The sequence below is a fragment of the Saccopteryx leptura genome, chromosome 2 (assembly GCF_036850995.1).
Source record: "Saccopteryx leptura isolate mSacLep1 chromosome 2, mSacLep1_pri_phased_curated, whole genome shotgun sequence".
NCBI lineage: Eukaryota > Metazoa > Chordata > Mammalia > Chiroptera > Emballonuridae > Saccopteryx > Saccopteryx leptura.
Genome location: NC_089504.1, coordinates 251164280 through 251234589, shown reverse-complemented (window position 1 = coordinate 251234589; position 70310 = coordinate 251164280). Strand labels below are relative to the sequence as shown.

Below are 70310 nucleotides of genomic sequence, written 5' to 3'. Positions count from 1 at the left end.
CCAACAGTAGCTTCCAGAAGGGTAATGCTGGGGTGACCTCAGTGTTCCAGGTCGAGGCTTGCTCCACCGCGCCACCCCAGGTCTGGCACGCAAGGCCCTTTATGTGTTCCTCACCTGTTTCCTTCCTCAGCACCAACCGAGCATCTCAGAGCCACACCTGTGGGCAGGTGTGCCCACTTTCCAGGAGCACTTTCTGCTCTTTTAGAATCACGAGGATCTCTCCTCTGAGAGAGGAGAGCGCTTGGCAAAGGCTGGTTTTTTTTTTTTTTTTTCCTTCTTTTTTTGGTTTGTGTTTTTTAAAGGGACTGAAAGCAATCTGTTATGTGTCACTGGAACATATGAAGGAAGCGTGTATTTGCCACACACAGTAGCTCCCCATCTCAGACCCAGGAATGTGAAGTTTTAGACAGTGTATACCAGCGGGTGTGAGTCGGAACATTCCAGATGGCGGGGCTGAAATGGTGGCACTGGCTCCCTGGGAAGTTGGAACGGACCCCGTGCACAGAAGCACAGAAGTGGCGGGAGTCCCTCCCTGCGGTAGCTGGGAAGCTCCTGCCTGTCTCTTCTCCTTTTTCAAATGTCTCCCTGGGAGCCCAGCCAAAGCAGGTAAGGGCCCTGAGACCCAAGCTGGGTCAGCAGCATTTCTGTCCCCTTGTCGGGGGTCCTTCTCATGGGTTGGCAGTAGGCGTCCCATGAGGGGTCCTAGCTGGATTCCCTCCTGGCCAGAGGAGGACCAAGTCCTCAACACTCTATCCTCCTGGGGCCGCTCTGTGGGTGGGGGTTGTGAACCCACTAACCCCTTCCAGCCCAGTCTAGGTTTCTTTTTCTTTTTTTAACAGAGACAGAGTCAGAGAGAGGGATATACAGGAACGGAGAGAGATGAGAAGCATCCATCATCAGTTTTTCGTTGCACGTTGCGACACCTTAGTTGTTCATTGATTGCTCTCTCATATGTGCCTTGACCGTGGGCCTTCAGCAGACCGAGTAACCCCTTGCTCGAGCCAGCAACCTTGGGTCCAAGCTGGTGAGCTTTGCTCAAACCAGATGAGCCTGCGCTCAAGCTGGCGATCTTGGGGTCTCGAACCTGGGTCCTCCACATCCCAGTCCAACGCTCTATCCACTGCGCCACTGCCTGGTCAGGCCCAGTCTAGGTTTCTTTAGATCATAGTTGTGATGGTTCCAGTTTGAAGTTCTGGGGCCGGGCTTTGGAGACCCGAGCAATGGGCCATGGTGGCTCCAGGGAACCCAGTGCGGAGGGCGCTGGAAGACCAGAGGACATGCCATAACACTGTTTTCACATGGTAGTTGTATGATAGAGACAGGCGGAATGAGTCATGTTTCCTAAAGCTACAGTTCACCTTTATGTAAGATGGATAAAACTTATGTAAAAATGTCAACAGTCCACTTCAAGGATAGTTACCATGGTTATTTTTAATTGGGAGTGGCTTTGGGGCGTCAAAAGGAGTGGAGTCATGAACCTGAGGACACCTTGGCAGGCGTCCTAAAACTTCGCATTCCTGGGTCTGAGATGGGGAGTGACTGTGTGTGACACATGGCTGATGTCAGGGCCATATTTCAGGTCACACATGAACTGAAGTAACTTTAGACAGGTCCGATGTTCTATCACAACAGAGAAGGAAAAGGCTGCGTCTGTGGAATAGATCTGTAGGTTTCCTTTGGTTGTAGGTGACAGAAAATGGACTTGAACGGACTTTGGCACAGCAGAAATGTACTGGACCCGGGGCAGGGACAGATAACCAAGCTGTGGGGCCCAGGGGTGCCCCTGAGGGGGGCCTCTCTTCAGCGTCTGCATCACCAGCATTTCAGCTCTGCCAGGGTATTTCTCCATCTTAGCACCCACAAATGTCACCACAGAGAGCATCACTTTCTTTACATATGGAATAAAATCCCCAGGGCAGGGCTTGGGCCAGGATGGGTGGTGTGTGGAAGTAGAACACCCCTCCTCCCCCGGAGCCATTTAGAAAGGAGGGAGGTATTTCCCATGAGGGTATGGGCCCAGAGGAAGAGGGTGGGTGGGTTGTGCCTGCTCCCCTGGCCCTGGCACCCCATCTCTCCTGGAACCAGCCAGTGTTTCTCCAAAGCCAGTGGCCCCTCCTCCACCTTCTGTGACTAATTGAGATGAAGGGTCAGGGTGTCCCAGCCTGGACAATTAGAGCTCTGTCCCCTGGACCTGTGACCTCTCCAGAGATGAGAAGTCTGGGGTGAAAGACTCCACTGGACCTGGAGGGTGCATCTTTCAATCCCCCTGGAAGTGAGCTGTACCAGGAGAGACATGTGCTCTTTGTGCTGTTTATGGATCCTGGATCAAGCCGTGCCTGCACCCCACATGCTCCTCATGTCCCTGTTACAGCCACTAATCAATTCCATTTACTCTGTTCAAGCTCCTCTGAGTTGGGTTCTCTTTCATTTTCTAAGGATAGAGTCCTGACCCACCCATCAAATATTGACTCAGAGCATTATATTAACAAATGGGCAATATGCTACCCGCTGGGACAGATACACCTACGAAATCTCAGAGGCTTAATACAAAATATGTTTACTTTTGGCATTAAAAAGTTCATGTCGGGCCCTGGCCGGTTGGCTCAGTGGTAGAGCGTCGGCCTGGTGTGCAGAAGTCCCATGTTCGATTCCCAGCCAGGGCACACAGGAGAGGCGCCCAATCTGCTTCTCCACCCCTCCCCCTCTCCTTCCTCTCTGTCTCTCTCTTCCCCTCCCGCAGCCGAGGCTCCACTGGAGCAAAGATGGCCCGGGCGCTGGGGATGGCTCCTCGGCCTCTGCCCCAGGCGCTGGAGTGGCTCTGGTCACAGCAGAGCGGCGCCCCCTGGTGGGCGTGCCAGGTGGATCCCGGTCGGGCGCATGCGGGAGTCTGTCTGACTGTCTCTCCCCGGCTTCAGAAAAATACAGAAGAAAAAAAAAAAAAGTTCATGTCGGCCCTGGTTGGCTGGCTCAGTGGTAGAGTGTCAGCTTGGCATGTGGATGTCCTGGGTGCAATTCCTGGTCACAGCACACAGGAGAAGTGACCATCTGCTTCTCTACCCCTCCCCCTCCCCTTCTTTCTCTCTCGTTCTCTTTCTTCCCCTCCTACAGCCATGGCTTGAATGAACAAGTGGGCCCTAGACACTGAGGATGGGTCCATGGCCTTGTCTCAGGTGCTAAAATAGCTCAGTGGCTGAGCAATGGAGCAGCAGCTGCAGATGGACAGAACATCAGCCTAAAACAGGGCTTGCAGGATGGATCTCAGTAGAGGCGCATGTGGGAATCTGTCTCTTCACTTCCTTGACTCTCACTTGATTAAAAAAAAAAAATCCATGTAGGCCATCAAGAGCTGGTTGGCAGGTGCAGGCTGGGCCTTCATCTGATTGTTCATCCAATGACCCAGGTCCGTTCCATGTCTGACCCTCTAACCCCTCTCCATCGCCAGTGGAGGAGACAGACTGAGGAGTAGGTTCAGGCCTGGAGAGGAAGCCTATTATTTCTGCTTGCACGCTATTGGTCAGAACTTAGTCACGTGGCTATACTAGGCAGCAAAGAGATCTGGGAAATGTAGTCCAGCTGTGTGTCCAGGTAGAGGGGGAGAGAAGTTAGGCTCGGTCCAGCTCTGCTGCTGACCTGCTCAGCTTTGTGGGACTACTGCTCCGAGCTGGACCGCCCTCTGTCCCCACCCACTTCCCCTGGCTGGGCCCGAATCCTCACTATACGGCCTCACTGTACAGCGTTCCATGTCCTGGACACTCATTTGATTGACAGAGGCCATTAGATTGGCAGGTTCCGAGAAGACCTGGTGGTGCCTCTCGCCAGACATTCGACAGGCATGTGTAAGGGAAGCCGTTCTTACCGATAGGCTAATAGAGGAAGTATTTCTAAGCAGATTGGCGGAAGGGCTCTGTTTGCATTGTTTGGGACAGTCCTGGTGTCTGGGGAGGAGAGAAGCTTAGCAAAAAAAAAAAAAAAAAAAAAGTCATTTCAAAGCCCATCTGCCTCCTGATCACCACTCGGGCTGACTGTTTTAATCAGTGCTTGTGGTGCAGGACCACCTCTCCGGGGAAGCCGGATGTAAGCGCTGGTTTTCTGCATGTGCAGGGCTGACGGTCAGAACAACACAGGACTCTGACCGGGGCGGGGCAGGGGTGCTACCCCCCAAGGCCCACGCTGCCCCTCGCGTTTATTTATCTTTTCTATTCCTGCCTCGCTTCCTTCTCCCTTTGTGGGCGCCTGCCCTTCCGCCTGGGGAAGGAAGGGAGCATTTGGACTGGCAGCACCAGAGCTGCTGGGCGTGGGAATATTGGCAGGAAGAGAGGAGATTTAAATTCATCCACTTGAGAAACAGTTTCTTTGGGAAGGAACATATGGGCATATCTCAGCCTCGCCAATCCCCTCCAGCACCTCTGCGCCAGGAAACTCTGAGCTTTGGGGGAGGCATGTGGAGGAGGGGGAGAGGGAGCCAGGTCGGTTGGGTTTCCTGGCACAGAAAAGAGGGGACTCTCAGCTCTGGGCTTGGTGACTGGGCCTGACTTAATAATGATGTAGCAAGAGGTGCCATGCTGGGCTCAGAATGCTGGGCTGTTTTCACTCCTGTTTCTAATTATTTGCAGTGTTTGTAGGTCATTCTTTGGGTGCCAGTTTTACCTATAAAATCACTATAGTAAGCCTTATTTATTTGTGTGTTAGGGAAATGGAGGGCATCAGCTGAGGCAGCTGAAAGGACCTTGTCCTGTGCATGTGATGTCCAGCGCTCACGTCAGGGCCAGTGGGCCAACTTGAGGGAGAGCAGCTCCAGGTGCTCCAAGAGCTCCAGCTTTCATCTTTTTCCCTTCAAGTTCTGTGTGTGTGTGTGTGTGTGTGTGTGTGTGTGTGTGTGTGTGACAGAGAGAGGGACAGATAGGGACAGGCTGACAGGAAGGGAGAGAGATGAGAAGCATAGATTCTTTGTTATAGCACTTTAGTTGTTCACTGATTGCTTTCTCATATGTGCCTTGACTGGGGGGCTACAGCAGACCGAGTGACCCCTTGCTCAAGCCAGTGACCTTGGACTCAATCTGGTGAGACTTGCTCAAACCAGATGAGCCCGTTCTTAAACGGCAACCTCGGGGTTTCGAACCTGGGACCTCTGCATCCCAGTCTGACAACTCTATCCACTGCGCCACTACTTGGTCAGGCTACCTTCAGGTTCTTGTGTCCAGTCTACAGATGACCAAACCTGGGACTTGTCCAAGGTCACCCAGAGCAGGAGTGACGGAGCTGATGGATCTGGCTGGTTTGAGCTGTGGGAACGGAGTGGTCAGGCATAGCTCTTTGGCAGAGAGGCAGGAAGTGGATGGGAGCACTGATGTGCCGAGGCTCTTAGGGCCTGGAAGCCTTGCTCACCCAGGGTTGTGGTACAGGGCAGAGGGGATGGCATGGCCCCCCTGGCCTAGGCCCTCAAGCTTGCCTCTGGGGCTGTGTGAGGATGTCTGGGAAGCCAGAGTCCTCATGGTCTTTTTTTTTTTCCAGACAGAGGGACAGAGAGGGACAGACAGACAGAAAGGGAGAGAGATGAGAAGCATCAATTCTTTGTGGCGGCACCTTAGTTGTTCATTGATTCATTGATTGTTTTCTCATACGTGCCTTGACCAGGAGGCTACAGCAGACCGAGTGACCCCTTGCTCGAGCCAGTGACCTTGGGCTTAAGCTGGTGAGCCTTGCTCAAACCAGATGAGTCTGCGCTCAAGCTGGTGACCTCGGGGTCTCAAACCTGGGTCTTCCACGTCCCAGTCCAACACTCTATCCACTGCACCACTTTCTGGTCAGGCAAGTCCTCATGGTCTTAACTCTCAAAGATATGGTGCCTATTCCCAGCCTGTCCCCAGAGGAGCACAGCTATGCTTACTGGAAATCTGTGAGCACAGAGCCATAGGAGACGACACCAGGATAAGGAGAACACAGTCTCACCGTTCCTGGGAATCCCACCAGAGGACCCAACATGGAGTTAGGAGCAGGGAGATAGGCAGAACCTAGACCCTGTGTGTCTACTTCTGCAGCTTCCAAGCAGGCAACTCGACTACAGCTTGTACGTCATGTCACTGAGGCAGCACCGTTACTCTGTTACTCTGTTTCTCAGAGAAGGAAGTTGAAGCTGAGGGGATGAGGTGACCTCTGAGCCCTGCAGAAGCCATGATGGCTGGGCCATTTCCAGAAACATCTTCAAGGAAAGGGAATGACTACACCAAGATTATTTTGATTAGAAGTAACAGAATTCCAACTCAGACAGCAGGCAGAGCAGAGGAGCCTGGATTCAGCTGAACTGGGTACAACAAGTACATCTATGATGATGATGATGATGATGATGGTGGTGGTGGTGGTGGTGGTGGTGGTGGTGGTGGTGATGAGGTGATGATGATGGCAGCACTTTGTTCCTGGCATAAGAAATTTGATTAGGGGGTCAAGGGTCTTTTTTTTTTAACTTAATTAAAATTTTTTTTTTTTTTTAGTGAGAGCAGGGAAGGCAAAGAGACAGACTCCTGCATGTGCCCAACTGGGATCCACCCGGCAAGCCCACTAGAGGACAATGCTCTGCCCATCTGGGGCCCTTGCTCCATTGCAACCAGAACCATTTTTTTTTTTATCACCTGAGATGGCGGCCATGGAGCCATCCTCAGCTCCCCAGACCAGCTTGCTCCAATTGAACTCTGGCTTCAGGTAGGTGAAGAGAGAGAGAGAAAGAAAGAGAAAGAAGGGAGGGGTGGAGAAGTAGATGGGCGTTTCTCCTGTGTGCCCTGACCAGGAATGGAACCCAAGACATTCACACACTGGGTCGATGCTCTACCACTGAGCCAGCCAGCCGGGGGAGGGGTCAAGGGTCTTAGAAAGTGGTTTCGATCTTAAAAATCCACAGATCAGGGAGGTAAAATAAATAAATACCTGAAGTGGGCCAGATGGGAATGGTGGCAGAGTGGCTTTTGCACGTCCTTCTAGAAGGAGCAGTACATGCCTCAGTTCCATCCACTTCTTCCACGAGAAAACAGGAGCCCTCTGTGACCACATTTCTAAATATTTCTAGAGGCACCAGGTATACTTTTAAATGAGAAACAGCCCAATTTGTAAATATTGGTCAATAACTCAAGATTCTGAAGTGTGGGTGGGCCAGAGACCCCAGGTGAACTGAGAGCACTTGAAAGCTCTTTGGAATGAAGTTGCCATGAGGGAGGAGGCCTGGTGAGCAAGACCCTTAACCTGCACAGCCCAGTCCAGAAAGAGGGGTCAGAAGCTCTCCCTGGGCTCCAACCTCCAGGGGCACCCCATCTCTGCACCTCCATCTCCCCTCCCTTTCTGAGGCTGAGGGGCTTAGATCCCAGGGTTCTCCCTGGCTGGGTGGGAGTCACCCTACCCTGCTGTGCCAAGTGCTTGATATTCAAATTCAAATGGAGCTTCTTTAAGAAAACTTGGTTCCACAGAAGCCTGTAATTAGAGCAGTGGGAACATTTACACTCATGGAGAATTAATGAGAAGCTATGTGCTGCTTTTAAGGAAACATCTTGGGAATTTCACCACGAGGCTCTGAGGCCCCTCAGATCAGTCCCCTTCTAGCTGTAAGGCCTGGAGGAATGGCCACCTTCTCCCCTGCGGGTCACTCAGCTCCTAATGCAGCTTTGGAGACCGGCCCTTTGCACCTCAGCTTCCTCAACTGCCATGTCAGTGTCCTGGGGTTGCCATAACAAATACCAGACATTTTCTGTTTCCCAGTCCTGGAGGTCAGATGTCAGAGTTCCAGGTATCAGCAGGGCTGGTTCCCTCTGAGGCTTCTGTCCTTGGCTGCAGACAGCCGTGTCCTCCTCGTGTGCTCACGTGGTCATCCCTGTGTGTGTCTGTGTGCTTTCTGATCACTTCTTATTCTAAGAGGCATTAGGGCCCACACTACTCCAGAGTGACCTCATCCTAACTGAACCAATTACATCTGCAAGGGCCCTGTTTCCAAATGAGGCCACATCCCGAGGCGTTGGGGTCAGAGCTGCCATACAGGAATTTCACAGGGCAGAGTTCAGCCCCTGACATCTGCGGAATGGGGGTAGAGAGTGTTAGCATTAGCACTGACATCATAGAGTTGGGTCAAGGACTGGACAAGCTGACAGGCCCCTGGCTGGGATAGGACACAGCACGGGCTCGGCTGTGACAAGGAAGCACCAGACACCGGGGAAGCTGTTCGACACCCTTAGGCCTGGAGCCTCCAGATCCTAGCAAGAAGGAGGTCCCATCCAGGCTCGAAGCTGCTGTCATGCGCAGGGCACAGCCCCACAGAACTTCACCTGGGAAGTCCTCTCAAGAGTCCAGGGGGCTCTGCACGGGGTCTTCTGTAGTGTCTGCAGCCGACACCCATTCCTTCCACTTTTGGAAACTGCTCCCTCTTCTCCTGGGGTCACTGCTTCTCCACTGTGTGAGGTCCTGGAGGGACCCTCTTCTGTCCTCATGCAGAGAACTCGGAGGCTGATAAAGGCTGCAACTTCTCCCCCATGGGGGACACTAGGAAATGATTGTCTGCTCTTTGATGGCTGTGGTCTCACCAGCTCATGTTCAGGACGCTTCTAACTCTTCCCCAAGCTTGGCCCTTTGCTTTCCCTCCGTTTTGCTCACGTCTTTCCAATAAATCCCATTCCTGCTCAGGCAACTCTGGGTCAGGGTCTATTGCCTGCCACTAAGAACTTTGGGTAGACTGATGGCATCTGTGGTCATGGTGTGGCCCTTGGACCTCAGCCCTCTACCCTGACTCTGATGCATGGCTTGCTTTGTCCGCGGAAAGTGACAGCCTGATGCAAACGGGCAAAAGCAGCATGCCCTTCTCCCCACCCCTCTCTGCCTGTCTGTGAGCACCGTCAGACATGCCAGTCAGCCCGCCAGAGGACAGCAGAGCCATCTCAGCTGAGGTCCTCAACAGACAGAGCTGCCCACTCACCCACATGGGACCACAGCTGCTGATGAACCAGCCACATCCGCAGCCCCCGCCAGCAACCAGGGAGCCAATGTGCATGTCTACTGCAGCCTGCGGAGTCCTAAGTGGCGGCTTCTCCCACGGCTCACCTATGGCAGCCTTCAATGCCAAATTCAACGGTGGGGCCAGAACCATGGCGTTCCCACAGGGTCGATGACCAACCACCTCAAATCTCAGCAAGCAATTCCCTTTGATAAAATCACTGAGAAAATTATATGTAGTCCTGAAATCCTATAGGTGTTATTACAGCTTATTTAAAAATTATTTGGATTTAATTGATCAATTAGATTAAATTATACAGTCGTGAGTGTTGGCAAAGGCCCAGTCCAGAGCGCCCAGAGTTTGAAAAGCCCACATCCCCAGCCCCAGAAGCCTTGATGTTAGACGGATGTATTTTTAATGAGGTTGTTGCAGATTGTTTTGGAGGGTTTGCGGACACGGGAGAGCTGGTGCTGTCCATGGTCCTGCACGGCCTGACCTTGTCCTGGAGGGACAGGGCAATGCGGATTCCGAGTACAGTCAGGCGACTCTGCCATGCACTCCTGGGGGCCTTGCAGGGGACCCATGCTCTCTCTGCATGGGGCCACCTCCTCAGGACACCCTCGCAGACAAGGCCTCCAAGGTCAAATGCCCTGAGGGGGCACCAGGCAAGGGCAGCTTTCCGGAATCTTTATTTGCCAGTGGGGAACTTGGAGTACAGGTGATGGAGGGCATCATCTTCATCAGGGACCCACAACCAGCTGTAGCCTCCTTCAGCAGAGCCTCCAATATTGTGAGCTCAGCCTCGGAGGAGCCCAGAGGCTGCTACGCTCATCCATCCATTTATTGCGCCCTCACTGGGGCCCGAGGGGCTGGTGCTCACACACTACAGAGTGTGAGCCCCACCCAACCCTCCACACCAGCTCTGGTGGTCAACTGTCCTTTCAGGAGATGGCAGGGACGGCCCCTGCCTGCAGCCCACCCCGGAAGGCGCTTGGGAACATCTGATTTATGAGGAATGTGCACTTGTGGTTTGGGAACAGCTTGCTCCTTCACACTAAATAAAATGGGGAAGCCATGTCAGGGCCACCGTGCCTGGGGCACACTCGTGTAGACAAATGGCTGTCATCCATCTTTCCCGCATGGGGCTTTGCTGTGCGGCCGATCTTTGGGGAGTTCAGCCGAAAGACCAGACTTGGAGAGACTGTGGGAGGGAAGAGGAATGTTATATTGTGTCCTGGCCACACTCCTCCTGTCACCCACAGTGTGGAGCCTCTCAGCCACTGGCTTGATAAAAATCCTTGGGAAGTAAAGTCTTCGTGATTCCTGGGGAGACCAGGTCTTAGAATGCAGAAATCACATGCTGGCCAGTGGGTTCTTTATATGCAAGGAAGGCTTGTTAGCAGGAGCAGCTACCACCCTGCACAAACTTAACCAAAACAGGATGCATGCTGGTTCACATCACCAGGGCTGCGGGATGGACCCCGGGCTGCAGGCGTAGCTGGACCCAGGGTTCCCTGTAGTAAATAGGACCTGATTGTTATATAATTGTTATTATTGTCTATAGTTAAATCTTGTTTTAAAGTCTTTCGATGAGCTTCCAAGGCTGCCATAACAAATTACTACCAATGAGGAAGCTTCAAACAAGATAATTGTGTCACCCATGGTTCTGGAGGCCAGAGTTCTGAACTTAAAGTCGTCAGTGCAACATAGCACCTGGCTGTCTTTGCCTGATGCCAACCTGAGCTTGGGGCAGAGCCACGACAAGCTCTTGAATTGAGGAGGAAAGAAGGATGGTTCCCCCCAAAGCAGATACTGTTGGCAGGAAGAGGGGGTGGTGGAGGTATGGCAGAGTAATAGCTGTCCCCTACAGAGGCATAATTCACCTTCCAGCCCCAGGTCCCTGAGGGACACAGGTGGGTTCTTTGAGATAATTGTCTATGTTTTTACCCAGAGTTAAAAAAACTAGACTGTATTAAAGAAAATGTGTACGCACACACGTGTGTGTTGAACTAGATTCAGCCTTAAATACGTTTGGAAGAAACGCTGCCATTTACAACAACCTGGATTGGAGGTCATGACACTCAGTGAGATTAGTCAGACACAGAAGGTCAAAGCTGCATAGTCTCACTTCTTTGTGGACTCTGAAAGAATCAGAGAATAAAAGGAAGTTCAGGGGCTGGAGAGGGGACAGGGGGACATGGTGGTCAAAGGGCACAACCTGCATTTAGATGAGTAAGTTCTGAGAATAATGCTCAATGTGCTCAAGTTACAGTGAAGAGATATCTTTCTTTTTCCTTCACATTTTTATTTATTGGTTATTTTAGAGAGAGAGTAAGTGGGGTGAGGGAGAGAGGGGGACACATTGACTTGTTGTCCCACTTATTGATGCACTCATTGTTGGTTGATGCTTGTGTGTGTCCTGACCAGGGATGGACCCTTGGTGTGTTGGGTCAACCTTCTAACCAACTAAACTACCTGGCTAGGGCCTGGGATAGATCTTAATTATTCTTACTACACACATAAAATGGAGACACTGTGAGGTGATGCTCATACTAATCAGCTTATGGCAATGGGTTCACAGAGGACATGTCTATCAAATCATCATGTTGGCATCTTAAATATCTACCCAGAAAAGGACGCCCCTCCCAACCAAACCATGGCCTCTGAGGGCAGAGCTGCCAAGGTCACGGAGATGCCTTCTCCCATCACAAGGCGCCTGCAGTCACCTGACTTGGGACCTGGGTGCCCTGCATGGAGGGCCAGCCCCCACAGAGCCAGCGAGTATTTGGGGTAGATCCTGGTTTTAAGTGCTGGCAAAGAGTCAGCGAGCGACGGGTCGCTGAAAGCCCCTTGCTCGGAATGCAGGAGTGGGACTCGCCCTGCCCTCATTTCCAGCCAAGATGAGAAAAGCTCACATAACGAGATTCTGCAGGCAGGCAGCCCAGGGCTGAGTGCTGCTCAGTGATGCTGTCAGGAGTCCCCACCTCCGTTGTTCTCCTTTGCCCTCCTTCATGTGTTGACCTATATCCACATGCTTGTAGCTTCCTGGTCACCAAATGGCTGCTGCTCCTCCAGGCATCACATCTGAGTTCCAGAGAGAATGAAGGGAAAGGGTAAAGGGAAGCTGTCAGGCCATTGTAGTCAGTGCCTTTTAATGAAGGAAGAGGGTCTTTGCTACAAGCCTCACCCCCTGCAGACTTCTGCCTGCACCCCATTGGCCACAAGTGGCTAATACAACCACCTGTCTCAGTCTAGCCAGGCTGCTATAACAATAAACATTTATTGCTCACAGTTCTGGAGGTTGGGAGTCCAAGATCAAGGTGCTGGAATGGTCACATTCTGGTGAGAGCTCTCTCCTGGGTAGAGAGACCAGTGACTTCTCACTGGGTCTTCACATAGTTGGAGGGGCAAGGGAGCTCTCTGGGGTCCCTTCTCTAAGGTTACTCATCCCATTTATAAGAGCTCCCCCTCAGGATGCAATCACCTCCCAAAGGCCCCACTTCCTAATCTCATCATCTCAGGGGTTAAGATTCAACACATGAATTTGGGGGATGGGCAGAGACATTCAGCCCACAGCACCATGCATGGACTTAGTGCAACTCGGTTTAGACAAACCAAGACTTCTTGGTCTGAAATCGGCTCTTGTGGCCAAGAGACATTTCCGCCCACTAAGCAAATTGAAGCTCTCACGTCAGGGAAGGGCTGGAGGTCTGCCCACTGTGACTCCAGTCTAGGGTGTGACATTAGACAGCTTCCCTGGGTGGCACAGTGGTTAAGCTTAAGTACAATCAGGAATCTGTGGGCACACAAGGTCCCAGGCTGCACCAGGACTGGTCTTCCATATGGCTTGCCGTAACTGGAAGGTCCACATCCTCTGACAGCGGGGCAGGGAGTGGGGGTCATTTCATCAGACCTGGCAGGGATGAGGGCCCTAGATCAGGAGGAGATGTCAGCTGTGTCCCTCTCCTGAATCTGAGGTGGAAGTGACTCCGTGACTTCTGAGGCTGGATCACAAGAGACGACTGGCTCTCTCAGAAGGCTGGGTCTCAGAACTGGCAGCCCTGTTGTGAGGGAGCTCAGACCACACGGAGAGGCCAGTGTGGTTGGAGAGCTTGATGTGGGTGGGCGGCTGGCGCGGGTGTCTGACAGCCCAGCTCAGGCCCCGGCCAACTGCTGGCCGCAACTACAGACAGGTCAGAGTGAGTGATACCTCCCAGCATCCAACTTTGGAATCTCTTCACTCTGCTGCTTGGGCTCCAGGAGTTAGGGAGCAAAGATGAGCTGGTCCTGTCCACATGCTAAGTGACTGGACGCTGTTGTTTTAAAGCTATTCTTTTTTTTTTTTTTCCTTTTATTCTTTTTTTTTTTCTGAAGCTGGAAACGGGGAGAGACATTCAGACAGACTCCCGCATGCGCCCGACCGGGATCCACCCGGCACGCCCACCAGGGGCAACGCTCTGCCCACCAGGGGGCGATGCTCTGCCCCTCCACTTTAGCGCCTGGGGCAGAGGCCAAGGAGCCATCCCCAGCGCCTGGGCCATCTTTGCTCCAATGGAGCCTTGGCTGCGGGAGGGGAAGAGAGAGACAGAGAGGAAGGAGGGGGGGGGTGGAGAAGCAAATGGGCGCTTCTCCTATGTGCCCTGGCCGGGAATCGAACCCGGGTCCCCCACACGCCAGGCCGACGCTCTACCGCTGAGCCAACCGGCCAGGGCCTGGACGCTGTTGTTTTAAGCTGCTATTTGGCGGTGCTGGCATCTGTGATGAAGGCTCGAGTCACATTATGGGCCCACGGGAAACAGGAACGGCCATTCTTCAGTGCGGCGAAAGAAAGGATGTGTTTCAGGTGGTTCAGTGACAGCAGACACAGCTCAGACTCTGGAGGCAGATGGCCCAGGTTGAATCCAGCTCTGTCTCTAATATCTGTGTAACTTCAGGCAAGTTACTAAACCTCTCTGTGCTTCTGTTTCTTCATCTGAAAAAAGGTATAATGATGCTCTCTCTGCCTCTGAGGATTGAAATGAAAGTTAAATGAACACATTTTGTAAAAGAATTAGAGCAGCGTCTGGTGCTTGGTACATGTTCGTAAGTACTTGGTAAATAAACGAAAAGGCCCTCCTAGGTGGGGTTTTTGTTCTGCATGAGAGACCAGCTAAGGACAGGCACTTGGACCTCCTGACCATTACTGCTGGGACTGGGAAGACACTGTGACATAGTGTCATATAATGCTGGGTGAGCCCCAGGACCCAATGGGTAGCTGCAGTCAGTGGGGAAACTCTTAAATTCTATTACCCTTTTAGAATGTTATAAGAGAAAAGATAGCAGAAAATGACATAGAAAGTTTTCCATTTTGGTGAACATGCCTAGCCAACTCCCCACCAAATTCCCTCTCTCTATTTCTGTCTCTATCTTTCTCTCTGTCTCTGTCTCATACACACACACTCCCTCGCTCCCCTCTCCTGGCTCATTGGAACCTATTACCTCTTCCTGAAGGAGGTGGAGGTGGCTTAGCTGGCAGATCAGGGGCCTCTCTGCCTCTCCCAGCTCCTGAGTACACTGCGGACCATGACCTGCCCAGGGACCGATGTGCCCATCTGCGGAGTTACTAGGGTATGGGCCCGCCAGCTGTCACACTGGGATATCCGAGAGCAGGATCGTGGCGAATGAACAGATTCCATAGACGTCTCTGTTGACTCTTTAAAGCTGCTTAGACTCAGAGCCAGCAACCTTAATTGGAGTCAGGGGAAGGCAGAGTCAGAGTTGGGATTCTGGGGGTGCCATTAGCCCCCACTTTGTCTCTGGGCAAGAACTGGAGGTGTTGATGCACTTCTGCAGCTCGGCGTTTGGAGGTCCATGACTCAGTGAGAACTTGGCCAGCACACCGTCTGCCTGCCTCCTGCCTCCTTTGGCTGAGAGTGGACAGGAGGGAGGACGCTGCCACCATTTGGAAGCACAAGTGTCAATTCTCAGAAGATCTTGGCTCAGGAACATGACGCTGATGTCCGGGATCTAACCTCATCAATGAGTTTGGTCTAAACCAAAATTCATCACGCCGTCACTTTTTGCTCCAGCCGTCTCTTCTGTAAAGTGGTTGTATTACATTCTAACCGAACAGTGACCGTGCATAGTACCCTAGGAGCCTGGTGTTTGGGAGTGTGGTGTGAGTTTGGAACAAAATCCTGATTTTTCTGGAAAGTTGCTGTGTGGATCACGAACTCTGTTCACCGGACGATCTCCGCTTCTCCCTCTTTCAAGGGCACAGCAGAATTCCACTTCCTATGGCCTTGTTTGTGCTGGGGCACCCACAAGACCTCTGGCTGGTCAGTGATGCATGGAGACAGCAAATATCAGTTCTAGGCTGAGTATCTAATGGCCAGTACTCACCCTTCTGCGCTGTCCTCTCTCCTCGGCACAACCATCGGCTGACCTCTGATGACTGGGTCCCGAAGTAACTGGTCCGCAGAAGATCCCGCTAGACCCCGTGAATGTGTAGCACATGTAGGAAATAACCCTGCCTTGTTTGAGCCATGGGCCTACACTGACTGATCCCTTTCGAGTGTAAAACATGGTTTGCCACGTGCCTGGGTTGAATTCTGAACAAGAAATGCCTCCTTTCCAGGAGGCAGGAGGAGACCCATAGTGACTCTTGTGTTTCCATCTGTGGTGCAAGGAAAGGACAAGAGGTCCAGCACAGAGGGTTCTGTTCTGCTCAGACAGCATCCAGGCTAACCTTTAGCAAAGCTTGACTTTGTGACATTCAAGAACCTAGCATTTCCCATAACCTGGTCATATTTCTGCTGCTCCACTCCTCAGCAAGTGCTTGCCCTTCTCAAGATTGTGACCCCCAGGGACTGCCAACACCATCCCACGTGGCATCTGCCACACTAGCCAGGGCTTCTCCTGTGTAGACGAGCCAGCCCCTGGACCCCAGCATGTTCATGCTGCTGAGGGGCCAGCCCCCTGAGGGAGCCCACAGAGGCCAGAGCTTTGTCACAGACACCGCCTCAGGTCCCCGTCATTGTAGCTCAGCTTACAGTTCAGCCCTTGGTCTGTTTTAAAAACCAAAGTGAAAACCAGTTTTCTGGACTATGAGGTACATTCCCTCTTTGCAGTGTACCCCCCCTCCAGTTTTCCCAAGTCAACATGCTCCTATTTGAATTGGTATTTTGGCCAAAGACCGATGCTCTTTGGGATGTATCATTCCTATTGAATCTTAGAATGCAGTGCAATGTAGTTATAGGAACAAATAATGTTTTCTCCGGCAAAACTACTTTAATATCACTTTCACTAAACATATAATGAAAAGTGCTTTTCCTTGAGAGACAGTAACTAAGAAATTATATTCTTGAACCAAATGGTCTAAGCTTGAGTCCCAGATTCAGGCTTTGCCATTAATGTGACCTTGACCAAAGCATGCACCCTCTTGCTGCCTCAGTTTCCTCCTCTGTAAGATTAGATGATGCCAGCTTGTACCACAACACCATCACCATGAGGGTTCATTACAGACCTAGCACAATGCCTGGCAACATCTTACCTCTGCGTAAATGTGAACTGTTTGTATTATCATTCCAAAAGCGATGCCTTACACCTTGGCCTTTTATAAATAATAATTAAAAAATGCCATACTTCCCCGGAAGGGACACAGCAATGGCTATTTTTCAAGAACGGACCAGGGTTTATCAAACTTGCTGCACCGTGAGGCTGCTCCGGAGTGATTGTGAAAAGCAGACACCCCAGGCTCTTCTCAGGAGGAGTGTTTTATAGGGTACCCTCACTGTGGACAACGGACCTCACTTACGAGTGGCTGGGTCCTTCTTGGTGATGGGTCCTCTGAATATTTTGAGACAAAATGTCCTGAGAAAGAAAAGAAAGTTTCAATAGGGAAGAGGAGCAATGGGTCATGTAGCTCTCGCCAGATCTAGCCAGAGGCACAGGACAGGCTGACCTGTCTGAGGTCAAGAACCAAGACGCGTGGGTGTGGAGAAAGTGCTGGACCAGGGAGTAGAGGGGACCCAGACCTGGAGAACCCTATGCCCAAGGTGTGTGACCTCTGTCCTGGTGATGCTCCTAGGTCCCATCAAGTGTCAAGCCCAGTCCACCTGTCCTTGAATTCAACCCTTCTCAGCCCTCAGCCCCAGAGATGGGGGAGAGGAGGGAGGCTTAGGGAAGCGGGGAGACCACCAAGGTGGCTCTGACCCTGCCATCTGCCCTCCTCTCTACAAAGAGCCCCCACCCCCACCGCCAGTCACGAGGACAACGCAGCCTTGACCAGGGTCAAGTTTGATTGGAGTCAAGTTTGAGTTTATTCCGAGTCTGGGGAGGGAACGCGGGGAGGGAGGGCTCGCTGGCTCCGCCCCCACCGCGCCCGACCGGCCGGGATGCCCTTGGTCTGGGTCCCCAGAGCGCTTGGTTCGGCCCCGCCCGGCCGCCAGGCTAGGGCACCGGGAGCACGCGGACCCCGCCTCATGGGACGGGTGGGGTGGGCTCGGTGGGGCGGTCCCGACCGGGTGCGGGTGCGGGGTGCGGGTGTGGGGGGGGAGGGCGCGGGGCCGCCGCGTGCATGCTGATGAGCAGGGAGGCCGCGTCACTCCGCACCGGCGCCGTGACTGCGGGGCGGGCAGCAGCCGCACGCCGCCAGCCGGAGCGCCCGCCCGGCCAGCGCTGCTTTCGCCTCCCTGGTCCCCAAGCCCGCCCTGCAGTCCCCCCGAGACGAGACGGGGCCGCGCCCCTCTGCGGAGGATGCGGGCTGAGCCCTGCGCCCGCGGCCCCGGGCAGCCCCTGCGCGCGGGGACCCAGGGCGACTGCAGGACGCGCTGAGCGGGCGCGGTGGTGCTGAAGGGACAGCTCCCGGCTCCGCGCCCGAGCGCGCGGCCCCTCCCCACAGCCACAGCCCCGCGCGCGGCCCCTGGCACGGAGCCCCGGCCTTCGTCCCTCATCTACAGCCGCCTCCCGCAACCCCCGGCCCGCATTCTCCTCCCTAGCCTACAGCCCCCTCCCCAAACCCACGACCCCAGCCCGCAGCCCCTTCTCCTAGCCCGCAACCCCAGCCCGGAGCCCCCCCCCAAAGAGCACAGCCCCTCCCCCAACCCGCAGTCCCCTTCCCCCCACCAGCCCCCTCCCACAGCCCCCGTGGCCCCGCGACGAGCCGGGTGGCTCATGGTCCCCGAAGCGGCGGGCTGGGCAGTCTCTAGCGGCCGGGCCCACCAGGTGCCCCGTGGGTGAGGCAGCCCACAGCTTCCATCCGTGTTCATGGCGGTGGCCAGGAAGATCAAAACTTTGCTGACGGTCAACATTCTGGTGTTCGTGGGCATCATCCTCTTCTCCGTGTACTGCCGCCTGCAGGACCGCTCCGAGGGGCTGGTGCAGATCGTGCGCAGCGCTGACCGCCGCGTGCGCAGCCGGCTGCCCAAGGCCGGTGGGCTAGTGGACCGCGAGGCCATCCTGCAGCGCCTTGACCACTTGGAGGAGGTGGTCTACAACCAGCTGAATGGTGAGCCAGCAGGTCCTGATGGGACTCAGGGGGTGGCAGGAGGAGGATTGTCACGAAGTGGGGCTGGGACACTGCACTCCGTGTTCCAGCTGCTGGAACTTGCACTGACCTCAGGGGCCCAATGGCCGGAAGGCTGGGATGGAACTTTTGTGATTTGGGAGGCAGATGGAAAGAGAAGAGTTCTTGGAGGGTGTTGTTCTGGATGGCCACTGGCCCACTCAGTCTTCCAGTGGACACTTGAGACCACCCCTCACCAAACACACAATGACTCCAACTTATTCCCTGAGAGGACTTGAGAGAACTTCTAAGGAGGCTGTAGGACCAGTGTGAGGACCGAGTAGTGCCGAGGTGTAAGAGTACGGGGCACACTGTGCTTCAGATGCTGATGGGTCAGAGCTCAGGCATGGGAGGGTAATGCTGTCCTTCAGAGGTTGATTGTCTGGCATTCTTTCATGCTGGTGGAGAAATGGGCCTCCCTGACCACTGGACTCCTCCAGCTGCCTGTCCTGGGGATGCCAAGGGCTTGCTCCAGAAAGTGTTGGGGGTCAAATATGAGTCTGTGAGCCAGTGACAGGTGGATAAATTATCAAGGGCCTCTCAGGGACCTTGCAGGTGTTAATTGCATAGGTGGTCCCTGGACCTCGGGACCTGGGGGCCTGGACCCATGGAAGTATCTGTGGGAAACCCAGTTGCTGGTGGGGGCTCCTTGTTCCGGTTGGAACAGCTGTGGGTCATCCCCAAGGGTCAACGTTGGTCATGAGGGTTAGGGCCCATGGCCACAGTTGGTGGGACTGAGCACATTTCCACTTAGGGTGCAGTGCTGGGTTCTGGAAGGAGGAGGAATGTCTGCAGGCTTTCCCCTCTGATTTTTGCGCTGGCAGCCCCAGCACAACCTCAAGAAGGGTCAGGAATAGGCTTCCCTGAGAGGAGTCTGGGTCGGTCTTCAGGCTGCCCTGCCTGATGCAGGGTCATGTGGGGCATTCCTGCAGGACGCTCAGCCTACCTCTGAGCTTCACCTCTAACCCTGGAGTCATGGTGGCTCCCCAAGGTGTGGGAACTGTCGGCAGCCTCGCCCTCTGGGGGAGAGCAGAGAACCCTCCTGACCACCTGGGCACTCCCCCCCCCAGGACTCCTGGTTTTGCTCCTGAGGTGTTTTGGAAGGGCCCCCTGACTTTTCTGGTCTTTCCTACTCAGCTGAGCCCACACCACAAGGGGAGAAAAGTTCAGTTCAGCTGCTGCTTGGCCACTCTGGCCCGGTGATTCATCTCCGGAAGGCTGGGTGCCCCCGAGTAGCACACGGCTTTATTGGAGTGTGTTTGCCAGGGTGTTATGGTCGGTTTTATGGGAGAGCTGGAGGGTTATATAAAAACATTGCAGCACGTCTCGTTGTGTAACATTGTGGCGGCCAGCTCAGCACTGGGCCGTTCCCACCTCGCCCTTCAAGGTGAGAACAGCCAGGACTCCCAGTGGTGGGAGAAGCAGGACCTTCCGTTGACTTTCCCGACACTGACCTGAGGTGATGAAGTGTTTTGGGACAGTGGATGTCACCCCATGGCCCACCCAGCCTCTCCTAACTCCTAGGCTTTCCCTGCAACCCTCTTTCTCTTCCTTCCTCCCAACCCTTTTTATCTTTTAAAAAATCTTCTCTCTTCCTTCCAGCCACCACATCCCTTCCTCCTCCTCAACATCCCTGTCTCCTTCCTCCTTTCTTTCCCACCCCTTTCTCTGCCTGCTCCTCATCTTTGTCAGTGTTCCTCTGACTCTCAGATTATCTGTGTCTGTCCCTCTGTCTCCCCTGACCCCACTTACTTGGTGAATCAATCTTGCACCCTCTCAGGCTGTGTATATAGCACTGTGTCTCACATGGGAGTCACTCAGTATCTGCTCCTGGGAATAACCTGAGAGCCTCAGTGTAACAGCCCAGGCTGGCCCCTGAGAAGGGAACACTGTCGGAGTGAGGCTCACCTCTGTTCAGAAGGAGCCCTTTGAAAACAGTGTTTAGCACCCCCCCCCCCCCAAACAAGCACAGGTTCCCTGTGTGAAGTTGATGGAAGAACAGCACAGGGAAGCCTTCCTGGAGGCGGCAGGTCCTGATCTTTCCAATGTCACCTGTCCTATTTTAAATCCAAGAAACATGAAATTGATTCCCAGAAGTTTACACCCGATACTAATTCAGCTGAGTTTAGGAAAGAGAAGGCGAAATCCAAAACAAAATTGATTTATCACTTATATTTCCCCTGCCTAGGCTGCGTCCTGGAAACCTCTCCTGGCTTGAAGGCATAGGTGGGGAGTATGGTTCCCCGATTCCTTCTTTAGCTGGCCCATGACTTTTACTTGGATGTCTAGTGACCTCAGCACAGACCTGTTCTGTGCTGCGTGTAGATGGATGTGCACAGCACCCCGTGGGAAAACACTCTTCACAGAGACGCGGTGTGGGCGCATCCTCTGGGTGCGTGATTCGCATCGGGTGCTCTGGGCAGGAGTAAACATTCATAGACAAAAATCATCCTTCTGAATATCTTTAAGTTGTCCATGAAGTACAACATCATGGTTCTGAGTGTAAAACTGGCTCAAGTCTTATGAACACAAAATCTGCGAGTCTTGTAAGCTCAATGAGAAGAAGAAAGGGGAGGCACGCATCCCCCTCACTTGTCTGTGTGTTCAAGCCCTTCTGCCTTTTAGAAAAAGTCCAAACCCCTAAGGATTGGGCGGAAGCCGGGGGGGGGGGGAGGCGTCTCTTGTGCTCTGGTGGCTTTTAAGGTTTACTTCTCTCTCTTTCAGTATTATTTATTTATTTATTTGGGAGAGAGGCAGGGAGAGAGAGATGGAGAGACAGAAACATCGAGCTGTTCCTGTATGTGCCTGGACCAGGGATCGAACCCACAACCTCTGCTCTTCGGGATGATGCTCCAACCAATTGAGCAATCTGTCTGGCCAGGGCTTAATTTTTTTACTTATTGATTGATTTTTTTTTTTTAAGAGACAGAAAGAAGAGGGAGAGAGAAGGGAGGGGGGAAGGAAGCATTCATTTGTTGTTCCATTCAGTCCTGCATTTTTTGGTTGCTTCCCATTTCTGCCCTGACCTCGGATCAAACCTGCAACCTTGTTGTTTCAGGACAATGCTCGTAACTCACTGAGCTAACTGGCTGGGGCTTTTCTCTTTCAGGAGTAAGCCCCTTTAAGTTTAAAGCATGAGGGTGGAGGCCTTGACCTGGTGGAGGCTTTGAATAGATAGAGGCCTTCCCTTGGTAACAGGGCCTGACACGCAGGACGGCCCGGCCGTCCTCAGCTCAGAGAGGACAGCCTGTGCCCACCTGGCAGCCCATTCACCTCCGGCCTCATTCTCATGACCCCTTAGGAGCAGCCACTCTGAAATGAAGCCGGGAGAAAGGATGGTGGGGTTTCTGTTTGGGCGGATTTTATGGTTTCCGAGGGAGGGCATTCTAAAATTCAGAGCACACACACATATCTGTCCCCTCTGGTTGGCCCATGGAACCCCTCTGGTTGGCACACGTTACTGTCAGAGGTCAAAGCTGTGGGTCATGGTACAGACGGAGTAGCCGAGAGCCAGCCAGACGTCATGACCTGTCGGAGGTTGTTCAGAGAACAGGTGACGGCTATGCGAGCTTCAGAACGAGCCACATGTCTGCAGTCACGAAAGGCTTAAGTGAAAATAACGAAGTTTGATAACATAGTCTATCCAGTCATGTTCAGTCTGGAGACATCTGGGGCGCAGGCACCATCTTCTCCGTAGTTGTGCAGGACACCCGTTGTGTTGTTCATCTGAGGGTGGGGCGTTGGTTTTATTCACAGCTCCTCTGTCTGAGGTCCAGGGTGGTACCTGCCTAGAGTTGGTGCTCTGTAAATATTTGTTGACTGAGTGACTGAGTAGATCTTTCTCTAAACAATTTATTGTTTTCGCTTAAAATGAATTCAAAAGACGAATGCCGATGACCACCTTCCCCGTAGGCAGGAGGGGATTACACCAGTGAACAATGAAAACAAAACAATGCGTGCCATTCAGTTCCATTGGGTCACTCTCATCACTGGCGGCTCTGGACTGAGCTGGCCGTTTCTTTGTTAAAAGGGAGATTTTCAAGCGGGGGTGGGGGTGGCTAAGCAGGAATCCGAGACTTTCTCCTTGAAGGGACCAGGAGATGAGACAATTTAACAGGGAACGCATGTCACAGTGTGAGTCAATGTTATTTAACACTGTGATTGTTTCCTTCCCTAAATCCTGTCCAACATACTGGTCCCACCGGGATCCCCACCCAGAGCAGTGTCCCGTGGGGACGGTACCACGGGGATTGGAGGTGGCACGGTGGGAGGGGGTGGTCAGCTTTCTGAGGGGTACATGTCCCCGAGGCTGTGGCACCCCGAGTTTGTGACCAGGAAGCCACAATTGTGCCCATCGTCCAAGCACAGAGAGGTTTTATAGTAGAAACCCAGCGGAGCTGAACAGAGAGGATGCACACGGGAGAGGTGGAGCAGAGTGGGGGCCAGCTCACTACCCAGTGCTTGCGTTGGACCTGCTGGTGGCCGTGGGAATAGGGTCCAGCTGTGCAGCTGTCTCTTCCAACTCCCCCCGACGTTTGCTTTATTGACGGGCAGGTATCGCGGCTGAAAACCTGAGCCTGGGAGTCTGTCCACAGGTTCCTACCTGGCCATCAGTGTAGGCAGAGAGCCTGTGTTCCCTCCATCCATTTACAGCCCCCTGGCTCTGGGGTCCCTCTGCCATAGGAGGGCAAGGCAGTGTGCGTTTCAACCACCAGCACAAGGTGGACACCTTGCCAATGTCATGCAAATGATAAAAATAGGTAAACCAGAGCTCAGAAACCTGCAGAAGCGAGTCTTGGAGGAGGCACGGTGATGGGGCTTCTGAGGATAGCGTTGAAGGATTCTGAGGGCCTGGGAGGACCTGGCTGCCCCACTGGAACCTCCTGGCCCCCACGGTGCACCCACCCAGCCCCTGCCCCAGAGAGAGTGCCACGGACGTGTAAGAGGGTTTCCACGCACGTCTTCTCCGTGTGAGGGTCCACACCAGAAACGCCCTCAGACATTCCCCTCGGAGGGACTGCGTCCCACCCGGGAACTTCTCTATTCATTTGTGGGTTTGAACTCCAGAAGTGGCTTCCCTCTGGTCCCAGGGGGCCTTTGCAACTTGAGTTCATCAATCTTCATCATCCCGGAATCTGCTTTATGAGCTACCGTGTCCTGCATTGCTGAGCCCAGCAGTCAACCTCGCTGTGGCCAGAAAAACACCGCCGTGGGTGATTCAGTCCTGGACCCTGGCAGGTCTCTCTTCAACAAGGGCAGCACCGTTTAATGGGCTGGCCGTCCCCCCCGCCCCACCTGGGGTCGTTAATTGGTTGGCTGTTCACCCGGTATCAGTGCCAAATTTTCCCCACCGTTGTCGATTTACTAGAAAAGTGGAAACATAGTTAGTGCTCCCAACAGGAGCCCTACCTCCAGCATAACCCCCGACCCAGGAAGGTTGCGGGCGGGGGTTAACCAGAGCCCTTGTCCCCCCTGCCCCCCCCCCACTCCTCTGGGTCCATGTTGTGCACGCACTTGCACTTGGAATAGCTTGTAATTATATATCACTCACTCTCAGAAGATTAAGAGCTTTTTAGTTTTGCTTTTTTTCTCTCTCTTCCACCTGCTGCGCTGGCTCTGACCCCATCCAAGCCACTGGTGGGTGAGTCAAGCAGTCGTGGCCCCTTCCCGGATGTGAGGTAGCTTGGCGCAGCCTGGGACCTTGGTGTTTGGGGGCTGGCGAGATGCGACGGCCCTTCACCCTGCGATAAGCACCCCTCACATATTTCCTGGTGAGCGGCCCTTGCCGGGGCTGGCTTCACCCTGAGACTCGAGACTTGTGTCTGCAAATGCAGCCGCGGTGCTTCCAGGAATAATTCATGCGGGCGGTGATCCCGATTCTGGAGAGCGTGCAGGGCTAAGTGATGCTGCATTAACTATTCAGCTCAGCCATCTGCATATCCCAGAGGCCGGGCGGGCGCTCTCTTCCGAAAGGACAGTTTATCCTTCGTGGGCTGGAAACTCAATAAAAATAAGTCCTGGTACATTCCTGTACCCAATGTCCCACATAAGGCATTCCAGGACGGGGGCCAAGTCTCAGGCCCAGCTCGGCTGACTTCTCTAGAAGCATGACTACCCTTGGAGGGCACGTGGCCGGGTGCTTGAGGAGGGACAGGAGGGCCAGGCCTTTGGGGACGCCATGGTGACTCAGGTGTTTTTCTCAGGGGACTCTGCTTAGGCAGGCAGAGGGTGGGACGATCTTACCAACCACTTAGCGTGGGGACTGCTGGTGCCGATAGAACATGAGTCTGATCCCCCATCCCTCATCCAATTGCTATTCACCAAGAGGAGAAGCTCGTTTTCCAGGTTGCTTAAAAGTTACTTATGGGCTGGTTGTCTCCCGTGGAAGCCAGGTGTGAAAGCCCGGTCTCGGAGCTTGCTCCCCAGGTCTGATAGCTGCGAGGCAAATGTGGGCAATGCTTCCCAGATCTCTGCTCCAAGGGGCAGCACAGGCTAGCAGGGTGGCTCTCACTGCCCCAGAGGCCACTGCCCACCATGCAAACCCTGAAGCCATCCTTGGGAATGTCTGGATGCCTCATATTCTAGAAACAGTCTAGAGGACCCTTTGTACCAGGGGTCCCCAAACTACGGCCCGCGGGCCACATGCGGCCCCCTGAGGCCATTTATCCAGCCCCCACCGCACTTCCGGAAGGGGCACCTCTTTCATTGGTGGTCAGTGAGAGGAGCATAGTTCCCATTGAAATACTGGTCAGTTTGTTGATTTAAATTTACTTGTTCTTTATTTTAAATGTTATATTTGTTCCCGTTTTGTTTTTTTACTTTAAAATAAGATATGTGCAGTGTGCATAGGGATTTGTTCATAGTTTTTTTTATAGTCCGGCCCTCCAATGGTCTGAGGGACAGTGAACTGGCCCCCTGTGTAAAAAGTTTGGGGACCCCTGCTTTGTACAGAAGGCTGCAGGCCTTGGCTGAATGCAGGGCTCATGTGGTTGGGGGGACAGAGATGGGGTGGTTTCAGCTGGGACAAAGGGTTGTCCTAACTGTGAGAGGATGGAATTGCCTAGACAGGACCTCTCAGAGGTGGACAGAAAGAAATTCAGGCAATGGCGGGTTTGTATTAAACAACAAACAAACAAACAAACAAACCCAGAAGACATCTCAGCACAAGGTCCCCAAACTGTGGCACGTTTCAGGTGTCTGTGTGTAACCCTTCTGCACTGCAGTGAACGTAATCGCGCTGCTCACGAGATGACAGGATTCGCGGGGACGCTGGTTCTTGCTGGTGCCATGGTCATGGGCTGCAGCACCCAGCCAGCGTGCAGGGTGAACGCCTTTTTCTGGTGACTCTGGGAGTCAGAGTCCGATGCTGTCTCTCTGGCTGAAATTGCAGTGTCCTTGGGGCTAGTTTTTTCCAGAGGCTCCAGGGAGAACCCAGGTTCCCGCCTTTTCCTGTTTTTTTGTTTTGTTTTATTTTATTTTGTTTTTTAATTTATCTGAAGTTAGAAGCAGGGAGGCAGACAGACTCCTACATGAGCCTGACCGGGATCCACCCGGCATGCCCACCAGGGGGCAATGCTCTGCCCATCTGGGGTGTTGCTCTGTTGCGACTGGAGCTATTCTAGTGCCTGAGGCGGGAGCCATGGAGCCGTCCTCAGTGCCCGGGCCAACTTTGCTCCAGTGGAGCCTTGGCTGCGGGAGGGGAAGAGAGAGACAGAGAGAAAGGAGAGGGGGAAGGATGGAGAAGCAGATGGGCGCTTCTCCAGTGTGCCCTGGCTGGGAATTGAACCTGGGACTTCCACACACTGGGCCAACACTCTACTCCTGAGCCAACTGGCCAGGGCCCTGCCTTTTCCCGATTTTGAGATGCTGTGTCAGGGGCATTTGGTCCTCCAGCAGCCTAGCATCTCTGTGCCGTTCTTCTCCCTCCATCTCCTCTGTTGTTGCCTCCCCACCATCCCTGCTCCATTTTTAAAGACCCTTCTGTTTATGTTGGGTCCCGTTGGATGACCTATGCTCAGTTCCCACCTCAAAGTCTGTTGATTATTGGCCTTTATTCTCTTTGTCATGTGACCAAACACAGACCCGGGCTCCGGGGACGGACGTGAACATCTCTGGGGCCGTTACTCTGCCTACTGCAGTAAGCAAACCGCAGATGAGAGGACACTGATAAGTGTTAGGGGCGGCCATCTGCAAGGCCCTGATCTGGACATCCAGCCTCTGGAACCATGGGAAATAAATGTCTGTTGTTGACTAACACCCTTTCCCCATGGGTGGTGCTTGTTAGGTGGCCCGAGTGGATGGAGCCAGGATGCTATGCTGTGGGACACTCTGTATGTTCCAGGTCAGCATGTCCTCTGTGCTGGTCCAGCATTCCTGGTCTGCACAGAGCTCAGGGGTGGCTCCCACGGCTCTGGTTCTGTCTCTTCACACTGGGAACCAGCCATTGTCTGTTCACTCATTTATCCATTCCTTCCTCCATGAGCACCCAGGGGAACACCTGCTGTGAACTAGGAGTCAGGCAGCCCCTGCCCGGGTGCCCAGTGACCAGGGAGGACCGGGTTCCCTCTTCTCTCCCAACCTCAGCTCTGGGACAGAGCTGGCCTCTCTCTCTGGGCCACCCAGGCTGTCTCCTCCCAGGGCTGAGCCTGCATCTCCACTCCTGCCCCCAGTGTGTGAGGTCCCAGGTCCCCTCCTATCAGTGACCTCAGAGCAGGGCTGGGTCCACGGGACGAGTGTCTCCTGGGAGATTCTATGTGGGGCTCTGAGCAGAGAACCGAGCCCAGAAGAACCGAGTTGTCCACCATCAGAGGCCTGGGTCAGTCAGAGCGAGGTGGCCACTGAGGTGGCAGGACACCTGAATGCCCCCATACCTGTTCCTCAGCAGGAACGAGGCCCCAGTCTGGGGCAGGTTGGCCCTTGTCATTGATAGGAGCTGTCCGCGTGACATTCCGCACCCTTCACTTGCCTTAGAGAGGAAGACCCAGGACATTTATTTTGCCAGATATTTCCAGACATTCCTTATCTCTGGGCTCTGGCCCCATAAATATTCATATTAGTTGGACACAAGTATTACAGATGAAGATTTATCAAACACTGTATTAGTCTCAGTGAGAATATATTTTACAGGTAGCGCTGTGTCCTGCAAAATATTCATGGCTCCATAGTTTCAGGAGGGTAGTCCGTCTCTCCACTATTGACAATATGTTATTAGTTTGGGTCCCCAGGGAATCTTAAAAGACCTGTCTGTAATGAAATTAGCTGTTGTATTTGGAGAGAGCGGATAAGGCTGAAGCCGGGGGAAAGAGAGAGAAAGATTATCTTCAAAGACCAAGGCAACCCGAGTCTCTCCTTTTTTTATCTCCACTTCGTAATCATCAAAATTAATAGCTGGGCAGATTCAATTGGCCGAGGTTTTTTTTTATAGGGAGAAGAGAGAGGAGCCTGGAGATGGCGGGAGGCTCTGCTCACGGCCATTTCCACCCCCTCTCTCCATCCTACACACTCCATGGAGTCGTCCGCCAAGGTCACAGGCCCATGAAGGCGCAGCAGGTGACAGGTGGCTCTTCCGTTGCAAACCCAGGAGTCTCGCTCGCTAGGTGACCTCAGGATTGGGAGGCGGATGGTCTCTCTTCTCCGAGGGCAGCAGGAGGACCCTCTGGCCATGGCAGCACCTGTCTGAAGTCTGTCTCTGTCTCCGTTAGTCTCATCCATTCCCCCATAGGTGCGGCGCCCTTGGAGACCTGTGTGGACAAGAGCTGCTCCTGGGAGGCTCTGTTCGTGAGGCCCCTCCCTCCCATCCCTCATTGAGGTTCTAGGGTCACCCAGGCTGGGCCAGGGCAGCATGCCTCCTGCAGGGTCTGGTAGCCCTCTGACTTCTTCCTCTTTGCATCCTCTTTGAAATGTCAGGCTTGCAATATTTACACTCACCCTGGGCCCCCACCCCCACCCTCAGCACCCTGCCCCAGGAGAAAAGCAAATTAAGGACTCACCTCCTCGCTTCCCATCTTTCTTCATTTCAGCTTAGTAATTTCTTGCCAGATAATACACTGCTTTATAGAAATTGATGCTATGACTGTTGCTTTAAATCTAACTTTCTTAAAGAGGTTTTTAGGGTTGTGGTTTGTTGAACTAGCCTGGCCTTCCCTCCTGGGGACCCTATTGACACTGAGTCCCCTGCTGTGAGCTTCCAGCAGCTGGCCAGCCGGCTGTGTGTCCCCAGGGCTGTCCCAGCACTGAGCTGTAAGCCAGGCCGTATCTTTGCTGGTGGGGATGGCACCCCCTTCCCAAAGGCACCTTCACGCTGCTTCTTCCTCTCGGATGAGCTGGTGACCGGCAGCCTCTCCGTTTGGGTGGCCTCCTCTCTCAGAGTGTTGGCTAAAGTCGCGGTGACAGATGGAACTCAGTGACTCAAGGAGAAGGTGGGAGCTTAGAAACTACACTTCCTTCCAAGTTGAGAAATCACAGCCGCCCACATGTCCCGGGTATCCTGAAAGGAGTGGGCTGGCCAAGTGTGAGATGATGCTCCCGAGGGCAGAGGCAGCATGCAGGGCTCCTGGGGGCGGGGGCACTGGCTGGGGGGGCGGATAGCAGCCTGGCCTTCCTTGTCATGGTGCCCTCTTGTCCCTAACATTTACCCCCTTGCTTCTTGGGTGAGAATTCATAATCCCTGACAATTCCTGACTGACATGGCCTGCCTGCCTTGTGGCTTGTTTTTCTCCTGAAGCATGAACTTCAGAGGGCTGCTGGATATCCTCAAGGGCCCCATCCCATTGATATTCCGGCTCCTCCCGTCCTACTGTGTGGCGCTCAGCCTCATGGTTGCAGTATGGCTGCTGCAGCCCCGGCACTACGTCTTAGTTCCAGGCAGAAGGAAGCGGGAGGACTGCAGGGAAAAGGCAGAAACAAACCAGCCAACGGCTTCTGGGGGCCCAGGTGTTCCTTTCTGTGTGTGTGTCCTCGCCACTGTCACCTCTGCCTCCATGTCACAGGCCTCCTCTTCTGTGTCTTTTAAGGATACTTGCAATGGCACTTGGGGCCCTCCCAGATAACCCAGGGAGCTCTCCCCATCTCAGGGCTCTTCACTTAATCCCACCCGCAAAGTCTCTTGCACCCTTTAAGGTGACATGTTCACAGGTTCCGGGGACAAGCGAGAATTTGACATCCGGGAGCCATGTGCACCTGGCCACACCTGTCCCAGCTAAACAACTGACCCTGTTTTGTCAGTTAATGCAATGCTATGTTTTCTAAAATATGAATGAGTTGCTGGTATGAGGGGTGTGAATCTGTGTGGCTGTCTCTCTGGAAAGTCTAGAAGATCTGCTGTCTTTGGACCCGTGGCTCCTGCTGGGGGTTGGGGGTGGCGGTGGCAGCTCGAGAGCCATAGTCCCCTCCACTCCATCGTCCCCACATGTGTGCCAGTGATGGTCTCAATTTGTCGTAAACACCCATGATGTTTTCCTCAGGGCGCACCAAGAGGAAGTGTCTGGGATGTGGGTCTTAACCACTTGTCACAGCTCTGAGTCCGGACTCTGCGCCAGACTCGAGTGTGTGCGTAGTATCTCACGCCCGTTCCCCACCGCCCTCTCCTGGTTGAGGGGTCTCCCCAGTGATCTACCGTCATTAGGAAGCACACTCCCCTCAGGCTATAGAACTTCAAACTGTTCCACGAATGCGGACTTGTGCTGTGGGTGTCAGGTGGCCTTCGCTTCAGTGCCCAGTCTCGTCCAGTAATGACGACAGTGGTGAGTGGACAGAGGGGACTCTCGCTCCGCCTGACCCTTTGTCTGAAGCCGCTCTGCGCTCCAAAGTCACATCCCTGCCCCTGAGACCGTACGCCTGTCCCCGCAGGTGTGGCCTTGGGCTCTGAGCAGGAGCACGTGAGCAGAGAATGTTCTGGAAGAAGTGGGGACCCTGGTGGGCATGAGGGACTTGGGGTTTGGAGAGGGCCACAGAGATGTGTCCATGTCCCCCCACACCTTTCTTTCTGTCCTGATCTTGACAGCCTGCAACCCACCACTGCCTCCTCCACCTGGACTCCCAGTGATCTGGACCTTTGGAGAGCTACCTACCTGCCCAGCAGGTGGGGCCTGCTCTGCCTTAGCCAGCCCAGCTCCTACCCACCTGGGCTGGGATAGTGCACACCTGAGCAAGTAACCCAGCTGGGCCAGGATGGCTACCTGAGTAGGTCACCCACCTGGGCCGGAAGGGGAGGTACCAATTCATTGATGTTCACAGGCCATCTTGCCCTCCTCCTGTCCCACCTGAACATCACCCCAAGATCATCACATCAGCACAGGTCCCTGGGCTCCATTCTCAGGCCCCCAGTCCCCCTCCACAGATGGTTACTGTGCCCGACCCTCCAGGGGGCCCCTGTTTCCTACAGGCTGAAAGCCAGGTCCCCTGGAAGCTCCAGGAATCTTCACACCCCCCACCCTGTGTGGAGTCAGGTGCCCGGCACTGGTTCCCACAGTCCCCGTGCACATCACTGATCCAGTCCCATGTCTGCCTCTTGGTGGGATTGTCTCCTGCCTGAGTCTGAGCCCCTGGAAGGCAGGCACTGTGCCAGGCCCCCTGGGTGCCCACCCAGTCCCTGGCATTTAGGAGATGTCCCAGACACCCAGACGTTTTTGAGGGATGGATAAAAGAATAAAAGGTACAGCCACAAGGTGATGTTTTATGTTTGCCGCCATGAAAAGCGACATTGGTGCAGGATTTTTAGTGACGTAGGAAAATGCTCACGGTATACTGATGGGAACAGAACACGAGGGTGCTACCACATACGAATTATTGAACTTGGTGGAAACCATTGTGTGTAATCATATAAAAATAATGTGGTACACTAAAGTATTGATATTTATTTTCTCTGTGGAGTTGGGCCCTGAGAAACCCTGTGTGTGTATGTGTACATGTGTGTGTGTGTTTTCAGTGTGTTCTACAAATAAGCATTTATGACCTTTCGATCAGAACATATGCACTCTCTAATTAAGGGACTGAAAGCGTACATTGCTGGCAGCATCTAAAGTTAATCTAAACCTTCTGGAAAGTAATTTGGCACCAAGATCCATAAAGATAAGCAGCTAGGAACTGTTAAGCAAATGTTTGCATATTCGTTTGGTAGAATATCGCCTGGTGGTTTAAAAGGTATCTATTAGTCATAATCATTATCTGATCCCACGTGATAACCCAGGAGATACTTGGGACGATCATTTTAAACAGGAACAAAAATGCAGACCCTCTGTCTTCAGAATTGAGCCCCAGCGCTTGGTGACCTGACTCCTCTCGAAGGGCAGTGCCGTGTCCAGGTTTGCCGGGCAGCGGTCATCACGGGGTTCCCGCTGAGCCGAGGAAGGCCCCTGAGTACCACCTGGCCGCCCACTTTTCTGAGAGAGGCTCCCCCACCCTGAGCATCAATATAGGTCCCCAGATGCCCCAAGCCAGGGCTTGTGTTTATCTAGATGTTGTGACACAGCCAGACTCCTCCCTGGTCACCTGGTCGGTCCTCACGCCCATGCTGCCTATGGACATTTGTACCACCATCCTTGCCTCAAACCCCAATGTGAGGGGCCAGGGCTGGCAATGGGACGGCTGTGAACAGGAGACCCCCCTTTATCTGCTTGGGTAGCACGTGGTGCACTTGGTAGCCCGTCCCTCACAAATCCAGGTGTATCCAGAGATGCTGATTGGACAGCAGTCCTTCTTCCCAGTGGTCATAACAGTAGGTAGTCAGTTTGTTAATGTCCTCGCTGGTCTAAACAGAAAGTTGGTGACTTTTGTTGGCCCCTCTGAATTCTTCTTTGAGATGTTATGTGGCTCAGAGTCTGGGTTGTGCCTACGGCAAGCCTCCACAGTCTCTCCTCTGTGGAATGGGGGGATCGAGACACCCAAGGGGGTTTCCTACGCAATGTCCAGCACTGGGCACAGTCACCGTAATAAACGTCAGCTGCCATGCCCAGCTGTGACCTCCACATGTTCCGGAATAATGGGTAGAGGAGGATGTTGGCTTTTGTTGGTTGGTTGGAAAAGTTGTCAGACAAGACTGTTTAGAAAGCTGAGCTAATACATGCAAATTCCCCATTGTTCTCAAAATCACGTCTTATTCAAGGATGGAAATAAGGGAGCTGGGGATTCCAAACAGGGAAACAACCCCGGGGCCTTCGGAGGAAGGACAACCTCGTGCATACTCCCGTGCGTGCGACGGGCAGTCCATGCCAGCCTGTTTGTTCTCAGAGTCCACTGGGTGCAAGTCACAGCCAAGTGGGCAGGGTGTGCAGCTGGCCTATGACCTTGATTCCCCAGGGTCACGCTAACAAAGCACCACAAACTTACAGCAGAAACAAGGGACATTCATTCTCTTTGGTTCCAGAAGCCAGACTTCTGAGTCCCAGTTGTCTCAGGGCCGGGATCCCCCTGGAGGCTTCAGGGCAGGGCCTTCCTGACCCTTCCAGCTTCTGGTGACCCTAGGCGTCCCTAGCTGGTGGCCACATCCCTCCCATCTCTGCCTCTGTCTTCACATGGCTGCGTCCCAAATCTTTTCTCCTTATAAAGAGCCCTGTCACTGAATCAGGACATACCCCCATTCAGGATGACCTCAGCGTAGCTAATTACATCTGCAAAGACCCTATTTCCAAATGAGGTTGCACACGGGGGACCCCGGGAGAGGGCAGTTCAGCAAGCTGTCTGCAGAGCCGGATTTCACCCTTTCAGGGTCCTGATAATTAGATCACAGGCCCTGTCCCCATCCCTGGTAGAGTGTGGGTGACATGGGGACAGAGCTCACCTGCAGGGGTGGCTGCAGTGGTGAAGTCATGGGCCTCATCAGCAGAAGTTCTTTGTGCGGGAAGACAGGAACGCTCCTGATCCCATCAGGACTTCCCTTAAAAGTGAAACTGCATACATGGGTTTGTAATCATGGAGCTGTTCCAGATCTTCCCGGCTCCCGAGGACGATCAGGGACCCTTGCAGGCTGTCATGGGGACTACTCCTGCAGGGTCAGCCATGTTGCAGGGCCATGAGGGCACCAGGGCACAGCCCGGAAATCAGACATAAAAATCTAACATGCAAGGTGTTTCCAGATGCCTCACAGCTCAGAAAGCGTGCTTTGCACGTGGCCCTGCTGGAATGTTCTGTGAAAATGTGCTTCACCAGAGGGCTCAGACGGCACGCACGTCACAGAGTGTGGTCATCCAGGGCCGACATGGGCAGAGATTTAGGAAGGCACTGGGCAAACGGTGTGCAAGAAGCAAGGGCATGGCGGGCTCTGGGAGATGTGACCCCGGGGACCCTGAGGGCCCAGGAAGAATGCCTCCTCAGCTTGTGTGCCCAGGTCCCTGCTGGCTGCACTTTCGTCCCAGCCCTGCGGTGACAAGTGTCCTTATCTGGGAGCCAGACCCTGCTCCTCATGCCCGGAGCTCGCAGTGGGCAGCTGAACAGCTGCAAGGCTGGTCCCTGGGCACCATGTGTCCAGTGAGTGGATGCTGGTTCTGGTGCTTGCAAACCGTGTGACCCTGAGCATATCACCTGAGCTCCCCTTGCCTCAGTTTCCCCCTCTGCAGAGGTCTTAGGGGTTTATATGGCTAAAGATGCATGTTGCCTAAATATCATCACCCTTTGAGTTTGCCCCAAAATGCTACACAGAAAGCCAAGACTCAAACCTAAAGCAACTCAAAATGTGTATGGTTTTGGGAAGTGGGTACAGCGCCAGGAAAAGCAATTGTTTGAAAATTCCTCACCAAGCGGCATGGGTTTCATTGGTAAGATTCCACAGCGACGCCGTGAGGGCCATGTGCTATGGTGTGGTGCGTGTGGCCTTGAGTCTCATGTCGCAGTCAACCTATAGACAAACCTGCCACCGGTGATAGAGCTAAATGTGGACATCGTAAAAGGCCTTTTGCCATGGGGGAGACACGGAGGGCACCATGCAACTGTCTTCCCCCCCGCCCTTTTTTTTTTGTTTTTGCAATTCAACATTTTATATTTTTATTATATTGTTTTGTTGTGGTAAGAACACTTTCTTTTTTTTAACAGAGACAGAGAGAATCAGAGAGAGGGACAGATAGGGACAGACAGATAGGAAGAGAGAGAGATGAGAAGCATCAATTCTTCATTGCAGTACCTTAGTTGTTCATTGATTGCTTTCTTTTATTAATTTATTTAATTATTTTTGTATTTTTCATTTCTTTTTTTTTTTTTTTTTGTATTTTTCTGAAGCTGGAAACGGGGAGGCAGTCAGACAGACTCCCGCATGCGCCCAACCGGGATCCACCCAGCATGCCCACCAGGGGGCGATGCTCTGCCCATCCGGGGCATTGCTCTGTCGCGACCAGAGCCATTCTAGTGCCTGAGGCAGAGGCCAAGGAGCCATCCCCAGCGCCCGGGCCATCTTTTGCTCCAATGGAGACTTGGCTGCGGGAGGGGAAGAGAGAGACAGAGAGGAAGGAGAGGGGGAGGGGTGGAGAAGCTGATGGGCGCTTCTCCTGTGTGCCCTGGCCAGGAATCGAACCCGGGACTTCCGCACGCCAGGCCGACGCTCTACCACTGAGCCAACCGGCCAGGGCCGATTTTTGTATTTTTCTGAAGTTAAAAACAGGGAGGCAGTCAGACAGACTCCCGCATGTGCCCGACCGGGATCCACCCAGCATGCCCACCAGAGGGCGATGCTCTGCCCATCTGAGGTGTTGCTCTGTTGCAACCAGAGCCATTCTAGCGCCTGAGGCAGAGGCCATAGAGCCATCCCCAGTACCCCGGCCAACTTTGCTCCAATGGAGCCTTGGCTGCGGGAGGGGAAGAAAGAGACAGAGAGGAAGGAGAGGAGGAGGGGTGGAGAAGCAGATAGGCGCTTCTCCTGTGTGCCCTGGCCGGGAATTGAACCCGGGACTCCTGCACGCCAGGCCGACGCTCTACCACTGAGCCAACCGGCCAGGGCCTGATTGCTTTCTCATATGTGCCTTGATCAGGGGGGCTACAGCAGAGTGAGTGGCCCCTTGCTCAAGCCAGTGACCTTGGGCTCAAGCCAGCAACTATGGGGTCATGTCTATGATCCCATGCTCAAGCTAGATAGCCCACACTCAAGCCAGCGACTTCAGGGTTTCGAACCTGGGTCCTCCGCATCCTAGTCCAACGCCCTATTCACTGTGCCACCTCCTGGTCAGGCAAGAACACTTCTTATGAGGTTTGTCCTCTTCACAAACTTTTAAGTGCCCAATGCAGTGATGTTCACTTGGCACCACCCAGCAGACCTCTGCGCTTGTTCATGGACATGTGTGTGTGTGTATGTATATATATATATATATATATATATATATATATATATATATATATATATATATATATATATATATATATAACTGGAAAAAATACATAGGAACATTGAGCAGTAACTCCGGAGAGCGTGCTAATTCCTCCTCTCACTTGGAAGGGGATCAGTTGACAGTGGCTAAAGTCGATATTTCCATAAATAGAGCCGCTAGCGAGCCTTTTCAGGTCACAGAGGAAACCATCAGAACAACTAAAAATAATAACAGAGCCAAGAGAAGATGGGGGGAAGGGTGGAAGGCAGGAGCGGAGGCAGCGGTGAGACAGACGGACCCTCCTCTGTCACGGGGAGCAGCCCAGGGAAATGTCGCTGCTGACGAGGCAATTCCAGACCCATAGAATGACCGTGCGAATGTGTGTGGACAAAACAGAAGGGACTAAACCCAGAAAAAAGGAAAAAAAAAGAAAACATCCTCTGGAGAGGGGAGCTTGCACAGCAAGGGAGCACGGGGAATGTTTACGGTGTGTGCGTATTTCTGGTTGTTTTCAAGGTGAGGCAGGGCTCACCCTGGGTAGCCAGGGGCCAGAACTGTCCCAGAGGCCTGGCCCCCCGGAGCGGAGATGTCCTGTCCCCAGGGTGGAGCCAACAGACTCTTCAGAGGGGAAGCTGCACGTGCAGTGTGTACGTTACAAACAGCGTGATCATGCATTTCTTTGCAACGTTAAAATAAGAAGGGGAAGTGATTTGCGTGTCACATAAATGTTCAATGTCACATCCATGTGTATCCTTCAGTCCCCCCACACACACCCACGCTACCTTTGCTCATTTAAGATGGAATATTCCAGAAGACATGGAGGTTCCTGAGGCCTGGTGAGAAGAGGAGCCCACAGGCGTGTGGGGACGGAGTTGGCTGCCCTCCCTGACCTCGGCTGGGGCTGTTATAAGATAAACTGAGGCATAGGAATGATTTTAAGAGTTTATTTGAGCAAAAATCAATGGGATTGGAGGTGCTGGCCCGGGCGTGGTTAGGAGTGTGGGGGACAGGAGTGGGGAGACTTAGGCAGAGAAATGAGGAAGGGAGCTAGGGGGTGACAGGGGCACAGTCTGCTGGCCCTCTTGCAGGGTTTGCTGTCGTTGGGTTTGGCCGCTGACCAGGTGCCTGCAGGATAGTGACATGGTACCCTCATTAACAAACCTAAGGAGAAGAACTGTCCCCCGTGGTGGTGGTATGTGACATTGATGTTAGACATTTCCAGTTTTTAATTCCTGAGCCTGAGGTAGGATGGGGACCTCTCTCTCCGCGATGCAGCTCAGAGATCAGACTCTCTTCACCATTTCCTGTGCTAAAACACTGCTCCCCGGGCCCCACCCCAAAGCCAAGGTGTCCAGAGTCCTCCATCCCAGAGAGTGTGTGGGCACCCTTGCCAGGCAGGCACCGCTCTGCTCTGGGTCCTTCTGGGAATAATGTCACTGAGCCCTGCTCCTCTCCTGGTACAAGTGACCACATGGAACATTCCAGAACATCCCTGGCAGGCCTTCTCAGGTGCCTGAATGCACACTCACCTGGTCACATGGAAATCTGAGGTTTCCCGCTGCCATTTGAGTCCCAGGTTAGCTTTGTCTGTTGTTGGGCTTTGTAGACGAAGCCACCCAGGATGGAGGTGTCTCGGTCAACAGGACGCTTCCTAGACCCACCCAGCCTGTTGCAGACACCAACCATTCCCTCATTTCTGCCCCCAAAGGTCTCCATGTGCGGAGGGGCAGGGAGTTCAGGTGGTAAAGACTGGTGCCATCAGGGGTGAGAACATGGGGTTGCCTGCTTTGCACTTTCTTTGTGTGTGTGTGACAGATACAGAGAGAGTCAGAGAAAGAAACAGACAAGAAGGAAGAGAGATGAGAAGCATCAAATCTTCATTGCGGCTCCTTAGTTGTTCATTGATTGCTTTCTCATGTGTGCCTTGACCGGGGGGCTACAGCAGACTGAGTGAACCCCTGCTCAAGTCAGTGACCTTGGGCTCAAGCTGGTGAGCTTTTGCTCAAACCAGATGAGCCTGTGCTCAAGCTGGCGACCTCGGGGTCTCGAACCTGGATCTTCCGCATCCCAGTTCGACGCTCTATCCACTGCGCCATCACCTGGTCAGCCTGCTTTGCACTTTTAATGTTAATTTATATTTACTTTATAGGTTTAAAAATTCATAGACTTGACTCTTTGGAGCAGTGTTAGGTTTGCAGAGGGGGTCCCTGTAGCCCCCCATCATCACCCTAAGTTTACAGTCCACAGACTTCAGGTTCACTCACTCTGTGTGGTACCTTCTGTGGGTTTGGACAAATGTGTAATGACAGGTGTCCACAACTATAGTTTCACGGTAGGCCCTGGCCAGTTGGCTCAGTGGTAGAGTGTCGGACCAGCCTCTGGAAGTCCTGGGTTCGATTCCTGGCCAGGGCACACAGGAGAGGCACCCATCTGTTTCTCCACCCTTCCCCTCTCCTTTCTCTTTATTTCTCTGTTCCCCTCCCACAGCCAAGGCTCCACTGGAGCAAAGTTGGCCCTGGCGCTGAGGATGGCTTCATTTGCAATGGAGCAATGCCCCAGATGGGAAGAACATTGCCCCCTGGTGGGCATGCTGGGTGGATCCCGGTCAGGCGCATGCGGGAGTCTCTCTGCTTCCCCGCTTCTCACTTCAGAAAAATACTAAAAAAAAAAAAAAAAAATCCCCTGTGGCCCCCCCCCACACACACACCCAGCAACCATGGGTCTTTCTACTGTCTCCATGGTTTGGCCTTTCCCATCTTGTCCATGACTGGAACCCTGTCACGTGTGTGAGGTATTCACTGCATCTGTGCCTGAGAGAGAGGAACTGGGCTGAGCAGGAAGGACCAGATGTCCCGGGACCTGCCTGACCCTCTTTTTTCTGCTTCCCCCCCTACCTAGGCCTTGCCAAGCCCATGGGTCTTGTGGAGGGCCCGGGGGGCTTGGGCCAGGGTGGTATGGCGGCCACCCTGCAGGACGACAGCCAGGAGGCGGCCAGCAATTACGAGGAGTACGGCTACAATGCACAGCTCAGTGACCGCATCTCCCTGGACAGGACCATCCCCGACTACAGGCCCAAAAAGTGAGTAGTGACCCTCCCACAGAGACAAGCCACCCTTTTCCTGTCCCTGTGGGCTCTCGATGCAGATGGCCACACAGAGGGGTGGCCCTCACAGATCAGGATCTCCCTCCCTGGTTCCTGCACTCTTGGTGGGGGGCAGGGGACTACAGGACAGGCCTCAGGGTCCCTTTAGACACAGACGTTTGCAGGTCTAAGAAACTGGGCCGCACCATTGCTGATATGCAAGGTGCCGCCATGAACACAAGTGTCACAAGCGACATGAGCTTGAAGCACCAGGCTGTGCCAGGCAGCTTGGCGCACTTGTTTTTGGTCCAGGTTCAGCAGTGGTGGGTGGAGACTGTTTAAAAGGAACATTGCTGTGTCTAAGGCATTTGGGGCTGGTAAGCCCCTGCCCCAGCCACCCTGGAGCCATAGGATTTGGAGAGACAGAAAGTGGGCCCCTTGTCTTGTGGTCGCTAGGGATGGAGTCCTGGTCCCCAATCACTGTGTCCTGTTTGAAAGCTAACAGGGTTCCTTAACAAAGAGAAGACTTGGGCAAATCGTTAAGTGGACGCCATCACTTTAATGAGGTGCTGCTGAGCTTGGCTTCTGGGATGGGCAGCTTCCTATGGCTCATCTGCAGGGACCCTGATGGGAAGGTGCTTTTTAGCAGCACCTTCCTTGCTCCAACAGGCGGACGTTCAGGGCTGGGCAGCCATGTGATCAAGGTCGCTGCTGGGTGGGTGATGGGTGCTGAGTGCTGGTGGTGAGCACCTCGGTGGGGTGAGTGAAGCTATGAAAACTTCCCTTAACTCACCTCCCTAGCCCGTGGCTGCAGGTCTAATGGCATGACCCTAGGCTGAGCCAATCAGAGCATGTGGTCCACCAGCCACAGCGATGGGCTCACCCGTGAAATCCAAGAAAAAATCCAGTGCAGGGCATGCAAACTTGGAAGGTGGAGAGAAATCTGGTACCAGGGCCATAGGATGAGCACCTGGATCCAGCTGTTCCTGAAGCTGGTTGCCATAAATTACAAATAAATAAAAAAACAAATCCTTAGGCTCAGCAGTAAGTAGTCATATACACACATGCATGCATATTGCAATTTTTTCTTTTTGAGAGAGGGAGAGGAACAGACAGGGACAGACAGACAGGAAGGGAAAGAGATGAGAAACATCAACTCATAGTTGCAGCACCTTAGTTGTTCATTGATTGCTTCTTCAAATGTGCCTTGACTGGGGGGCTCCAGATGAGCCAGTAACCCCTTGCTCAAGCCAGTGACCTTGGGCTCAAGCCAGAGACCTTGGAGTTATGTCTATGATCCCACACTCAAGCTGGCGACCTTGGGGTTTCGAACCTGGGTTCTCAGTGTCCCAGGTCAACACTCTATCCAATGTGCCACCGCCTGGTCAAGCTGATTTTTTTTCTTAAGCAAATTTGGATTGGTTTTCTGCTTCTAAAAGCTGAGAGGGCTCCACCCGGCCCGTCTGGCGTGTTACTGCATACCCTCGCGCCCTTAAGGGCACCTTCCTCCCGGCGTCTGGCTGGGCCTGTGGTTTGCTCAGGCGGCAGGAACCCCTGTCTCCCCCTACTTCCCACATGTTGCAGGCAACTCCCCCTTTTAAGGAGTCTTCGTCTCCCAAAATAAAAACTAACAGACGTGATCAACCCCAGCTTCCTTCTTACGTTACGGAAGACACCAGGGAGACCTTGGGATGAGCTGAGATGTGCAGTGCACCTCAATTGATAGAAACCTGGTTTACAGAAGAGCTCTGTCATGGAGGGGGATCACTCTCTGCTGCCCTGATTAGAGGGTGTGGGTTGTGTGTGTTTGTGTTTGTTCATATCCCATGTCTGTCCAAAAAAGAAACAGGAAGGCTTGGATACCAGTGACATGCACAGATCTCCCCAACACACACACACATGCGCCCCCCCACATGCATACATGTGTGTCCCTGTGTCTTGCATGTTTGTGCATGTGCATGCAGATGCCTGCTTGTGTGTATGCACGTGTGTCTGTATGCTCACACATGTGTACACATGTGCCCATGTGTCTATGCGTGTGTCCCCTCCCTAAAGGCTGTTTGTTCTCAGTGCTCACTACGTTCTCCCATTAGCTGGGCATTGATCCTCTCTCTCTCGAGGTTGACAGCTTTCTAATTAAGCAGCAGCTTTAATTATGCCACAAAGCACATGACATAGATCTTGATTATGGAGCCCAGCCCAGGGGATCATGAAAGAAAAACTGGCCAATCTAAATTAAAGGGAATCGTAAAAGTGAGCCGCCCATTCCGAGACTGCCCTGCGGTCCCGCTCTCAGGGTTCACGGCCTTCGGGCGTGTGAATGATCTGAGCTGCAAACAGCTTGGGTGCCAGCTCTCACGGGTGCAGACCGAGTGGACGGTGAGCGTGAGGACCTGGAGACGGTACGGTCACCACGTGCCCTGTCCTGCGGCTGCTGGCGAGGGGCCTGCTCTGCGTCTCCCCTGAGCGCGCGGGGCCTGAGAGCTGAGGCGGGCGTCCGAGCTGATGAGCAGGGAAAACTCGGAGTCATCACGGGAGCGTACCCTGTCATGTGGCTTGTTCTGCAGCAGGGGCACCTGCTTTTTCCCTCCTCAGGAGGGGGCTACGGCAGAGCCACACCCTGTACAGGAAGCCTGTCATCACAGGGGCACCCCTCCTTCTCACCAGCCCCTGAGCCATCTGCTGGTGCCTGGGAAGGAGGTATGTGGGGAGGGCAGGGGCCTCAGGAGAACGTGGTCCCCTGAGGGTGGTCACCGAGGCCAGCAGCCTCCCACCGGCTCTCTCTTCTGGAATGGCTGTGGTGGCTTATCCCACCACAGGGCCACAGAGAGGACAGACTCAGTCTCAGGAAGACAGTTTCTATGGAGCCCGTCATGCCTCTGAGCTCACCAGGATCCTGCCTTGGGCCCTGCAGCCGCCCCGGCCAGCATGAGGGCCGGGCTTCAGTGTGGCTCCCCCTCCCCTCCCCTCTCTCATCAGTGTCCCTGGGAGGGTGGGACTGTGTCACACAGCAGGCAGATGCCACCACCAGGAAGGCATCCTCGAAGACATCAGAGGCAGAACCATCCGGGTGCTGTGTTCTGAGAACCCCCCCCCCCCCCGCTATTCCCAGAAAAATTGGTCATGGCCTCGATGACGTAGTTTCCTGGCTGTGCTACGTCCTAGATCCATGTCCTCATCAGGAGATGGATGTGTGTCCCGTTCACGAGGTGAAACTCACTGCTCCCCTGGGAGGGATGTTGGCCCCCCATCCCTCTTGTTCTGTGCTTATGTCTGCGGCGGCACAAAGGGCCTCCCCATAAATTTTCATTGGTGTCACTGCCCTGGCCCTGTTTCTTGTGTGGCCAGCAGACTGTGACTGCCACACACTCCACATGAGAACTCAGAAGTGGCTTCGGGGCCTTGTGACTGCTGCCTCTGCTCTGCGGGCCTGCAATCCTCTCAGCCCCTGCAGCAGGGAGCACGGCCATCTCCAGCCAGGGCCTGATGCGCGTGCGCTGACCCAGCACCTGCAGGCAGCACCCAGTGTGCCCAGTGCTCTGTGGGTCCACACGCCCACCAGAGCGATGGCATCGGCCAGACTTGGGAAATGCACTGTCCCAGTGCCCATGCTCCTAGATAATTACAATTCATCACCGCTGGCGCCCTGAAACCATGTTTGGTGTCAGGGATTCGGGCCGGATGCAGAGGCATGGCCTCTGAGCTGGACCTTCTAGACCCAGCTGGGGAGGATTGATGGTGGTTCAGGGGGCCCAGCCCGCGTGTCCTGGAGCTGGTGCCCTTTCTCAGAGGACATGGGGGTCTGAAGCCTGAGGAGGAAAGTGCCTCTAGGAGGAGGGATGTCAGGCTGGTTGAGACCCACCACTGGTCGGGGGAGAGAAGGCATTGGTTTTTGTGGCCTCACTAACCATCAAATTTTACCTGGGTTTGATAAATGTTCCTTTCTATCTGCTCAATATTTAACACATTTTTTTAAAAAACAGAGAAGGAGATTATGAGCAAAAGAGATTATTTTTATGCAAATTTGTGCTCAGCCAAAATGAGCCATCTATATACCACACTATTCTAATGCAAACAACCATGAGTAAGCTGCGGATGTTTATTGTGGGTGTGATTTGCGAAGCCTCGGTGAACAGGGTGAGGAGGCAGTGCACCCCACATGCCCGTCACAGGCGTCCTCTGATCCCCGTCACGCCAGGACGTCCCCACCTGCAGGTTCTTCATCCCCTAGACTTCGCCTCTCTGGTCCCTCCTTATTTTTTTAGGTTTTTGTTTGGGCTGAATTGGCTCCCCCCCCCCCCCCACCACCACCAATTCACATGTTGAGCCCTAATTCTCAGATTCCCAGGACTTCAGGATGTGACTTATTGGAGATGGGCCTTTTTTTTTTTTTTGACAGAGAGAGTCAGAGAGAGGGACAGATAGGGACAGACGGACAGGAAAGGAGAGAGATGAAAAGCATCAGTTTTTTGTTGCAGCATCTTAGTTGTTTGTTGATTGCTTGTTCATTGATTGCTTTCTCATATGTGCCTTAACGGGGCGGGGGGCTCTAGCAGAGCGAGTGAGCCCTTGCTCAAGCCAGCGAACTTGGGCTTCAAGCCAGCGATCTTTGGGCTCAAGCCAGCGACCCTGCACTCAAGCTGGTGAGCCCGCACTCAAGCCTGCGACCTCGGGGTTATGAACCTGGGTCCTCTGCGTCCCAGTCCAATGCTCTATTCACTGTGCCACTGCCTGGTCGGGCTTGGAGATGGGCCTTTAAGGAGATGTGAAGTCACTAGCAGGGTCCCTGATCTCAAATGAGTGGTGTCTTTTTGAGAAGAGACCTGGACACAGACACACACAGGGACAACCATGTGAGGACACAGGGAGGAGACGGCCATCTACACACCAAGGAGAGAGGCCTTGGGTGGAACCAGCCCTGCCCATACCTGGGTCTCAGATATCCTGACTGTTTATATCTGGTGTTTACACCACCTGCTCTGTGGCTTTTGTTAAACCCTCCACAGTCCCCCCCCCCCCCCCCCCCCCCCCGCTGACAGACTAATGCAGATCTAAACTCACAGGCCGCCTCTTCATGGCTTCTCCCCAATAACTTCATCTAAAGATACCTCCAAGGCATCCCCCCACCCTTTTATCTCCACCACAGCCCCTCTCATGTGCTGAAATCCCATTGTTTGCTGGCTTGCTTCAACTCTGTGACCCTCACAAATGGAGATGTGTGTGAGACGCCCCAGCATGGGCCTCCAGCCCCTGGAATAGCATCCTATGCACAGAAGGTCTCCACAAAAGCACTGCCAGATGTTGCTAACTTCTTGACACAGGGAGAAAGAAGGGGTCTCAAGAGGTCCTCTGGCCTCCTGACTGGTGATGGAGGGAAAGAAGAGGGGTGAGAGCCCCATGACCCCCAGACTTGACCAGCCTTCTCCAAACTGGGGACAACACGTGGAGGTCTCTGCTGTGACGAGGATGGTGCACGTGGACACGGTGGGCAGGTGCTCGTGAGCGTGCCAGCAGTCAGGGCTCCTGAGGGTGGGTTCATTCACTTGTTCACTCATCCACTTAACCAAGGTTTATTGTTGCTAACCTAAAAATAGAAGGTCCAAGAGAGTGGCCACAAAGCATTTATTTGAAATCAATATGAACAGCCCATCAGGAAGCACTGATTCAGGCAGAAGCCCAAATAGTGTCTCGACGAGGAGACAGAGGTGATGAGTGTTTATGAGAAAGGGAAGGGGACAATGACATGCAGGGAGGCCATCGCTATGTCATTAGGTGTGGATAAGGCAACATCGTGACACTGATTCTAAACAATGTTTTCAATTTTCAGTCTGGTAGTTCATGGAGCTTTCTTGTTATTTGTTACTTGCTTTCTTGTTATCTTTGCAAACAGTTGTTTGTGAAACAATGTTGCTCCAGACTCAGCCCAATGGTTACTTTGTCTTATTTTAACATGGGAAGGTTTGAGGCATAAGGAGTGCAGGGCAGTGCGGGGCAGTTCCTCTGGGGTGGCAGCTCTGGCTCTGTTTGCATTATTTTTTTATGTTGTTACCCTACTGTATGCAGGCATAGCTCTAGGTTCTGGGGTACTGCAGTGAGGGGGCAGGCTCTTGGGGTTCACATTCTGGGGGGACAGACGCTGCCTGAGGAGGCGTGAAGACGGATGGCATGGGGTGAGGCCTCGCCCATGCCTCTTCCCCGAGAGGTATTTTTTTCCTCAAGGCTTTCTACCCGTTTTGCACATGTTGTAAGTCCATGAAAACCGTACATTGCAACCTTTTTCCTCAACAGAAAACCAGAGTGAAAGCTTCTTGTCGGAATGCATCTTTCTGCATGTGACATCTCTGGGCTGAGCATCTGTGGCCCTTGTTACTGGGATGGTGACACACAGCCGTTTCCGTCTTTGAAAGTCATGCTGGGGCTCCAGCTTCAGATGGGGACCTTCCTCTCTCTCTCACCTTGTTTTTAGCTGTGGCTGAGGCTATTTGCATTTTTGCTTCCTGACACCTAGGCTTTCCGTTGCAGACATTGGTCTGTTCTAGTAGCCTCCTTGGTATTGGCTTCTGTCGTCCCAGGAAGCCTATCACCTTGGGGACAATGCCTGCTGTGTGGGGACCAGTATAGCAGGTGGCCTATACTGAGTGCAGAGAGAGTGGGCTCTGGGCTGGGTTTCCCAGCCCCGTCCTCTGGACCATGGGGTGATCACTGTGCCTTCCAAGGGCACTACTAGGAAAAAGGCTTGGTGTGTTCCCAATGGGACTTGAACGCCATTCAAAACAAGGACACAGTGGACTTAGGCTCAGAACCTGGACGTGCCCAGTTCTGAGGCGTCCACCGTTGATGTCTCAGTTGTTTTCCATTTGTGACACTCTTTCTCTCTGTCTGTCTCTGGAAATGGGATTTAGACCTGACCCGAGCTGACCTCCTGCAGGGGGCACCAGGTTCCCATCTCTCCGTCCTGTCCTGGCACTGACCCTGCCCCCACCTCTGTGCCTCCTGCAGGTGCAGACAGATGACCTATTCGGACCACCTGCCCCAGATCTCTGTGGTCTTCATTTTTGTCAATGAGGCCCTCTCTGTCATCCTGCGCTCTGTCCACAGCGTGGTCAACCACACGCCCTCCCAGCTCCTGAAGGAGGTCATTCTGGTAGACGACAACAGTGACAACGGTGAGTGTGGCCAGCACGGTTCCCCCACAGGAGGAAACTTACTGGCATTCCAGAGGCAGTGTCTGAAGTCAGGGTGTAGACAAAATGGCCATCACCCCTGTCCCTTTCCAGAACATTCTATCTTCCAAAACTGAAGCTCCGTCCCTGTTAGACACGAACTCCCCACCCTCCCCAGCCCCTGACACCCACCATCTACTCTCTGTCTAGGAATCTGACCATACAAGGTCCCTCATGTCACGTGGAATCATACAGTATCTCTCCTTTCCTGACTGGCCTATGTCACTGAGCATGATGACCTCTAGGTCTACCCACACTGTAGCCGGTGTCAGAATTTCTTTTTTTTTTTTTAAGGCTGAATAATATTCTATTCATGAAAGGACCACATTCATGGACATCATTCCCTTTTAAGACTGAATCACTCAATCCCATTTTCTCCTGTTTTTGCAACACTTACATCTGCATTGGTCTCGTTTGTCCCTTGTTCTGTCTCTCCCGTGGAACGCCAGCTCCCTGGGGGCGAGTCCATCTCTGCGTGGCCTCCCCAGGTGCCTTGTATCATGTCCGGCCACAGTGGGTCTCCTCACATGTTTCTGGGATGTGGATCGGGGCACATAGCACCCCAACCTGTCCACATTGACCTTGGGCCCCTCCTGGGATGTCGGGGTGCTGAGATATCTCTGTGACTTGCCCTGTAGTGGAGCTCAAGTTCAACCTGGACCAGTACGTCAATAAGAGGTACCCAGGCCTGGTGAAGATTGTCCGAAACAGCAGGCGCGAGGGCCTGATCCGGGCGCGGCTGCAGGGCTGGAAGGTGGCCACGGCCCCTGTTGTGGGCTTCTTCGACGCCCATGTGGAGTTCAGCACCGGCTGGTAAGGTTGGCTGCAGGTGGACAGACCTGAGTGGCCAACGCCTGGGCAGGGTCTGCCAGCGCCTGGTCCAGGGAGGGGACGTGTAGCAGCTCCGGGGGGCTGGCCTTAGGGAGTCTTTGCAGGAGCCAGGCAAGGGGACCTGGGTCCAGCCACATGGCTTCTCCATGTTTCAGCTTCTTGAACCTAGAAACCATTAGTGAGGTATCAGACCTCAGGGCACAGGCATGTGAGGATTGAGCCTCAGAGGAATTAGAATTGGCCAGAAATTCTAGTAGGTGACAAAGGAAATGAGGACAGATCAGGGAAATACATACAGGTATAAGGTTGGACAGTGGTTGGGCAGACATTAGGTCCAGATCAGTTGCTAGACGCCTGAGCCTCTGGGCATGAGTTGGAAACCATTTCTTACGTTTATGGGGCACTGTAGATCAGACGCACATGATTCTCTCACCACCCACCATGCAGGGGCCACATGGGCTTCTACTGAGAAATGGGGGGGGGGGCAGAGAAGCCTGCAGGATGCAGGGCGAGGGGCATAGGATGGGCTAGAGGCCCCACTGACAGGAAGGGGACACAGGGGCCCCCAGGACCATGAGTCTGTTCTGCAGCGGGTTCTGCCCCAGCACGCGGCTGACTGAGGTGGAGTCCCCTCCTGGCCTCCATTGCTCCTTCCTCTGCCACCCTCCTGACCCAACACTCCTTTCTCATCCAACATCCGTCCCCTTCTATCCTGAATCTCATATTACTGTCTGCCCCCCACCAGGTCCCTCCATCCTGTTGTGTTGGTTGCCACTCACGCATGATCGTACTCAGTGTCTTCCTGTCCCTCAGACAAGTGTTGAACTCCCTGAGGCACTCGGCCGGCTTTGGGGCGTGCCACAAGTCTGTCATCCAAATGCAATTTTAAACTTGGTGTGACTTTAATTCTCACAACTGAAAGCCCCGTCATCCACCGGCAAACAGCCCGCCCCTCCCAGAATTGCCTCTGCAAAGATCCTGCCTTATTAGCAGGTGTGGCGTTTGCAGAGAGATGCTTTATATCTCTCTGAGCACTTTGCTAACAGTAATTAATTAATCCTGCTCTCGAAGCTGAAAGGCAGGTAAACACCAGGCTCAGAAGGATCGAAAGGAAGGCCACGCACGTGGTGATCTCACCTCCCCACTAAGCTTCCCCTGCCTGAGCTGAACCCTGAATCTGCCCGTCCGACAGCAGCTGTCTGGCTGGCTAGCAGACTGCTCGTGACGGTGGCTGAACGCCAGCCTGTCACCTTTGCGGGAGACACAGGGTCGCCTCCAGGTGAAGCTGCGCAGCTTCTCCCAGGGACGCCCACGCAGAGAGCCTGTGACTTGGGCTGCTGCCCAGGGACCCTCTCCACTTCACCTTCACACCAGCCACTGAGCCTGCTCCCCAGCACACCGCACATCTGGTTGCTCTCTCTGCAAGCCACAGGACACCTTATTTCAAAGTGCAAATCATCCTCACCTTGCTCTCTCTTCCTTCACAATCCCTATCACCTCCTACTACGTTGTATCAGTCACTTACACATTACTGTCTACCCCCCACGCCCTGGTCAGGCTGCCACACACGCGCCATGTGGGTTGTATGCTGCACCACGGTACCTGCCCACCTTTCTTGTCCCTCCAATATATCATAAGCTCTCTGAGGCATGGATTTTTTTTTTATTTTCTTTTTTGGCTCACACGTGTATTTTAATTTGTTAGAGCAAATTCTGGCACATAATCAGCCCTCAGTTGATGTGAATGAATGTACATCCCACAGGTGCAGGGACCGGGGTGGGGCAAGATATGGGCTTCAAGGAGGGAGACTCGGCCGACGGACTGGGAGCTCTGAGCTAGGACAGCCCTTCACAGATGTCTCTGATTTGGCCCAAATGCTTTTTATAGCCTGGTGTCCACTGGCCGTTACTGGGGGTGGCTCCAGGTGGGTGAGACCGTGGGCAGGGGTTCTGTAGCCTGATAACCCGCAGCTTCCAGCGTGGAGGTCCTGGGGTCCGGCACTCAGCAGTAGGTGGACGCCATATCAGTCATAGACCCTGTGTGGCCGCCTGGCTCTGGGCTTCCTCCTTGGGCCTTTCCTGAGACATGTTCCTGCTGCAGGGCCGAGCCCGCCCTCACACGGATCCGGGAGGACCGTCGGCGCATTGTGCTGCCCGCCATCGACAACATCAAGTTTGACACATTCGAGGTGCAGCAGTACGCCAGCGCGGCCCATGGCTATAACTGGGGGCTCTGGTGCATGTACATCATCCCGCCCCAGGACTGGCTGGACCGTGGTGACGAGGCCGCGCCCATCAGGTGAGCCACCCACAGGGCCACCGGGGCTGGCAGGGCAGTGTGGAGTGGGGACATGGGAACAGCAGAGGCAGCCAGGTGTGCAGTGGGACACATGCACACATACACGGGCACACACACTTGCACACACACAAACACGTGCACATACACATGCGCACACACGGGCACACGCATGAGCACACATGTGCACACGCACGGGGCACATGCATGTGAGTGCACACATGCTCATGCATGTGCACACGCATGCGCACACATGTGTGCGCACATGAGCGCGCACACATGCACACTCACCCACACAGAAAGGCCCACACTGGCATAGCTGCTTCTGAGTCATGGTGGTGAAACAAGGACCTAGACTTTCTGATATTTCACGCTCATCCTCTGAGAAGCCACCCGCATGGTGCTGAGCAATCGTGGTCACCACGGCTCAATGGTGGGTGACCCCCTGTCAAAGGAGGCCTCCATCCACCCCGTGGATGCCAAGTTGACTTCCCTTTCTGCCAGCCCAGGGCACTCTGCAGAGCACAGCCTTTTGCGAGTGGCTTTCGGATGAGTTTCCTCAGACACATGCCAGTGATCATTTTTCTCGACTTTTCCTTCGTACGAAACTCCACAACTGCATGGACTCGAGCATGTACATTGTCCACGCATGTGTGTGTGTCTGGGCGTATCTGCTGCAGGTGTGTCTGTGTTTAAGTGTGTGGGATGCACATCTGTGTTTCTGTGTGTGCTGCACATGTACATGTGCATTGAATGTGCCTGTGTTTGTGGCTCATATATACGTGTGTTGCCTGTGTCTGTGCATCTGTGTGTGCCTGTGCATCTGTGGCCTGTGTCCTCCTTGAGGCAGAAGCCCAGGGGAGGGCCCTTGGCTGTGAACATGCCACAGCCCAGCCCGATGTGAGGGACCCCATGAGGTGGAAAGGACGTCTGTCCAGAGCCGGTGAACCTCAGCCCTGTCAGTGTCATCATCACGGTGAAATTTCTCATGCAGATCAAGTCAGTGCTGCTGACTCTGTTACTGTTGTCTTCTGAGTTTATTGCACGTTTATTTTGGAACGTAGAGCAATAAAATAATAATAATAATAAAACAAAACAAAAAAGAACATTACCAGCGATCACAGACTCGGCAGGAAACTTAGCATTCAATCCACCAGGGATCACATATATATATATTTAGTGGTTAAGACCACAAGAGAAATACCTGTTGCACATTGGTGAGCTGTAGTGTACCCAGTCACGTGCTAGCTAGTAAAAGTCAAAGACAGTCTGACCTGTGATGGCGCAGTGGATAAAGCGTCAACCTGGAAACACTGAGGTTGCCGGTTCAAAACCCTGGCTTGCCGGGTCAGGGCACATATGGGAGTTGATGCTTCCTGCTCCTCCCCCTTCTCTCTCTCTCTCTCTCTCCCCCCCTCCTCTCTAAAAAAAAAAAAAAGTCAAAGACAGCATTCACATATTGCGACCGTGCGATTTGTGGCCAAAATCCAACAAAATTGATTGGATCTTTGCAGAAACAAAAGGACGACCGCCATTTGAGGCTTGTTTTCTTGGAAAGCCTATGAGCCTCTGCCCCTGACTCCCCAGCCACCAGCAGTGGAAATGCTCTTTTTAACTTGTAATCAAGGCCAATTTCTCTGTTGATTCCACTGAAGAGGAATTTAATTCCCCAGGAGCAACTGGCAGGCAGGAGGCTGGGACAGAGGAGGAAGCCACCTCAGCCTTCACCCCAGCATTGCAATGGCCATGGGGTCTTCGGGGACATTTGGGGACAACAGAGCCTCTGCTGGTCCTCTCAGAGCTCAGGAGAAACTCAGCCGTTCCTCTGCTGCGGGATTCCCCGCCTCCCCATCACCGCTCTGTGAGACCACTTCCCACGGGGGCCACAGAACACGGATAAACTTTTCTTTTCTTGCTCTTTTTTTTTCTGATAGACTTTTTACACATCCAAGAAAAAAAATACAGCCAGCACCTCATCGACCAGGGTTTCACAGATGACCCCTCAGGACAAAGCAAGATTTGCAGATATGTTTAAAGGCGTAGGTGTAAATAGAATAATTACGGGAGTAACAGCGAGGCTGAGCACAGCACAACTCCAGGGCGTGCCACTCACACTCTGACAGTGAGGGGGCTTGACACAAGGGAGCAGTGCACAACCTCTGCAATGCCCACCTCAGCCCTTGCTGCTGGCACAGACAGCACGAAATAATGAGGGAGAGAGGCCAGAGACTCGAACCTGGGAAGTCACATTCAGGGCAACCAGACAACTTGCTGAGGAATTAATTTCTTTTTTTTTGTATTTTTCTGAAGTTAGAAGTGGAGAGGCAGACAGACAGACACCCACATGTACCCAACCAGGATTCACCGGCATGCCCACCAGGGGGCAACGCTCTGCCCATCTGGGGCGTTGCTCCATTGCAACCTGGAGCCATTCTAGCGCTTGAGGTGGAGGCCATGGAGCCATCCTCAGCACCTGGGCCAACTTTGCTCCAATGGAGCCTTGGCTGCGGGAAGGGAAGAGAGAGACAGAGAGAAAGGAGAAGGGGAGGGGTGGAGAAGCAGATGGGCACTTCTCCCGTGTGCCCTGACTGGGAATCGAACCTGGGACTTCCACATGCTGGGCTGATGCTCTCTACTGCTGAGCCAACCGGCCAGGGCTAGGAATTGGTTTCTTTTTTCTTTTTTTAGATTTTATTTATTCATTTTTATTAGAGAGAGAGGGGGGAGAGAGAGAGAGAGGGAGAGATAGAGAGAGAACAGGGGGAGGAGCAGGAAGCATCAACTCCCATATGTGCCTTGACCAGGCAAGCCCAGGGTTTTGAACCGGCGACCTCAGCATTCCAGGTCGACACTTTATCCACTGCGCCACCACAGGTCAGGCCAGGAATTGGTTTCTTAAAACCCCCAACACCAACGTGCCTGGGTTGAATGCCCAAGCCTGAATGAGCCTTTGGATCTGGTCTGTCTCTGTGCTGGGGGCTTCACCAGCTCTGAGGGGTGCAAAGACCAGCCAGCCTGTGGGTGGCCCTGCCTGAGTCCTGGTGGTTGGAGAGGCAGCCAGGGACCGAATGGAGATCAGGAGCCCAGGGAAGGGGTGTGAGGACATGGAGACAGCGTGTGAGTCCACGCAGCCTCCCCAGGGTGCTGGCCTGAGCTGTGCTCACCCCCGGCAGGCCCCTTGACCTGCTCACACTGCCATCTGCTTCCCCCCAGGACTCCCGCCATGATTGGCTGCTCGTTTGTGGTGGACAGGGAGTATTTCGGGGACATTGGCCTACTGGACCCCGGGATGGAGGTGTACGGTGGTGAAAACATTGAGCTGGGCATGAGGGTAAGTGAGCCCATGGAGAACGGTGTGCGGACAGGCTGGGGGGATGTTGGGCCGCTTGTTCTGGCCTGTAGGACGTAAGGCCCAGACTGAGAGTCAGCGTAAGGAACCTCAGTGGCATTGCTATGTCTGTCTGTCGTGTGTGATAACAAAAGGTTGTATTTTTATGTTTATTTTTCTCATCCACACCACTGACATCTGCTGTGTTACACTAACGCGTGGGCTGCTTGAGAATTTTTCAGCAGTGTGTCCCTTGAGCACAGGGCGTTTGAGCGTCTTTGAGCTGTTTTGTGTTTATCTTGTTTGTATGTGGAAGGCCAGGACACAGATTAAGGATACAGGGGGCTGAGTCCCCCAGCACTGCCCTGTGGGGAGCATTGCACCCAGCAGGGCCCTGGGCCAGTGTGAGCTCTACTGGGCTAGAAGCGCGGGCCCACAGGGTGGCCCCCATGCAAGAGGTAGAGCTGGCCCAGGTGACTGAGATCAGGGCTTCGGGCCTTCCTCCCCTCCCCTCCCCTCCCCTCCCCTCCCCTCCCCTCCCCTCCCCTCCCCTCCCCTCTCCTCCCCTCCCCTCCATCCCTGAGGCTCCTGGGTGTTGTTGTTTTTTTTAATTTTTTTTTATTATTTCATTTTTAGAGAGAGAGTAGAGAGAAAGAGAGAGAGAGAGAGACAGGAAGGGGAGGAGCAGGAAGCATCAACTCCCATATGTGCCTTGACTGGGCAAGCCCAGGGTTTCGAACCGGCAACCTCAGCATTCCAGGTTGATGCTTTATCCACCGCGCCACCACAGGTCAGGCGAGGCTCCTGGTTTTAAACCTCCTCTTCCTGGCTGCTTGGAGAACTGATGGAAAGTTCAGAAAGAGCCTTGGCCGCCAATTAGGGACCCCAGGGCGACAGAGCTGACTCTCCCAGGTGCCCTAAACCAAGGTCCAATTATAGCCCTGCTGGGAACACACTTCATCACTTGGAGCTTAGGGGGTGCTGGTTCCCTGGACGGGAGCTTGCGTGCCCAGAACTGAACCAAAGTGCCTGTTGGTAAGCTGCTTTTGCAATCTGAAACCCTCTGAGACCAGCCTCCTTGCAAGGCCGAGACCCTTTGTGGTCCCTCCCTGGAGCCTGAGGTTTCCGCAGGGAGCTGGGCCTCCTTGTTTAACAGGCGCTTTGAGCGCCGCGGTGTGCCAGGCCTGCCAGGGAGCATAGTAGACGAAACCCTACCTTCCAGGATGGAGGCCACCAGAGAAGCTGCTATGGCTGAGAAATGGAAATGGGGGGCAGAGGCAGGAGGAGGCCAGGAGCACTGAAAGCGGGGTGTGCAGATTAAAGTTTAAAGAGTGTGGTCAGAGCAGGGGTCACCTACAGAAGGCCAAGTGCTGAGGGGGGGCCGGGGAGGATGGTGGGGTGTCCTAGGCAGAGCGAGGGCAGGTACAAAGGCCCTGAAGTAAGGTCGCCTGTGTTCCCAGAATCACAGAGGCTCATGGGGCAGGATCGGAAGAGGCAGAAAGTGCAGTGGGGTCTTCTGAGGCTCTGGCCATTGTCAAGCCACAGCCTGATGTCAGAGGCTGTGTCGAAGCCCACACCATGCCCTCTGACTGGTACTGCCCTCCTGCTTCCTGACAAAGGGGCTGTGTAACTCAGGGTGGAAGGAGGGCCATGAACTGAAGTCCTCTAGGACGGCCATCCACCCACCAATTCACAGGGGCCACCTGGCTGCTAAGTGCTTCCTATTCTCTATGGGCCTGGCAGGGGTGGGGTTAGGATGCGTCTCAGTAAATACCCCCCAAGAAGCAGCAGAGTCCTGGGCTGCACTCAGCTCTCTGGGGGGCGGGGAGGGGGCTGAGCTGGGCTGCCGTGGGGTGAGCTCTGGTTGCTGTGTCATTCTCGGGGTTTTTCTGAGTTCTGTTTCTATCTGGGGTTTCATTTTGGGGGGGGGGTTGTTTGGATATTTGCCCATGGGCCTTTATTCCCGAAAAGATTATTTAAAGCAAGTTTTAAAAAATTTTATATGCAGTGTATTAAAGTGGCCCATTCCAAAACCTATTAGCTTTAAGCTTTGAGGTTAAACCTAAGATCACGTTATTACGGTTATAAATCTAATAGAACAACACTGACTGCCCCTTTTCCTTTGATGAATGTTTGACCAGCTCGGGTTGGACAGATTAAATGCCATTAAACCATCAGTCCTATTTCTGCCTGTAGTTAAATTCCCTTGAACCTTTTTAAAACGACGCTTATAAATGTAACATATTTCCTTTTCTCTTTAAGCACTTTCGTTGCCTGACATCACCGCAGACGTGCCCCCCCCCCCCAGAGTACATAAAGAATTCTCATGCATTTGACAAATTGACCTTATGCCGAATCTCAGGCCCTTGGAAGTTTTTTAGGACTGTTTGCAACTGTGTGTAATTCTCTGATGGTCCAGTTTTAAATCACAAGTTTGGGAACCGACTCTCAAGTCCACATGTTAGGAATGGAGTCGAGGGGGTTGAATCCAGAGGATTCTAACAAATGCTGACATTCCTCTGTCCAGCATTGGGCTTAGACCCCACCTTGCCAAGTGGAGGCCAAGACCAGGGACTGATCCATGGTCCCAGAGTCTGGCCTTTTGCCAGATGCCCCGTCTTCAGACCCTCAGAGGAGTCTGCCGACTGAGGTGATGAATGTGAATGTGGAGGTGCAGGAGTAGATATGGACGAGGTTTGGGAATGGGCACAGGTTTGGATATGAATCAGGAAAGATGACATCTGTGCCCCAGCCCCTCCCCCGGGGAGCCTGGCGTGTGCTCATATTCAAAAGGCTTATCTGACTTTGAACCCCAGCAGAGGGGACTGGCCAGCCCTGTCCTGACAGGTGACAGGTGGAGACTGGCTGTGGGGAGGGGGGCGGGTGCTCCCAGGGAGCTTGAAAACAGGGCTCATGTGGTTCCCCAGCCGCAGAGCCACCCCTTAACACCCCCTCCCCACCGCTCTGATGCCTCTGACTGCCAGGCCCCCTCCTCTCCGCCAGCTGGTGTCCCCTAGAATGCAGCCAGCCGGGCGCCCCTCCCATCTGTATGCTCTCCCTCCCGCCGCCCTCCGACTGGTGCAGGGGGTGGGGGAGACCCTGCTCCCACGCTCACAGGCCTCAAAACCGCCGCTGCTTTTGATCCCTCGCTAACACGGCCGCCCACACAGGCCTTCTGATCGATGCGGCCCAATTAGAGGAGTCATTCTGTGGTCTCGGGGCCAATGTCATTTTCTCTGATTGTAGAAATGCCAACTGCTGGTCCCCTAATGAGGAAAGTCCTGAAACCAATTAAGGGGAAATGAATCCATCGCGTCCTTCCATCAGGTTAATAAAGGTCAAGGCAAAACCCAACGATGCGCTAGCTGATTGGGAAAGCTGGCAGCAGTGGCACAGGCATGGGAAACCCTTTTCTTCTCTGTGTCAAAACTTTCAGATGTGCTGCTTTTCCAGGAGGTGCAGAAAAACCTTCTCATCACCGAGGGCAATTGCTGCCCTTCCAACTGGGCCCTCAGAGGGACCACCTGAGTGTTGAGATGTCTGAGGGAAGCTCCTTCCCCTCCCTAGTGGGCGCCTGTCTCCCAGAGCAAAGAACAGTGTCATTGCCCACGGAGGGAGCCAGGGAGGCATGACCACACTGCCCGACAGTCCCCACTTGGGGGGTCTATACTCGGGAGAGGGGTCCTACGGTCAGACATCAGAGGGGCACATGGATGTCCCCAGGCGCGTCCAAGATCTTTCTCATGTGCATTGTAAATTTTTTTTTGAGAGAGGTGGCTGCAGCCCTGATTAGCTGTTTTAAAATGTAGGTTTCGTTATTATTCAGTGACAGTGAGGCCAGCAGACCAGGGGCAGCTGCCATTAAGAAAAGAGGGTGGCCCGACCAGGCAGTGGTGCAGTAGACAGAGTGTTGAACCGGGATGCGTAGGACCCAGGTTCAAAACCCCGAGGTCACAGGCTTGAGCACAGTTCATCTGGTTTGAGCAAGGCTCATCGGCTTGAGCCCAAGGTTGCTGGCTTGAGCAAGGGGTTACTCGGTCTGCTGTAGCTCCTCCCCTCCCCTCAAGGCACATATGAGAAAGCAATCAATAAACAACTAAGGAGCCACAACAAAGAATTGATGCTTCTCATCTCTCTCCCTTCTCATCTGTCTGTCCCTATCTATCCTTCTCTCTGACTCTCTCTGTCTCTGTCACAAAAATATAAAGAAGAGAGGGTGTTATATCTCTCCAAAGAGGCACCTCACTGCACACAGGGCCACCTCAGTGGTACTGGTCCTCAGCCTGAAGGGCAGATCCATGTCCCCAGGGCAGGTGGGCCCCAAAAGCTCCCCGCCCCGGCCCACCGCTGGTCTCTGATGTTGTGGGCAGGGTGAGGCCTGGACCATAGGAGTTTAAACTCCTCCCAGGGGAGTAAGTTTAGGAGTTGCTGTTCCAGAGCCCGGCAGCAGCGTGTCCTCCGGCTGAGGCCATGGACGCACGGGGCCAGCTGGGAGCGGGAGAAGACAGAGAGGGCATGTTAAAAGGTGCAGGGCCCAGAGGAGCTTCAGGGAGGCTGGGGGGTAAATTCAAGGAGCTTGGAGTCAGGAAAGCGGCTCTGTCACTGTGAGGGTGAGAGGCAAAGAAACGCCGTCCACGATCGTGGCGCTCCCCTCAGGCCACGGGAAGTGCTGACTTGAATAGCAGGGGTCATCCAGGGCAATGTGATCGTGATCATGACTGTGGCCTGCAGAAAGGGTGGACGAGAGCGAGAGAAACATCAGCCTACTTCAGAATGAATGTTCCAAGAGCATCGATCAGAGGGAAGACACGCATGCAGGGCTGTGCTCCCCGGCTGTGCCCTCCCGAGGCCGCACACTGCCCTGTGGCCACCGTGCCCTGGCTGGTCTCGTTCCAGCCTGTGGGCTCACATGCAGACGCGTGCCCAGTTGGCAGGAGACAGGAGCCCCCAGTGACCCTCTTCACAGTGGAGAAGCCAATCACGGGTTCCCGCGAGGTCTCATCTGTTGGGGCGGGACGGCTGTGCTCTGGAATCCCACCACTCAGAATGCATCTCTGTGGGGCTGACCACCAGGCATGACTGGCAGGGAGGGCTCCTGGGGACACCCAAGAGCACAGTGGGTCTCCCTGCTCTTCAGCTCCTTCCCTCTGAGCAGCTGCCTGCAGACCTCTGCTTCTGTTTGGGTGGCAATTAACCAAATTGATTGAGATAATTGTCACGCGACAGGGTGGGCGTGACGGTAACACTCAGATTACAGATGCTGCTCCTTGCCGCCTCCATAGCGCAGGGTGAAGAGGCAGCTTCAGGAGCTTCTCGCACAGGCTCCTCTGCCCTGCTGTGTGACCTTGGATATGTTTCTTAACCTCTCTGGGGCTCAGTTCTCATTTTCACCTATAATAAGAACACAATTAATCCCCCATGCGCCCTGACATGGGGTTGTCAGGGTTTCTGCCACCTCCTGGTCCAGTTTTATCAGTCAGGAATGTGACACCAGAAAACTCCACGGCCCAGGGCTTGACCAGATCTCTAGGTGACTCATGAAGCACCCAGCTGATACATAAACTCCACAGTGACCACAGGAACTCGGGCTCTTGGTCACCTTCCACTGGCCATGCTAATTGCGTAGACCTTGAGCTTCATTATTTGGTGCCTCATGGTCATGAGATGACTGCCATTTCTCCACACCTCACATCCACATTCCCGGCAGAAAATAAAGGAAGGGAGGGGGGGAAGGGCCCTGCCAGCTGAGTTTGTCCCTTTTTAGGAGAAGCCACAGCTTCCCCGCAAGCCCCATCCTGAGACTCTTCACTTAAAATACTCATGCCCGCCAAGTTTAAGGGAAACAAGGGGAGACTGTGGTGCAAATCTATTTCTGGGCTGGGTGAGGGTTCCCATAGTTGGGGACTTTGGGGTCTTCCTTGCAGATGAGCTGCGGTGCATCGAAGGCTTTTTCTTTAGACCGAGTGTGTGTACCCGTTTGCAAGGCTTGGAGCAGCGTTCGCATAGCAAGCAGCTCTTTTAAATTAGATGTGGGGCCCTGGCCGGTTGGCTCAGTGGTAGAGCGTCGGCCTGGCGTGCAGGGGTCCCGGGTTCGATTCCCGGCCAGGGCACACAGGAGAAGCGCCCATCTGCTTCTCCACCCCTCTCCTTCCTCTCTGTCTCTCTCTTCCCCTCCCGTAGCGAGGCTCCATTGGAGCAAAGTTGGCCCGGGCGCTGGGGATGGCTCCTTGGCCTCTACCCCAGGTGCTAGAGTGGCTCTGGTCGCAGCAGAGCGACACCCCGGAGGGGCAGAGCATCGCCCCCTGGTGGGCAGAGCATCGCCCCCTGGTGGGCGTGCCGGGTGGATCCCAGTTGGGCGTATGTGGGAGTCTGTCTGACTGTCTCTCCCAGTTTCCAGCCTCGGAAAAATACAAAAATACAAAAAAAAAAATTAAAATTAAATTAGATGTGGGTTTGTTCATCTGGCTGGAGGTGGGGTGGCTGCTGATGGAGATCAACTCTCCCTGGCCCTGGCTGCCCAGCACTGTGTAGGGTTCCACAGGGATGCAGGGACAGAGAAATAATGACACGTTGGCAGGGGTAGGACCTCTACGGGGAAATGCTCCCCAGTGTTTGGATGGTGCAGTGTGCACCAGCCCCATGAGCGGGCAGCAGATGCTAAAGGGGAAGCCTTGTCTAGGTTTCGGTCGACTGGACCCAAGGCTGCGGCCTCTCCTTGGCCCTGGTCCCCTGGACCAGCCCCAGGCGCCGGGCCTCTGGGTGCCCAAGGCAGGTGTCCTGGGGTTTGTGAGCACGGAGGGTGGGGCAAGGCCGGGCGACCACCCAGCGGCCTCTCTGCAGGTGTGGCAGTGCGGCGGCAGCATGGAGGTCCTGCCCTGCTCCCGCGTGGCGCACATCGAGCGCACCCGGAAGCCTTACAACAATGACATCGACTATTACGCCAAGCGCAATGCCCTGCGGGCGGCTGAAGTGTGGATGGATGGCTTCAAGTCCCACGTGTACATGGCCTGGAACATCCCCATGACAGTAAGCCAGCCGGCTGGCAGGGTGGGGCGGGAGGACACTGAAGCCAGGGTCGCTGATGCCAGGCTGATGGTGTGGGGACAGCTTCAGACATCCTTGGGGACACCGTGGGGGATGGCCGCAGGTGCTGCCCAAGGGCATAGCCCATCCACACAAGGTGGGGCCTCCTGAATATCCCAGGGAAGACATTGTCACCTCCACCAGTGACAGCCCTTTTGTAACAACCGTTCAGCTAGTGAGCAACGCTCCTCCAGTGGAACCTCTCCCAGACCGAACTGGTCACACTGGTCAGCAGAGCCTGGCGTGGCGGGTGCAGACACCGAAGGGGTCCTGGTGGCTGTTGGGTGAGCACTCCCCCAGGGGAACAACAGCCCCTCTTTGGTCTGCAGCGTTGAGGCTGCAGTCATGTGACAGCAGTAATGACAACACAGGGAGCGCTCAGAGTGAGCCTGTTGTGCCTACAGGACAGAGAGGGAAACTGAGGCATAGAGTGGTCCAGTCATGCAGGGACTCACAGCTAGGAAGGCACAGAGATAAAGCATGCTGAGGTCCTCTGTGGGACCCCATTGCAAGGTTCTTGGGGGCTGCTTGCCATGGGGTGGAGGCTTCTTCTCCAAATCTGGTGTCCTGAAGCGAAATCTGCTCGCACTGTGGGGAATAGAGGCAGGAGGCCTAGGCTGCCAGCAGGAAGCAGGGGCTGGGAGGATACCAGAGGCTCCAAACCAGCAGCCTGTGGCTGGGGGGGAGCTTGGAGAAGTGGGCTTGGGTATGCAAGTATGCTTACACATGTGTGTGTGCATGTACACACATGTACAATGCGCCTACACATGTGTGTACATGTATGTTCACACAAGTACCCACACAAGTGTGGGGGTGTTGTGTGCGTGTGTATGCATGTACAGCACATGCACACATGTGCACACTTGCATGTGCATGCTGTGTACATACGTGTGCACGCAAATCGTGTATGATGTGTTGGAGAGAGGCCACCCTTGAGGTAGGTGGGCCCTCCCCGGCTGGCAGCACCTCCCACACCCACCCTCTCCAGAACCAGCCTCCTGTCCACAGGAGGATATGAGTCCCCAGCCTCGTGGCACAGACTCACCGCTTTTTTTTTTGTGGCAGAGACAGAGAGAGGGACAGATAGGGACAGACAAACAGGAGGGAGAGAGATGAGAAGCATCAATTCTTCGTTATAGCTCTTTAGTTGTTCATTGATTGCTTTCTCATATGTGCCTTGACCGGGGGCTCCAGCAGAGCTAGTGACCCCTTGCTCAAGCCAGTGACCTTGGGCTCAAGCTGGTGAGCCTTGCTCAAACCAGATGAGCCCATGTTCAAGCTGGTGACCTCAGGGTTTCAAACCTGGGTCCTCTGGGTCCCAGTCTGATGCTCTATCCACTGTGCCACAGCCTGATCAGGCCACACAGTTCTTTTTTTTACATCAACCCACAGTAGGAGCTGGATTTTATATCACACCCTCGCACACACATCTGTTTGAATCTGTGTGTGTTTATATATGTTGAGCTTTGCATCTATAACACAAAGCTTGCAGAAACAGCTCACACCTTTATTATGTGCCATCTCTCGACATTTTACACTCTCACCACAACCTCCTCCATAGATGCACCGTCCCCTAGCAGAGTGTGCCCAGCGTTCCCTGGGGGCCTGGGTTGGATGGACCCTAACGAGGGCGGCCCCCGACCCTAGCCTCCTCCCCCTCGGAGCTCTTCCTAGGCCGTTTCCAGCCACATGGATGGGGGAGCCATGAACCATGTGCTCACATATAAGAACAGAGGGCAGCCACTGGCTCTCGTAAAAGCCTTGTTTTCCATAAAGTAAACCGGCTCAGAAAATTGCAGCCTCACGCCACCCCCGTTAACACTTCAAAGGGAACTCAGGTGCTGTCCTGCCGGGAGTGGGCAACGCCCGGACACCCTCCCATGTCCAACCAGGCAAGGCCCACTCAGTCCCCTCACCATCCTCATCAGCACACGGGGAAACTGAGGCTCAGACAGGTGACAGGACTTTCCCAAGGCCATGCACGCATCACTCCACATCTGTCTCTGTGGAACTGGAAGCTGATTCAGACCTCGGGGGCCCTGAGCTTGGGGAAAGAGCTGCCTCAGGCCCACTAGGATCTTGGATCCACAAGGCTCAGTGCCAGCCACCATGAGGGGGCCCAGGACCACCCCCAGCTTCAGTGATTGACTAGACAGATGTAGAATGCAGAGAAGTGGTGACATTCGGGTTGTGGTTTGTTACAGAGGAAAAGCACAGCTTCTGAGGCAAGTTGCACAGACCACTTCTTGTCCCCATCGTAGGTAGAGGATCGCCAGCCGGGGATGCTCACCCAGGTCTCAGTGACCAGTTTCCTGGGGCTCAGTGCATGAGGCTTGACCACCTCCGTCTGAGCTCTGTCTCCAGCCCCTGCAGGAGTCAAGCTGATACCCCATGGCCCGAAGTCCCCCCAGACCCCACACAAACAGGCAGGGCATTCCAGGGGCTCAGAGGTTGGCTCCTAGGAGGGCAAGGCCAATGAAGTTGGAGAAGCCAGGCCTGCACACACCGGCAGGGGCTTCCCGTTCAGGCTGGGGCTGGGAAAGCTGTCCTCCCCATTGGGAACAGCTGCCCTGGACCTTCTTGGGTCCTGGAAGGGCAGGAAGCCGCCCCAGACAAGGGAGGCTTGGCGCCTCGATGCCCTGAGGAGTGGGGCTGCTCCAGGAGGAGGCCCCCGGTCCCTGAAACTCCCCCATCACTCAAAGACCCCCGTCATGATGACCCGCACTCACCCCTTCCTGCCTCGCAGAATCCGGGGGTGGACTTCGGAGACGTGTCAGAGCGGCTGGCCCTGCGTCAGAGGCTGAAATGCCGCAGCTTCAAGTGGTACCTGGAGAACGTGTACCCCGAGATGAGGACCTACAACGACACCCTCACGTACGGAGAGGTACCGCCTCCTCCTGGATGGCCCCTTGGGTCAGGCAGGCTTCCCACCCATGCCCGGTACCCTCCACCCCTCTTTCCTTCCCCCAACCCCCTCCCCTGCCCAGGGCACACCCTCCCCTGGTGGGTCTCAGCCACGCCTGGGCCTCGGGCTCTCACTTCCCCAAGACACTAGCCAAAGAGCAGGCCCTCTGCCCTGTCAGGAGATGGGGTAGGCAAAGCCCTCAAACCCTGCCTTGACCTCGGTGCCCTCCGCCATGGGCTTCTCCTTTGGTTTTTGACTGCAGGTGAGAAACAGCAAAGCCAGCGGCTACTGCTTGGACCAGGGAGCGGAGGACGATGACCAAGCGATCCTCTACCCCTGCCACGGGATGTCGTCCCAGGTAGGAGCGGCAGCTGCCCCGACCGCAGGCGGGAGGTGGGCACAGAGGCAGGTGCTGCGGCCTCTGCTGGGAGTCCTGATGCCACCAGGGCTGCATGGCCAGGCCCCTGGGGAGACACACGCACACACATGCACATGTACACACGCACCCAGGCTCACCTGCACACGCATACATACACACACATGTGCACACATGCACCTCGGGTAAGCGAAGGGCAAGGCCGCAGGCAAATGCCGACTCGACTCCCAGTGCCTCGGCTGCTAGAGGCACTTACTTCTCAGGGCGGCTGTGTGGACAACATACAACGTGGCCAGACACTTGCACAGTGCAGCTGTCCCCCGGGGGACAGGTGCCCTTCACGCACAGTAAAGCCACTGTTTGAGGAGCGCTCGGACCCGTTGAGCACATGATGTAGCGTGTCCCCCGGGCCCTAACCAAAAGCCCCGTGAGGCGGGGATTGTCATCCTCCTGCTCACAGGAGGAAACAGGCACAGCGAGGGGGCGTGACTCTCCCAAGGTTACATGGCCGGGTGATGCCTGGAATCCACCACATTGGTCGCCCTTGTGAGCCTATAGTTGCTGTGCAAACGTGAACAAGGACCGGAGTGTGTGTGGCCTTGCAGCCACCCTCATGGGGCTGCCTCGTGGTGTGAGAGCAGATGAGGCACCCTGGGAGTGCGTGTGAAATCCTCCCTGGGGTTGGGGCACCGGGACCCACAGGGTGGGGTTCCTAGCTGCATTCTGGGGGAGGAGGCTGAACTGGTCCTGCTGGGGAGGAACTGGGGGAAGGGCTGGGCAGGGCCAGGAGCAGGGCCACCTCTGGGTAGACCCCCCTCTGGTGACGGGCCAGCCCTGGCAGGCCATGCCTACCTCGCTCCCTATAGGGCCCCCAAACCCAGTCACCCTGGCTCTCTCTCTCTGCCTCTCCCCAGCTTGTGCGGTACAGCACAGAGGGCCTGTTGCAGCTGGGCCCTCTGGGCTCCACCGCCTTCCTGCCCGACTCCAAGTGCCTGGTGGACGACGGCAGGGCCCGCACGCCCACCCTGAAGAAGTGTGAGGATGTGGCCAGGCCAGCACAGCGGCTGTGGGACTTCACTCAGGTCAGCGGGGTGGGGGTGGGGGTGGGGGTGGGGCCTGGGTGGGAGTAGGGGGCAGAGAGGGGCCTCGGTCAGCTCCTTTTGCATGATCCAGTCTCACAGACGGTAGGTGCCTGGCTCAGGGTCACAGCCAGGAAGGGGCTGGCCGGTCCATTCTTGACCCTGGAGCTGCTGAGCCCAGCTGGGGTGGGGGGGCCACGCTCTCACCTCCTCCAGCCTCCTGAGGAGGGTGGCTTAAGGGAAGCCCTCACCCGGCTGCAGGCCACGGGACGGGGGCCAGACTGTAGATCCTCCAGCTCTGCTGGGACCAGCCCCTCTGGCCCTTTGGGGCTGCTGAGTTCAAATCCCAAGCCTCAAGAACAGACATGTGGGCTGACAAGATCAAAGGTGGCCTCCTGACTGGTGGGTCAGACGCTGGACTCCCTGTACGCCCCCTTCCTGGAGCTCTGACCCTTCCTCACACAGCCCTCCTGCCCTGGGCGACTGGGCATGAGCAGCACATGCACCCTAAGTGGACAGCTAGGTGATTCTGCACCCAAGAAAGGGAGCAGGAGGTGTGGCCAGTCCCTCCTGGGGCCCCTCTGCCACATCCCTCCTACTCCCTGCCCGGGGTCCTCTCTGCCATGTGAGAGAGCAGATCCCACTCCTGGCTGGTCCTGACTCCCAGGGACCTGCTCCCCCTGCCCCTGACCACCCCATCTGTGCCCAAGCTCCGGGCCGGGCAACGGATGTCGTTCAGGAGATGTTGCCGAGCAGACCTGTGATAGATAAACACACACACTGTCTGGGGCTCCAGGTCTAAGGAAGGCTGCAGGATGAGCCAGCAAGGGTCACAGAGGATCAGCCTGGGGCCAGGACAGTGAGGGCCAGGCTGCATGAGAACAATGCAGTTGAAGAAGGACAGAGAACTTCTAGGACACGACCCTGGGGTCCTGGAGGTCAGCCTGGACCCTCAATGCTCAGAGGAGACCACGGGCAAATGGACATGCTGGGAGAAATGTCCATCTCAGGTCACTTGACCTGGTTGTCCTGGTCACTCCTCAGACGCAGGGGCAGCTGGGCAGGCAGGTGGGATGGCTGATGGGGGATGTGAGAGGACAGAGAGGACCCCGAGTCTCAGTGGCCGTGAGTGAGTGAGTGACCACAGGGGGCCTGCTTCCCTCACTCTGGGATGCTCCCACGATGGCCCCTGGTGCCCACACTGCTGACTCGGTTTCCCTGCTTGCAGAGTGGCCCCATCATGAGCCGGGACACTGGCAGGTGCCTGGAGGTGGAGATGTCCAAGGACGCCAACTTCGGGCTGCGGCTGGTGATGCAGAGGTGCTCGGGGCAGAAGTGGGCCATCAGAAACTGGGTGAAACACGCACGGCACTGACCCTGGCCGGCCTTCCTGACCCTGGGCAGGAGCCCAGAAGACTGGGCTGTGCCCACATCATCTTGGGCTGGGACCTCCCCTGGGCTGCCAGTGGGTCCTGTCCCTGGGACAGCATGGCCCCTGCGTGCTCCAGAGGCTAAGGCGGGAAGCACGGACCCTCGTAGCCGGCTCTGCCTGAGCACATCTCTGACAGCCGGCTCCAGCTCCAAACCACGTGCCTTTTCCATGGTTTTCCTGCCCAGCTGCCCAGACGGCCCCCTCCTCTCTGCATGTGCTGACACCCTGTACCTCCCTGGGCAGAGCTGCCCCTGTGAGCTGGGAGGGCGGCGGGCTGGCCTCGCTGCCGTTTTCCCCTTCCTGTGCTCACCCAGGACCCCACGATCAAGCAGAGCTCAGCCCAGTGTCTGAGCAGGGAAACCGGACTCCAGCCAGACAGAGTCAGTGAGGATGTGACCACATGACTGCTTCAATCCAATAAAGAGCAGACTCTACAGCACAGACCTACATCTGTCTCATCCACCCGAGTCGGAACTGGTCAATGGTCCAGGGTAGGGCTCCTGTCCTCACGTCTCACCCAGGGCCAGGTACCTGCCCTTGCTGCTCTAAGGCAGGGGTCAGCAAACGAGGACCCACGGACACTCACCTGTTTTTATAAATAAAGTTTTATCGACACACGGCTGCTCCCACCCATTTATATATTGTGGGTATAGCCACTCTGGGGCTCCAGGGTGGAGTTGAGAAACAGCACCCCACCCCCCGCATACACACGTGCGTGCGCGCACACACACACACACACACACACACACACACACACGGGCTGGACAGTGCCTCCTGGCTGTGGTGGAAACCATGGGACCCTGGGAGAAACACCTGTCCCCTTCCCCATCACACCCAGAGCCAGGCAGCTGCTACTCCTGCCTCCTACCCAACTGTGGGAGCCTCGGGGGTCCAGGGACACGGCCCGGGCTGGTGTGCCCGTCCCTGCAGTGGCACCAAAGGCAGGTGGTTGCTAAGCTTCCATACACCAGACACCAGCTCCTCCAGCGCAGGGAGCCTCCCAGGGCCCCACTGTGGGCACTGCTGATGCCCCAGCTTCCCCCCTTTCTCACAGATTAACCTGGGAAGCAGGCCTACGGGCTTCTAGACCACAGGCTTCCCTCTGGGGGGGCGTGCCTAGCCTCCCTGGGGTCACCTTGCTGTGGCCAGATGGCCTGTGCTTTGAGGCTGACACCACGGTCATGAACCCAGCAATGATTTTCTTTTCAGGGAGAGGAGAAGTCACTCCCAGTGCTGCCTAGGTCCCAGGGTGGGGGGTCGTCTCCCCAAAGATCAGAGGAAAAAGCGGGACAGCGCATGTGTGCTGTGTGTGTCTCTGTGTCCCTGGGCAGTGAGGTCACAGGGGCATCTGTGGTTCTCATGCCCGGGTGACAAATAGTAATTCTTGGCCTTCTTCATAACTCATGGTCATGGCACGCTCTTTTATTTAAAAAAAAAAAAGAATTTATTTATTGATTTGACAGACGAGAGGTAGTTACTTCACTCACGCTGTTCGTGGCTTGCTTGTCAGTATGTGTTTGACCTGGAAAGCCCAGGGTTTCAGGTCAGCGCTCTATCCATGGTGCCACTGAAGGTTTGGCTCTTCTTTTTTTTTAATTTTTGTATTTTTCTGAAGTGTGAAGCCAGGAGGCAAAGAGACAGATTCCGCATGCACCCGACCAGGATCCACCTGGCATGCCCACCAGGGGGTGATGTTCTGCCCATCTGGGGCGCTGCTCCACTGCAACCTGGAGCCATTCTAGCGCCTGAGGCGGAGGCCATGGAGCCATCCTCAGTGCCCGGGCCAACTTTGCTCCAATGGAGCCTTGGCTGTGGGAGGGGAAGGGAGAGATAGAGAGGAAGGAGAGGGGGAAGGGTGGAGAAGCAAATAGTGCCTCTCCTGTGAACCCTGGCTGGGAATCAAACCCAGGACTTCCACATGCCGGGCTCTACTGCTGAGCCAGCCAGCCAGGGCCTAGGCTCTCCTCTTTCTAATTATTCACTTTGTTTCTTACCTGCCTCATGAGCAGGGACTTCCCTCATGAGGCCTGGACTTTCCAGGAGAACCACCCAAGAACTCATGGGGGGCAACCGCTCAAACACTGGCTGAAAAGGGAGATGGACTGAGACATCCACTGCCCAGTTGCAGCTCATGGCCTCGTGGTGGCGCTGTTGAGCTGGTCCCCCTGTGCTGTTTTCTAATGGACGCATGGCCAACCTGGCGGGACGTCCCTGCTGGTCTGGACCCCTGTCTGCATCCCAGACGTGCCTCATGCTGGGGTGAGTTCACAGGCCCTTCCAACTCATGGTGACACATGCTTCTATCAACCCCTCCACCCCCCACAGTCATCGTGGGCTCAGAATAACTTCCAACGCCACCCACGACTATGCGACCACCACCTGATCCCTGAGCCCCCTGATCCTTGCGTCCACACCTCTTTTGCCTCAGAGCACGATGGCTCTTCTTCTTTGCCTGGTTTTGAAAGCACAGGCTGCAGGAGGCTGGGCCAGGGTTCCTATTTGGATCTGCTCGACCCCAAACCTGTGCTCCCTCCGCTCTGTCCGGCTACCCAGGACTTGTCTGGTTTTTGTTTTTTCTTTTCAAACAATAGTCATGTTTTAAAAAGCCAGGACACAGCAAACAGGACTTAATGAGACCTAACAGCTGGTTCACCTCTTTCATTAGTTCTATTATAAAGTAGCTCTTGTGGGCCTGACCTGCAGTGGCGCGATGGGTAAAAAGCATCGACCTGGAACACTGAGGTCACCGGTTCGAAACCCAGGGCTTCCCTGGTCAAGGCACACATGGGAGTTGATGCTTTCTGCTCCTCCCTTCCTTCTCTCTCTCTCTGTCTCCTCTCTCTAAAATGAATAAATAAAAAAAAGGGGGGGAAAAACTGATGATTGATGCGTCTCATCTCTCTTTGTTCCTGTCTGTCTGTCCCTATCTATTCCTCTCTCTGACTCTCTCTCTGTCTCTGTAAGGAAAAAAAATAATAATACAGGTATTCAGGAAAAAATAAATAAATAAAGTAGCTCTTGTAGCAAATGCAGGAAACTCCACATTGTTTGTTTAAAATGGCTTATTGTTGGCCCTGGCCGGTTGGCTCAGCGGTAGAGCGTCGGCCTGGTGTGTGGGGGACCCGGGTTCGATTCCCGGCCAGGGCACATAGAAGAAGCACCCATTTGCTTCTCCACCCCCCCCCCCCCCCGCTCCTTCCTCTCTGTCTCTCTCTTCCCCTCCTGCAGCCGAGGCTCCATTGGAGCAAAGATGGCCCGGGTGCTGGGGATGGCTCCTTGGCCTCTGCCCCAGGCGCTAGAGTGGCTCTGGTCGCAGCAGAGCGACGCCCCGGAGGGGCAGAGCATCGCCCCCTGGTGGGCAGAGCGTCGCCCCTGGTGGGCGTGCCGGGTGGATCCCGGTTGGGCACATGCAGGAGTCTGTCTGACTGTCTCTCTCCGTTTCCAGCTTCAGAAAAAATATATATATAAATAAAAAAAATAAAATAAAATGGCTTATTGGTAACAAACTTCATTGGCAGCAACAAACAGCCCACGCTCCTGACAGGATAACGTTCATCAGAATTTAATTTTGCCTAATTGAAACGTTCACCAGTACAGCAAACCTTCTTTTCCCGCGGGGAGCAGCAGGTGCTGGGATTTGGCTCAGGGAGTGGGGTCCCCGGGAGAGGGCGGGGGGGTGGCCCCCCAGAACACTTGGTGCAGGTGAGGCCTCCTCCTGGCCTTGGCACCCACCTCATTCAACTCATCCTCATCCACCTCATCCTGGGGTTCCTGCCCCAACCACAGGCATAGCGCAGGGCAGGCGGTGGTCGTGTGGTGTCTGCACATTTGGTGAGGATTCAAGGGGCGAACATGAAAGGGTTTTGTGGGGGGTTTATTTTGCGAAAGAGACAGAGACAGGAAGGGAGAGAGATGAGAAGCATCAATTCTTCGTTGTGGCTCCTGGCTCCTTAGTCGTTCATTGATTGCATTCTCATATGTGCCTTGACCGGGAGCTACAGCAGAGCTAGTGACCCCTTGCTCAAGCCAGCGACCTTGGGGTTTCAAACTTGGGTTCTCAGAACCCCAGGCTGATGCTCTATCCACTGCGCCACTGCCTGGTCAGGCTATTTTGAGGGTTTTTGAAGGCCGGGAGGGGAAGACTTCAATAGAATATTCATCAGCTTTCCCAGGTGCGTCATTTCAGGGTTGTGGTCTCTGCTGATTGGTCAGTGCCAGGGGTTATCAGTCAGTAGTCATTGCACCTGGTCCTGGTACCACCCACCTGGTTTTGCTGCTTTTCTGGGCCTGGAGCTGAAAACAACCCAGGCCCCCATGAGCGCTGTAGGGAGCTGACCCTGTCTCTGGCTGTGAATTGCTTGGCCAGTTTGTTCAGCTAGGTGGCCCAGTTTCCCCATTCTACTTGCCAAGGCATTTTCCTAGCTCCTTACTATCCTGCCTCAGTTTCTCCCATCGAAGTTCACCAGCCCCACAGACGGCTACTGGCATGCCCCGTGCTGGGGAGTGTCCTGCACCCACAGGAGGGAAGTGACCGTGTGCGGGGAGCGGGCGTCTCTGTTTCTGTCTCCTCCGATGAAGCTGTTGGAACCGGGCCTGGGGAGGGCAATGAAGAGGCCCCTGAATTGGCAGTGATGACCTTCCACCCTTCCGAGAAACGGCCCCGAAGGTTCAGAGCTGCTCAGAGCACCTGGGTTCCGTTCGCCACAGTCAGGGCAACTGGATGCATGGTGCATGAAGTTGGGGAATCCCAACGGTGGTGGGAAGAGGTGATGGTGGTGGAGCCCTGTGCACGTGGAGGCTGGGCCGCAGGGGTGTGAGCCTCCAAATTCAAGGAGCCCCAGATGCCTCCCCCCCGCCAAGCCACACACACCAGGTGAACTAGGTC

At 54.5% G+C, this 70310-nt stretch overlaps 1 protein-coding gene across 1 annotated transcript; it reads left to right on the top strand.

Moving 5' to 3' along the window:
* Positions 1-18052: 18052 nt before the first annotated feature.
* On the top strand, positions 18053-66042 carry GALNT9 (polypeptide N-acetylgalactosaminyltransferase 9). The gene is made up of 11 exons (XM_066365992.1): positions 18053-18449; positions 38690-38870; positions 45873-46039; positions 46735-46909; positions 49028-49225; positions 52436-52553; positions 59391-59576; positions 62380-62517; positions 62801-62896; positions 63829-63996; positions 65222-66042. The coding sequence occupies exons 1-11, from the start codon at positions 18209-18211 to the stop codon at positions 65366-65368; spliced, it is 1815 nt and encodes a 604-aa protein (XP_066222089.1). The 5' UTR covers positions 18053-18208; the 3' UTR covers positions 65369-66042.
* The last annotated feature ends 4268 nt before the right edge of the window (positions 66043-70310 follow it).

Excerpts from the sequence above, each read along its gene's own strand:
- GALNT9 (XM_066365992.1), top strand. The coding sequence starts at position 18,209 with ATGGCGGTGGCCAGGAAGATCAAAACTTTGCTGACGGTCAACATTCTG. Across the intron at positions 46,910-49,027 it reads GTGGAGTTCAGCACCGGCTG|GGCCGAGCCCGCCCTCACAC; the intron begins GTAAGGTTGGCT and ends TTCCTGCTGCAG. Across the intron at positions 62,897-63,828 it reads GCCACGGGATGTCGTCCCAG|CTTGTGCGGTACAGCACAGA; the intron begins GTAGGAGCGGCA and ends GCCTCTCCCCAG.